At 36.3% G+C, this 72,089-nt stretch overlaps 2 protein-coding genes, 1 long non-coding RNA gene and 1 other non-coding gene across 6 annotated transcripts; 2 read left to right on the top strand and 2 right to left on the bottom strand.

Annotated features, from left to right (window-relative positions):
• The first annotated feature begins 6,782 nt into the window (after positions 1-6,782).
• On the top strand, positions 6,783-8,204 carry LOC115965410. The gene is made up of 2 exons (XM_031084622.1): positions 6,783-7,051; positions 7,737-8,204. The coding sequence occupies exons 1-2, from the start codon at positions 6,844-6,846 to the stop codon at positions 8,039-8,041; spliced, it is 513 nt and encodes a 170-aa protein (XP_030940482.1). The 5' UTR covers positions 6,783-6,843; the 3' UTR covers positions 8,042-8,204.
• An 8,088-nt stretch (positions 8,205-16,292) lies between these two features.
• LOC115965347 lies at positions 16,293-22,255 on the top strand. Of its 2 annotated transcripts, XR_004086036.1 has the most exons (5): positions 16,293-16,706; positions 17,315-17,710; positions 20,446-20,860; positions 21,561-21,808; positions 21,931-22,255. XR_004086036.1 is itself a non-coding variant. In XM_031084542.1 (4 exons), the coding sequence occupies exons 1-4, from the start codon at positions 16,445-16,447 to the stop codon at positions 21,727-21,729; spliced, it is 1,242 nt and encodes a 413-aa protein (XP_030940402.1). In that variant the 5' UTR covers positions 16,293-16,444; the 3' UTR covers positions 21,730-22,171. The 2 variants fall into 2 exon arrangements, 1 of the variants encoding a protein (XP_030940402.1); XM_031084542.1 differs by having other exon boundaries at positions 21,561-22,171.
• A 19,549-nt stretch (positions 22,256-41,804) lies between these two features.
• On the bottom strand, positions 41,805-41,885 carry TRNAL-CAG. Its single transcript has one exon. It is a non-coding gene; the product is annotated as a tRNA-Leu (tRNA).
• Positions 41,886-67,326: 25,441 nt separating this feature from the next.
• LOC115965521 lies at positions 67,327-71,508 on the bottom strand. 2 transcript variants are annotated; one of them, XR_004086076.1, is made up of 6 exons: positions 71,181-71,508; positions 70,961-71,033; positions 70,529-70,594; positions 69,736-69,770; positions 69,455-69,581; positions 67,327-67,637 (listed from the first exon to the last, which is right to left on the bottom strand). It is a non-coding gene; the product is annotated as an uncharacterized LOC115965521 (long non-coding RNA). The 2 variants fall into 2 exon arrangements; XR_004086077.1 differs by having other exon boundaries at positions 69,455-69,575.
• Between the last annotated feature and the right edge of the window lie 581 nt (positions 71,509-72,089).

Below are 72,089 nucleotides of genomic sequence, written 5' to 3'. Positions count from 1 at the left end.
ATGGTAGTTACATACAAAGATTGGGCTGAGAAGCTTCCCTTTGCCTTGTGGGGTTATAGAACTTCTATCCGAGCATCGACTGGAGCAACACCTTACTTATTGGTTTATGGTAGTGAGGTGGTGCTTCCTAAGATGGAGATACAATCTTTGAGGGTATTGGTAGAGACTAAGATCCTAGAAGAGGATTGCGCTAATGCGAGTAATGAACAATTAGCTTTGATAGATGAGAATAGAGCTAGCGCACAATACCATGCATAAGGGCACCAATAAAGGATTGCTAGGGTATTCAACAAGAAAGTGAAACCAAGAAACCTTAAAGAAAGATGGGGAAGAGATGCTTCACCTTATTAACATGGATAGACTCCAGAAATACCACATCTTAAAAAAAAAAAAAAAAAAAAAAAAAGCGCGCCTGCTAGGTTGAAAAATTGAAAGGGCAGCCTAGGCAAAAATTAAGGCAAAAGAACCTTGCTAGATTGAAAACCCGAAAGGATGGTCTAGGCAAAAGCTAGGGGAAAAGACCATGGGCATGGCAAAAATTCCTTAAAGGACTTCATGGGCAAAAATTGCATGGCAAAGGAAAAAGAAAAGAAAAAAAAAATGAATAAAGAAGATGACAATAAGCAAAGATAATAAAAAGGGAAATTCTCTCATTGCTCAAATTAAAAGATAACTTCATAGGGGATTTGGAACATTCTAATCCTTTATTAAATTCAAAAACGAAAAAAGGAGAATCATAAAAGTGCAGAAAAGTAAAACATGGGGCATATCAAGGCGGTCACTCAGTCCTTCTTATCTTCTTGCTAGTCTTCATGTGAGCCTTCTCATTCTTCAAAATCCACTTCGTGTTATCATTCAACCATTGCTTGTAGCTTGTAGTGGGGTAGATGTATTTGGGAGGAACAATGTCTTTCGTCACCCTACAGCATGGCCAAGCTTCACTAATCCTACCCAAGATCCTATTTGTGAACACCACGGTATGGAAGGCACGCTCATCATTAGGATCTCCTTGATGCTCTCCAAATTGCCTTGAGATACGACAAGTGGAGTAGTAAGAGCAACAATAGAGCCCAACTAGAGTCACACAATGGTCCTTGCAGCAGCTGTGAACCATGCTTGAGATATGCCACCATTCTATGACCATTGAATGTCTGTCTCCTTAAGGAGACCCATAAGCTCCATGAACGATTCAAAGCCCAGGACATCTCGAAGCTGGCGGTCCCTAAGATGCCTAGGAAGGCAGGTGCTGAGGGGCACAATAGGAGGATGAAGCAACCGAAGCCTCCTTTGTAGCCATATCTACAAAAAAAGAGGAGGAGAGAAGAGGGGGAAAGAAAGAGAGAGAAAGAAAAGGGAAAAAAAAAAAAAAGGAAATGGAGAGCATGAGTGAGAAAAAATAAAAATAATGAATGATGATATAAGGTGCCTTGATGGGTTGAAAATTGAAAGGCAATCCATGCAAAATTAAAGGAATCCCGCTAGGTTGAGAACCTAGGCAAAAGTTAGGGATCATACCTGAAGAAGAAGAGGACTTCCTGCAAAGAAACTTGCTTCCTTCCTTTGAAAGGCATCCAAATCATTGAGGATTTCTACCAAAATCAAACCCACTGGATTACCTCTCTTTAGCTCATAAGCCACCATACACATCTAAAGGTCTACACAATATGACTATTGAACAAAGAAATACCTTGCAAGGGCACATAAGTAAAAGGCACGAAGGTTGTACGATCATGGCCTTTCACCCTTAGGGAGGCCCAAACCGAAAAAGTATTCGAAGACCAGCCTAAGGTTAAGTTTGTCAAAAACACACCACCTATTGGCTGTAGTTTTAGGGACATGCAACACCACTTTCAACAAGGAATGAAGATCTCCACACATGGTAGAAAAGATAAGATCATCAATTTCTAGTTCACCTATGATAGCAGCAAATTTCTGAATAGTGGGCCATAATTCTATTCCATTGAAGCAGAATACATGCCGAGAAGGAACCCAATAGCTAGCAGCACAAAGAAGAGGCTCATCCACCTTAATTTGATGGTAAGGGAAGATGCAAGAAAGGTTATAAGGAGCAATAGAATCCTTGAAATAGGGACCAAGCTTCCTAATCCAAGTGGAGATATTGAGGGGAGAGCTTTCTGCCATTGGAAGACCTCAAAGAAGTGTTCTCTGAGTTGGAAAAACATGGTTAGGGTTTTTAATCCAAACGGCTACTTTTATACCTAAGTAAATCGGCTAGGATTTTTTTGATTCGCAGCCCACGTGCGCAGAGTTAACCCTGCGTACGCAAAGTCAAAGCTGCATATGTAGGCTCACCTTCACGTATGCATGGTGCTTGGTAAAATCCCATGTTCCCCTATTTTGAGTAAAGTTTCTCTGCTCCCAAGTAGGGGTGTCCACGGGTCGGGTCGGGTAGGTTTTGGACCCAACCCGGACCCGACCCGCCGGCGTCGGGTGGAAGGCGGAGGGACCCGAAACCGACCGCCGGCGTCACTCGGTCGGGTCGGTTTTGGGTTCGGGTGGTGTTCGGGTGGGTCGGTCGGTGTTGAGAGCCGCCGGATCCTGCAAACGTCGTCGGAATCTCCTCGAATGTCGCCAGAATCTGCTCGAATGTCGCCAGAATCTGCAAAAACCCAGTAGATCTGCACTAAAAATCGCCGAAATCAGCCTGGATCTCCTTGAATCTCGTCGGATCTCACCAAATATGGTCCAAATCTCGCTTGGATCTCCTCAAATGTCGCCGGATCTCACCATATCTCGCTTGAATTCACCGGATCTCACCCAATCTCGCTTGAATGTCGCCGGATATTGCCAGATTTATATATAACGTTGGTCGGGTCGGGTGGCTCGGGTTTTGGAGAAGAAAACCCGCCACTCGACCCGCTGGCGTCAGGTCTTGGGGTCAGAAACCCGTCACCGACCGTCGGAGTGGTCGGTTCGGACGGTTGTCGGTTCGGGTTCGGGTAGGTTGCTCGAATTGGTCAGGTTAAGGGTTGGGTTGGACACCCCTACTCCCAAGCATTCCTAGGGTTCCTATGACCTAAAGAATCATTTAAGACATATTCCAAGCATAAGATTGCAAGCACCAAAGAAGCAAAATTGTATAGAAACATACAATTTATCATTATACTTGTAAATTAAGTGCTATGTTCCAATCAAAAGCATAAATATAAAAAGATTTTCTTAAACAATCCTTTGTCTCAAACCATTCCAAATTTTTGCTAAAGGGAATAATGAAAAATATTAAAAGCAAAAGAAAAAAAAAGGTTATGTGTTGATAGGCTGTGACTGCTAGTAATCAACGGTGCTGCCTCTTCCTTGGTTGGTAGCTAGGAGTCGCCTTCGGGTCCTACTCCTTGCCACCATCATCATCATCATCACTACCGCCCCAGTGGACCGCTCCTCCAGGACCATACAAATCCCTCGAGTAGTTGGTCACCTCCAACTTAAGGTTCCCAACCAACCATACCAACTTCTCATGCTCTTGGTTAGTGGGCTACAATTTGAAGATAGAAGGGTTAGTGACTGAAACAAGGAAAGAAATGGCAAAAAGAAATAATAAAAGGAAGAAAGAACTTACCGCTCGAGTGTTGGGAAGGAAAGGATAGCCCATGATATTAGGAGTACGGATATGACACGCTCCCAAGCAAAGCCATTCGAGCCATAAGCATAGACTGTCCAAGGGATGTGTGGAGGATCAATGGGCTCACCGGTAGTAGGTCCCCCTTATTACAATTCCCCGTATCAGTAGTCATGAAAAGCAAAGAAAAAAAGAAGAAAAAGAACAAGAACAAGAGTTTAAGCATATACTTGGGTAGTGACAAAAGGCATGAGACGAGTGATGTTGAACTCATCATAGTCCAACCCCTCAAGAAGTTGCTCAATGTAGGAAATACCACTCCCCCACGAGTTGTACTCTGCATCAGTCATGGAGTGTGGGGCAAGCATGAACTTAGGAGGGTCCCTCAGAATCTGTGGGTCATCCATACGCACCAACTGGCACCTCACCCTTTCCGCCAGATATAGCGCCCTCAAACCCGCTTATTCAAAAGGTTGAGTGATCTCTAAAGCGATGAGAGCGGTAGGCTCCAAGTCTCGAGAAGTAGGAAGGGGCTGGCCAGCCTATGAGGTCCAGTTAACCTATAATAACATGAGGTTAAAAGAATGGTATCTTAAGAAGAATGCATGAAGAAGCGTGAGAAGCTAGAATTATTGAACTTTCCTCATCAAAAATCAACCTAGCAAGATGGGCCCTCACTTGAGGAAACTCCCTCAAAACTAGATCGATGCTCAGAGTTATAAGGCCATACCTAATCACCCATCGCTGCAAAAAAAGAAGCTCAAGCCACAGGTTAGATGCAAGTTGACAGTTTTCAAGATGATATGACAATTTTTCAAGACAGTACAGTTTGCAAGACTACAAACTACAGGTGGAAGTGTAAAGAGTAAAAAGAGAACTGACCTCAAGGAGCTTCCAAGGTCCTACAAGCTACCACAAAGTGCCCCGGCTGAGAGTGTCGAGGGTGGAGTAAAGATAAGTAAGACATGCTTGCCCTTAGTTGGCCCTCCGTGCCTCCCCAAAATCCTAGAAGAGGATTAGCCACCACAAAGACACCACCATTGGCAAAGAGGTAGGCCTCCATCAAGTGGAGAAGGAAAGCCTTAGCCATACAAACACATTCCTCTGTGGTTCTCTATGAGAGGAACATGTAATCCGACACCAAGTCAAAGTAGCGAATGGTCTCAATGGAGTACTTCCTCCCCAACATGTCAATTCCTAGCTGCATGCCCGACATGCTATCCAGACTAATGATAACCCCCTCAAAACTAAGGCCGGTCATGTGGTAAAAGTCATAAGGAGTCACCGTCATCTCCCGCTCGATGATATGAAAGGTGTGGGTAGTGTTCCACCACCTCTCAATGAGGCACTGCACCAAGGTGGCACTCACGGACTTTTCTGGAAGAAGGCTGATAATGGGCTCAAAGCCCACCACCTGGACATAGCCTCTAGTTTCAAGGGTGAGAAAGTTGAACCACTCCACCACCTTATTGGTGTTTCCCCTGCTAGCATAAAGGGATGATGACTACAAACCTATGTGTACACAAACCTATTCTAGCATGCATGATGTCGTTATCCAGAAAACAGTAATTCTCTGTTTGTTCTGTTTTGCCTTCACATGTTTGTTTAAATAAGCCTCTTTTCCACATGTTCCAAGCCCCATGACTGTTTGTTTGTCTTTTAACATGTTTTTTGTTATCACATGCTTAGATTAGGGTTTAGGCTAGGGTTTTCTTAGTTTTAATGCTATGCCATTCATTCACATATTCATGCATTGATACCATAGGTGTTATGTCGTTGAGGGGTAAGTAAAGGGAAAGTCATGCATTAGCAATGTTCATGCATTTGTGTTAGGGTTTATAGATGTATGATTAGGGTTTCTAATACGTTAATGTTCTGTCTTTGATATGTTTTGTTTGTTGGTATGCTTGCTGCCATGTTTAAATTACTGTTTTTTTTAAGATGAGTGCTAGGGTTTTCCTTTATATGTTTGGCTCCCTTTTATTTGGATAGATGGATAAGTTTGTGTTTGGGGTTAAGGATGCCATGTTGTTTGCTAGATGCATGTTAGTGTGTGTGTGTGTGTGAGTCTAGAATACAAGTATATAAATGGTTTTTTAATAGGGTTAAGCTATTGGACACAATGATGGGAGGCCAACCTTAAGGTTGGGGGATCTTGGGTGCCTAACACCTTCTCAATAGCGTACCTAAACTCTGAACCCAAACTCTAGTACTAAGTTCAAAAGGTCCTTCCTTGAAAGGACGCTATATTTATGTTTCCTAGACCATATAACAAGGTGGCGAATCCATTTTAATTTCCCTTTCCTTGCACCCACAAGTATAGACACCTGTATCATATCGTATACAATGCACTGATGCATTGGACCTAAGTCAAATCTACTTTGATATAGAGAGATGTGGTATGCAAGGTTATACAAAATATAATAAATTGTTGTGCTTGAAAACTTGGGATTTGAAGCTTTAAAAAAGGAGAAAAATTTTTTTTTGCAAAGTTGAGTAATTTTATATGGGTTCGGTTAATGTATGCTGGACATACATTCATAATCAATTTTATGAAACTTTTTATGTAAAATTGAGAATGTTAGTCACTTTTTCATTTTCCCATAAAAAATTTTCTAAAAAAGTTTATTAATGTACGCCCTAAAATGTATACCCTAAGAACATAGGTTAGTAAAACCCAATTTTAGATAGAGAAATATTAATGGATACCCTAAAGGCATTTGTTAGTGATATATTTTAGGAAATGTTTTATGGGAAAAGGGAAAAAAAGAAAAAAAAATGTTTTAATAGCTTTTTCTATTTCCATAAAGGTAGTGTCAAAACATTTCTAAAATGATTTATTAACAATTGCGACAGTAACTTTTTATATAGGGTCATGTGAATGGATGCCCTTAGGACAATTGTTAATAAATCATATTACTCTAAAGGCACTCGTTAATATGATCCTATATATAAAAAATAAAAATAAAATGTCTTGTTAATGAGTGTACGCAATTGTTAACAAACCATTTTAGAAAAGTTTTGACACCACTATTATAAAAAAATATAAAAATTTGTCAAAAGAATTAACTACCATATTATTTTTTTATAAAATATTTCTAAAAATAATTTCATATGTCAATATTCCCATTTTATATAAATAATTCAATAGATACCCTTTAACCCAAAAATAATAAACAAAAATGTTGAAATAGTGTAATTAAAGCCTTTAAACCCTCAAAAACAAAAAGAGAGGCTAAAACCCTAAACAAAGGAGCAGAGCAGCGATGAACATTTACATGAAGCGAACTCTATTACTGATGAGAAGCAGTATTACTACTTTCTACGCCAACAAGCCCAATCATTTTCCCATCTCACTCGTTGCCTCGACTCTGTCACGACTCAGGCTCTACTCGTCAAATGGAAATGGATCCAATTTGACCCATACCCAGAAACCGAATTCCTCCGTTGATGCAGAAGACATCAGTAATCCAGGTAATTTTCCAAATCATAGTATACAGTTTTAATTTTTTCAACTTACCCTCTGTTTGGTTAGTGGGAAACCTCACCACGAAAATGAGGGAAAATTCATAGTCTCTGAATACTGAAATTATTTCATACATGTTGTGTTAGCGGTTGAGATTAGTAGATTAGTTAGACACTTGAGTTGCTATCTGGGTTTTTTGTTGTTACAAATTTTAATTTGTTTAGAAGGAAACTTATTCTTTTATTTTTTGCAGTTTATTCTTTGACTTTTTGGGATTAAAATCTCTCTTTTTTTTAATAATAAAATTTGTGAGTTAAAGAAATTCAAGGCCCAAACTATTTGCAATTTACTCTGGATTTTTTTGGGGGGGGGGGGGGATTCTCAAGTTGTTTGACTATGCAGGATTGAGAATTATGAATTATAATTATTTTAGGTAGGGAAAATCCGAATGTTTTCAATTTTGGGTTTTCTTAATTCTCATTATTTTCAGTATAATTTTTAAAATTTTAGTTAGTTTTTTTTTTTGGTTAAAGCATGAATTTGTTTAAATATAGGGGTTTATGGGTTTTATTATTTGCATTATGATAGTTAACTATTATGAATAATCTTATTTGTTTTTGCATTCATTTAGAATGTCTTATTTTTTTGTCTCTGTAATTACAATTTAATAAAATTCGAATGGTTTGGTTGCAGAGCTGAAAAAGCTCATAGATAAATTCTATGCGGGCGATGCCGAGGCAATACCATCGATCTTTGAAGCGATTTTGAAGAGGAAATTGGCAGGTAAGTATGAGGAAGCTGACAAGGAGTTGATGGAAGAAATTGTTGGGAAGACACGCGAGTCTTCCAATGATATTGATGATGAGGAGTCTTCCGATGATATTGATGATGAGGAGTTTGAGTCTGATTTGGATGAATTGAGTGAAACTGATGAATATATTGATGAATTGCATAATGCAAAGGAGATTGCCATGAAGAGAATGGCGAGGGATGAGTAATGTGAACACTCTACAGATTTGTTGATTTTTAATCCCAAGCATGCTTGATGCTTGTATCATGTTGGAGAATTCAATATGTGCAAGTTGAATTATTAATTGCACTTGTTTGTCTGACCAATCTAAGTTATAAAATGTATGTGGCTGTGAAAATTTTCTTTCTATATTTCCTATTTCCAAGTGTCAAAACTGTTATATCAACCGGACTCAAAAAGCTGTATTAGTGAAAACAGAGCCACAGCAACTAATTTATTTATTTATTTATTTTTGGATAGAAACACCAATTAACAACTTTTTTTTTTTTTTTTTTAGAAACCTGCTTCATTATCATTAATCAATGTAGGCCAAATCAGCTTGAACAACACACTAAATGTCTGGTGGTACATCTTCCATCCAGACAGTTAAATTGGGTGAGTTAATTGCCCATCTTGTTAAAGCATGAGCTACATTATTTCCTTGACAGCGGACATGAGTAAAACTGTGACTAACAAAAGAGGAAGCTAAGCATCTAATGTCTTAAATCATATGCCCATGTAAAGCTAGGGATGGATCAGTGCTATTAAGTTCTCTATAGATGGTTTCTGAGTCACCTTCGATGATAACTCTTGTAAGGCCAATCTCTAGAGCAAACTCAATTGCTTTCCTGGCTGCCATAGCTTCCACTTGGGCCACTGTTGTTGGAAGAGGGACCTGTTGTGACAGAGAAGCCATGACCGCTCCTTCTGAGTTTTGTATGACTACTCGTATGCCAGCTCTTCCTTGTTCCGCAAAGGTCGTGACATCATAGTTTACCTTGTAAGCTTCTGACTCTGGCGGCTTCCATCTCGTATGATTCCTATGTTGGACTGTTCTTGTTGCCGGGTGGATGTTTTGAAACTCTGCCTTCCTTTCCTTTGACAGTGGGAGGATATGGTTTATAGGACACATAACTTCCTTAAACCTGATTTGATTTCTACGATTCCAAATGGTCTAACCCGTGAAGGTTAGAAGTTTAGCATCCTTCTTTTCCGTAAAAGCTTTTTGGAAAATTTCTTTGACATTACATCCCTGCATCGCCGAAAGCCAACTCCATTATGGGTCCGAGCTCCAAACCACCTGCAAGTTAGAATAATAGAAAATAGCATGTGCACAATCCTCATCACTCTACAATTTTCACAAAGGGCAGAATTTGTGATCTTCCTACAGAGCAAATTTCTCTTTGCTGGTAGAGATTCCTTAGATGCTCGCCACATAAAGTTTTTGATTTTGCTCGACACCTCCATACCCCAAAGATTTCTCCAAAATTTTGAATCATGAGCTGATCTTTGTGTTGCAACAGAGCTATCTTGCAAGAACCTGTAGCCTGACTGTATTGAATAACGACCTAATGGAGTAAAAGGCCAGACAATGGCATTAGGCTGACTAGTAGAACTCAGAGGTATGCTTTTAATGATTTCAGCTTCGGCTTTCTCAAAAACAAGGTCAATCATTGCAATTCGCCACCTTCTCTGGACCGGGTCAATCAGCACCTCAACACAAGAGTTTTCTTGTCCAAATATCACCGGAGTAGTGATTTTGGCCTTTTGTTTCGTTGGAAGCCAATTGTGAGCTCAAATCTTGATCTGTTTACCATCCCCTACTCTCCATATTGCTCTCTTAGCTATCACATCTCTGCCTATAAGAATACTTCTCCAAGCATAAGAGGCTGAAGGAGAGTCTTTTGCGTCTAAGATTGTTCCTCTAGGGAAAAATCTTGCTTTGAACACTCTATGGAAAAGAGAATTTTCATCATGGAGGAGTCACCACACCAACTTAGCCAACATAGCCTCGTTAAACATCGTGAGATCCTTGAATCCCATGCCCCCTTGATTTTTATGTTGACACAAATCATCCCATTTCACCCAATGGACTTTTCTTCTATCTCCCCTTTGACCCCACCAAAACTTCCGAATAAGAGTTTCTAATTCATGGCACAAAGTGACCAGGAGTTTAAAACAACTCATTGTGTATGTAGATATGGCTTGAATGACAGATTTTATTAGCACTTCCCTTCTGGCTTGTGATAATAATTTTCCTTCCCAACCTTGTAGGCGCTTCCAAACTTTTTGCTTCAAGTGCTCAAAACTTGCTCTCTTATTCCTCCCCACCATGGATGGCAAACCAAGATATTCTTCATAATTTTTCAAGGTAGTCACTCCCAAATCATCCATAATTTTTTGTTGCATGTCAATAGGAGTGGACTTACTAAAAAAGAGCCTCGTTTTAGCTCTATTTAATTTTTGCCCCAAAGCTCTTTCATAAGAGGATAGAATCTCCAACACTTTTTGACAATCATGTGATGTGGCCCTGCAAAACAAGAGGCTATCGTCCGCAAAAAATAAGTGTGTTACTTTTGGACCATTTCGACAAATGGATACCCCTTGAATGTCTCCATTGATGGCTGCCTTATGGATCATTCTATGAAGACCCTCCAAGCACACAAAAAAAGATAGGGTGATAATAGATCACCTTGATGAATCCCCCTACTTGGTTTTATGTTACCACATGGCTCACCATTAACCAAGAGAGAATAAGTTACCGAAGTGACACATTCCATGATTAGAGCAATCCACCGCTCTTGAAAGTCCATTTGCACCATGATTTCTTTAAAAAAAGACCACTCAACAACTTGAACAAATATATTGGATATGGCACCAATTATTTTTTTACAATCTTGCTACAGTATCATTCTACATGTAAAATGGCACTATAGACTACTGGATATGTTTTTTAATCTGATTTATTCTTTCTCTCTCCTTTATGTCAGATTTCTCAACTCTCTCTTTCCTCACATTTTGTCTCCCTCTCTCTCTTTGTGTCGAGGGTTGGGCCTCCACGCTGGTGGATCAGCGGGTTTTGTGGGTTTTTTTTTGTTTTTTTTTTTTTTTAAATATGAGTTTTTGTTTCGGTGGGATTTTGGTGGGCAGTGGTGGCATGGTGGAGGCGCGGTGGTGGTGATTGGGCAGTGGAGGCACGGTGATAGAGGTTGAGGGAAGGTGGAGGAGAAAATTGGGAAAAAACAAAAAAGGAAAAAATATATTTTATTGTGTAGATATATTATTTTAATGAGTAGAATAGGAAAATAAAAGTTGGGATGCTGGATGTATTGTATAATTGATAAAATAGTTTTTTGGGATGGTAAAATAGGATGGGATAGAATTCCCGGATGCGAATGCTCTAACAGTTTAACAATTTAAACCAGCTGCTACAACCTTGGTCTAGATACAAGAATACAACATTAAGCTGATACAAAGTCAAAATCAAAACTAATTAGAGAATTGCATTAATACTCAACCCTCAAGAACCCCTAGTTAGTACACAAATCTTTGTGGAGGATAGTGTTTCCTACCATGGCAAACTTTTCCGCCCTCGCTTTGACTTGCCAACCATTACTCTTCACTATGTGCTCCTCAGTGAGTACTTCCTCTTCATAGTTTGTGTTTTTCATTTGAATCCAAATGTGTTCAGTTGAAACCTACCTAGCCACTTTCCATAAAATAGCTTTAAAGCACTTTCCTTTCAGATTGATGATTTGCCATTGAACTATTTCTTCCCAAACCATAGGGTCAGTAATTAAACATTACCCCATTACATGCCAAATAGGCATTCAAAGTATATCTACAGAATTGCTGCTATGGTGTGCCATTTTACTGTGGTCTAGCCTTGAAAGAAAAGGCAGAAACTAGTCATGAAGATCTAGCATTTATATTTGCTCCAACTGAAAGATGTGCAAGCTGTTGTTCCTATTTGATGTCCTTAATGCTACTTTTGATTAAATAATAATATTAGGTTAGGGGATTAGAGATAATCATTGATGAGTATCCATATTAGCAAAATAAATTGGAACTAGAATAAAAATTAGTCAATAATCAATCAACTAGTGCAATAAATAAGAGATCAAACACAAAGTTAGTGAAGCAAAGGCCATACTTTTTAGGGTTTCAGACTTTAGTCCCACGTATATCTTGGGGGTGGGTGAATTAGGGACATAATGGAATTGTTGTAAGGAATTCTACTCTATTGTGATGATCACCATAAACAATGCCAATTGAGAGTGACTAAAATTTGAGGGACATAATAGAACCATAGTAAGAAATTCTACTTTAATCAAACCATAATGATCCTCTTGACCAAGCCAATCACCTAATAAAGAACTTAGAAGGTGGTGGTCAATTGGATTTTTTTTTTTTACAAAATAACACCATTTTGCTAACAATTTCATTAGCTAGTAATGTTTCCAAACTATTTAGGAAACTAGTATCTCGAGTCTCTTAAACTCGAGTTCACTAAGACTTAAGTTCCATGTGTTGGCAGATTGAGGTGGAAAATTATCCACATGGAACTCGAGTCTTTAAGACTTGAGTTCCCTAAACAATAAAGCACCTAAAGACTGAAGCAACCCAACAACCCAAAAGCAGCAAAAACAAAAACAACAGTGCAACAAAAACAACAAACCTGGAGAAGCAACAACAAAGCAACCCCCATGGTTGGGACTGAACCCAAGCGGCGAAGGCTATGGCAAGGGAAATTGGCTCGGACTGAACTTCCATTCTCTCTGTCCTCTGAACTTCCATGGCCGAGCCTCCTTGGCTTTTCCTCCAACCATCATCACTACCATCGACGATGATCCGATCTCAAGTTCATCTCTCTAAACCCAAACCAAAACCCTCTTCTCTTAAGCTTAGGGCTATCCACAGGTCGGTCTGGGTCGGGTTTGTGCCCAACCCGGAACTGACCTAATCATTTCGGGTTTCCTATGCTTAAACCTGCCACCAACCGTGAACGGAGTCATTTCAGGTGGTTGGATTTTTGCCGGGTTTAGATCGGTCCTCGGTCGGTTTCGGGTTGTGCAAAAATCTGTCGAATTTTGCCAAAAGTTGCCGGATCTGGCGAGACTTGACCAAATCTTGATGTGATCTCGCCTGACTCTTTGAGTTCAAGCCAATTCTCAATAAATCGGACAAAAAATGGGCAATTTTCCTTCAAGTTCAGGCCGAATCTCAACAGATCGAATAGAAAATGGGCAATTTTTTGGTCAGATACGATCGGATCGGTTTCTCAACCTCAAACCTACCAATCGACCCATCGTTTTCAGGTTCAGGGAGTAAAGACCTGCCGCCAACTCGTCACCGACGTCGAGTCGGCCGATTCTCGAGCCGGATTGGATGGTTTGGGTGGGTGGGTTGGGTTCCGGATATGGCTGAACACTCCTACTTAAGCTGACTCTCTTGATCTAACGGCAAACCCCAGCCACCACCATCATAAGGATGACTTCTCCACCTTGGATTTTCATTTTCTCTCTCTCTAAACTAGATTTGCAGGAACTCGAGCAATTGGGTTTTGGGTATTTTCTGAATCTTTAATTTGGGTCTTAAGAAAGAAAAAAGAAGAAAGAACAGGAACTCAGTGTAGGAACTAGAATTTGAGTCTTTAAAATTCAAGTTCCATGTGGATTTTAATCCACCTTAGCTTTGCCAGCACATGGAACTTGAGTCTTGAAAACTTAAGTTGCTATAGTGAACTTAAGTCTAAAAGACTCAAGATGCTAGTTTTCTAAATAGTTTGGAAACGATTCTAACTAACGAATTATTAGCAAAATTGTGTTATTTTGCAAAAAAATCCTAGCCAAGGAGGCTTTGTTGGTTAAGTAAAAATTACTAGTGAAAACGATGAAAAAGTCTATATAGTTTCTTAGGATTTTACTAGCTAGGTGTTCATGGCCATTTTGGAAGTCCAAGTGGAAAGGAGAAGCCCAACAACGCAAACAAAAAAGAGTTGGTAAATTGATAGAAAACCCTTTAAGTCAAAGCAGTAGAAATAATGGATCACATGCCCATGAGATAAACAAATGGGCCTTGAGGAGGCAATTGGGCTTAAAGGAGCCCAGAAAGAGAGAAAAAAAAAGCAAACCATGGGCAGTATATGATGTGGAAAAGTAAGAATGGGTTACGGCAAGCTTAAAGTAATGAAAGCAAAGAAAGTAAGGGGTTGATGGCAAACCCATGAGCCCCAAGGATGAGAGATAATGCAATGGGCTGAGGAAGCCCAAAGAACTAAGTAAAAGCCTATGGCAATGCAAAGTTAAGAAAAGGGTCAAGGAAAGCAAATGGGCTAGGGATGCCTAAGAGAAAACAAATGGGACACAGGAGCTCGCCAGTGATATAATAAAAAAACCAATGACCGTACTGAGCCATTGGGAGAAGAATAAACGGCAGGCCCAAAGAGGCCGAGCAGGATTGGGGCAAACAACTTCGCAGCAGGAATGATAGAGTGATATGACAGGAGATGGTAGCAGAAAAAAGGGTGGGCTGAAGAAAGGCAAAGCACATCGTCAAGCAAGGCCTAGGCCCTAAGTGGGGCAAGTCATAAAAGAAAGGGAAACCAGAAAATAGTCAAAAAACGGACAGCAGATTGTGCAGGCCAACCATGGAAAACGCACGAGCAGCAGGTAGATTTTGGACATACATGAAAGAGAGGCACGTGCAAGACCCAGACATTACCAACCTGTATCCAACCAATACAGGACACGATGAGATCATGGGTTAGAGGTAAGAGGGCATGGTTTGGCAGTGGGGAGAGGGAAAAAAAACCTATTCTGAGGTTCTTGCTCGGGCTCTTTTGGGGGAAGTGTCCTGCTGGGATGACCTACTACCCAAAAGAGGCAAAACTGAGTTGAAACCACTAGATGTATGCCATGAGAGATAGGGAGAGAGAAGGCACCCACACTATAGCAAGGAAGGGTGCCACGGCAGACAAACAAACAAAATAATTTTCTTTTGTCTGGTGATAGGGAGTGGCACACAGACGAACCAGTGGTGGTCGGCAAGTACACCTAGAATAGACAAAGGTGGTTAAGGATCACAGACGAACCAGTGGTGGTCGGCAAGTACACCCAGAATAGACAAAGGTGGTTAAGGACTAAAATAGTAAAACCTCATCACGGCAGACATTATAAAAAAAGGCCCTTACCATGTACAGGAGACTAGGACCACGGAATAGGAACTTGAAAAAACGGGAAATAGAAAACAAGTATTGAGAAAAAGAGAAGAAAGAAAAAAAGATAAGAAAGGGGAATATTATAAGAGAAGGAAAGAAAAAGATAGAGAGTTAGAGCGACAGACATGCATCAATAGGTTGATTCCTTATCTCCCTCTTAAAGTCCTGCTCTCTGCCAGAAAGAAAGAATTCTCTTGTGCACCGACCATTTAGGTCTGTTTCACTTAAAGTGATTAATTTTCACGGCAGGATTTCCCTGAGAGATTATTCACGTTGAGAAGAAACGCTCTTCCCTCTCTAGTTTTGGTCCAGCGGATCAGATTTGATCTGATTTCTTTCTTCTTTTGATTAACCTGAAAGTAATTGTTGTTAAATTGTGATTATCTTTTCTTGATTAGGGATTATCTATTCACTTTAATTAAGAAGTCAAAGTACTTTCTTTTGTCTTATTATTATCATATCTACTTGCCATGACTCGTCTAAAATAGCTCTGCCTGCCGTAAGCGTACTCTTAGTGAATGAGGCATAGTTTGCGCACAAGCCGGACCAAATTGAGTTGCAGCTGGACCGGTCTCAACTCCCTTACTCAGAATATTTGGGCCCAGTATCGCAGGAGGCAACCTAGCCCGATATAACCAAAAAGGCCCACTACACTAGGCTCGTCCAGTCACGAACATGAGTTTATAACTCTATATGACTAATTTTATGATTTAGATTTATCTTGTGATTTTCAACATGTAGAATCATGAATACATAGCTTCTAAGTTTCAATTTATATGAAATTTATATTATTTTCAATTTTTTTTTTATACTCGGCAGCTAGAGAAAATGTTGATTTTTTTTTTTTTTTTTTTTGATAATTTGAAAGTTGGGGAGGGAGAATTCAAACCCGATATTTTTGTTAGAAATAGGAGGAGGAGGAGGTGTTAATCAATTGAGTTATAAGTTGCTAAAAATAAAGAGAAGTGCGATGTCTATAACATTTTCATAACAAATTATAGGTGGTTAGTTATTATTGGTTCAAATTTGAATCTACCATTGAGATTATTTTTTTTTGTTCTAACAATAACAACTAGTAACAATTTTTCACTTAAAATTTGTTATGAAAATATTATGAACATAGCATTTCTAAAAAATAAAGGAATTTGAAAACTAAATAAGGAATTATGAGAGAATAGAAACTATGCCTAAAAAAAAAAAAAAACACTATTGCAAAGCCCATGTTCATTTTGTTGTTGCAGAAACCATGGCCCAATAAAAAATAGAAGGAAGTGTTGCAGGAAGAACAACTATTGAGTATGAGAAAGAGAGAATGGGTGTGCATCAAAAACCAAAACCCCATTTCTGAAACCACTTTCCTGAAACAAAAAGCTTAAACCCTAAACCCACACAATGAAGCGCACTCTGCTTCGAAATGTCACTCTCTACACTCGCAATCTTCTTCACTCCCCTCCCATTCAAAACAACCCAATTCCAAGTCCTTCCTCACTCGCCGCCTCGACTCGGCCCCGACTCAGACTCAGGTTCTACTCCTCCGAGAACGACTCGTCCTCGTCGACTGAAAACCCTAGCTCTGCTCCAGATCCAGAGACCAGCTTGGCACAACCCCAGAAGAAAGATGTCTCCATTGACGTCGAGGACGTCAGTAACAAAGGTAAACAGCATGGTTACATTTTACTCTGTTTTGTTGCCCAGAAAGTTGGAGCAACAAAATTCATAAATTTCAAGTTATTAGTTGATTTTTTTTTTTTTATTGTTTATTATTTCATTTGCGAGGTCTTTCAATGGTTTCTAGCAAAAATGACATGGTTAAGTATGTTAAAAAAGGGAAATTTTTTATCTTCAGTGTCAGTGAAATAGTGAGATTCAAATTTCTTTTTATTCACCTTAAATTTTCTCAGGAAACAAACAAAGCTTTTCGTTTTTTGCATCTGATTTATGTGCTATATTTTAATTAGATGAATGTGGTAATTTTATTTGAAGGAATTTGTGAAATATATATATTTTCATTTATAGTGGGTGGTTTGGAGTTTTGAACTTTTCATTAATTATTTGAAACTTCTGAATTTTTTGGGTGATTTGTGGATCTTTGGTACAAATCATTTGCAATTCAATTTAAATTTGGTATAAAAATTCTATTTCTTTTTGGGGCTTCTGGATATTGCCTAAACAATATGGACCTGTCTCTTGGTTGTTGCATTTTGAAGCTTGAATTGTTTGATATGTTTTTTAATAAAAAATGTGTAAATTTTCTGTCCTCAGAGCTGAAAGTGCGGATAGAGAAGTATTTTAAAGGTGATGAGGAGGCACTCCCGTCGATCCTTGAAGCGATTCTGCAGAGGAAGTTGACTGGGAAGCATGAGGAGACAGATGATGAGTTGGTAGATGAGTTTCAGATGGAGCCATTGGATGATGTTAAGGACAAAGAATTCGAATCGGATTTTGAGGAAATGCACGAGACGGATGAGGAGATTGATGATTTGTATGATGTGAAGCCTATAGTCATGAAGAGAATGGTTAAGGATGAGTTCTTTAACATGGATGACCAGAAGTGGGATGGTCTTGTTAAGGATGCCCTTGATCATAAGATCATGAAGGACACAAAGGAGTGCGAGGAGATTTTAGAGGATATGCTTAAATGGGACAACCTCCTCCCAGGTACACCCCTTTGCTTTAATTTGCTTTTTTTTATCTTTCAAATTTATATGGTTACTTTTTACTAGAAATGATGTATAGTTCCATGTCAAAATGTTTCTTTATGTGACAATTGGTTCATCGTATTCACCACTGTAATAATTTTCTCATTTTAGTTTCTGAATCATAGTATATTGTCCTTGTTGTCCTCCATGGATTGGTGTTTTGGAACACAATGGTTTTCAGATGTTTATTGCCTCTACATTGTTGCTTGGAATGTTTTGTGTCTCTACATCAGAATTGATTTCCTGCACTGACATTTGCAAATGCTTATACCATTATGCCGTTTTGATATTTTAATATGATCCTGAACATGTAGGCTGGGTGATTCAAATCATGGCCGTAAAAGATTTAGTTGATTGCCAATGCTAGTATTGGTTAAAGAATCCCTATTTTCAAGAGGCAAATAGATGCACTGCCTGTTTTTTCTCAGTTACTACGTGTAGTTTCCTTAGAACATCTAAAGACTCAACTTTTGAGTTGAAGTACAAATTCTAACGTCAAAATAAAATCAACTACTCATTTTTAAAGCTAGTAATTCACTTTTGATGCATTTTTAAATTTACAAACCATGTCTACTGCAATGTGAAGTGGCCTTGGGATTGTACAAGGACAGATAAGATTTGATAGCGACGTCTTTGGAGGCAATGCTGTTGTTTTTGGCCTAAATCAGTGTGAATGTCATGGCTCTCCCAGTAGATAATTTATCACATGATGGTTGGATTTGTTTTGTTCTTGTATTAATTTTTTTTATAGGTAAGTTACATAAGCACCCTGTGATTCTTGATCCGGATTTGTTATATGTGAAGTGACAAGTTTAGACTAGATGAGAGCAGTTTGCCTGTATTCCTCAGATTGAATTTATTGACACTTCATTAAGTATGTGCATGGAGATTTAAAAATCATTTTTGGCCAGCTTAACACCACATATTTATCTTTTTTATTTATTTATTATATTTTATTTTTTGGCTGCTGTTGTTGCTATTTGTCTATTGTAAGTGGATTCTGATGAATGTATAGAAATATGTGTGCAAAATTGTGCAGACAATTTTATATTGATTTAGACAGAGATACATGGTAATAGGAATGAGTCAAATGACATGCAAGACATTTATATATTTTACCAGATTTTCATATACTCTTTTGTGTTGCCCCTGTTCTACATTCTGCTTGCTTAGAGCCCAGTATGGCGTGATTTTATATTTGATTGTTAACCACTAGGATAATTTTGTTCACAAGTATACATTCTTTTTTTAATGATGTGGAATCTCACTAAGGTAGGGTCCTTTGGAACCACCCCCTAGGGTGTAAACCATGGATACACAACCCCCCACCTGCCAGAACCATGTATTAGGTAATTTAGGGGAACTCCTAGTGGGGATTGAACCCAGGATATCTAGGTGGGTCTACAACTCATCCCACGCCTCCAATTGTCAGTATACATATAATGGGAAAGTGAAACAAATTAAATGCTTGAATTATCGTGGTGTGGAGTCATATTGGAATTTTATTGGGCATGGAGGATAACTGCAGTGACTTAGTTGTAATGAAAATTCTTGGTTGAAAAGGCTATTAGTGGATGAGAGGTAGGATGTAGAATATGGATTCATAATTAATTTCTGTTACTATTGCCCTTGGTTTTGGCTTAGTTGGAATTGGGATTTGGGATGGAATGGGGTAGTCTTAGGTTCTGATCTGTTCACTAAAAAAAAAAAATGAATCCCCAATGGACATAAAGGAGAATATCATGAGGAATTGTTATTATATATTTAGAAAAGCAAGGTAATTGGAAAAACTTTGTTGCAGTTAGGCTTGCCTCTGCAGTCAGTAGTGCATTTAGTCCCCTTTTTAATTTGCATAGAATGAGCGCTTTCTTGATTTAATTATTCACTATCAAGCATGTTTTGATATGAACCAGCATGTTCTTATATGGACCACTTCACCACCTGTAAATAAACTCTGGGTGTGTAATTTCCAACAGGAATTTTAGAACATTTGAGCTACTAATGGTTCAATGTCTGAAGATGTAATAAAGTTCCATAACTGATAGGAAGAATATGAAATTTTCATTTGTAACAGTTGTCCATATTTTGTTGGGCATATAGGATTGTTTTTGACAAAATGAATTCTGGAAGTTTTGAAGAAATCTCTGTATACACTCACACACACACGCACGCGCACACAGTTTTAAAGGGATGCCTTGCTTCCAGTATGGTGAAGCAGCTGATTTGTTGTTGGAGGATCTCAACTCAACATCATTATAGTCTATAACACATTGGTAATAACTGAGCATTTTGATTGGAATCTGTAAAGTGTAAGAACTTGACATTGTAGGCTTAGTTTTGATTATTTGGAATGATATTATGTTACCTGCAATTACTTTTCCCATTATTGAGAGAATGCCTCTTATCAAAGGTGTTTGTATGTCAAACCTACAGTTTTTCTGGCTACAGGCTACTTAGACTTGCATATTTTTGCCTTTTGAGATTTATACAACAAATGTTCTGTGATTAGTTAGAGGCCAGATCTTTCACAAAGTCTTACTGAGACAACCAAATATGTATCATCACAATTTTTCTTATTGCTTGCATAGATATATATCATAGAAAATAAGTTGTGAATATCAGTGACAATAATTATCTATTTGAATGTAAATTGGCATCTGCTGGATATGTCTATAAGTGCAATTTTTTCTTCAGATGAGATAAAGAAAAAGGTGGAAGAGAGATTCAATGAGCTAGGGGATATGTGTGAAAGGGGTGAGATTGAAGCTGAAGAAGCTTATGAGTTGTTTAAGAAATTTGAGGATGAGATGGTAATTGAAAGTCAGAAGATAATGGAAGCTGAGGGGCCTCCCCAGTTTGATGAGACTGCTGTGCCAGACAAGAAAAAGAACTTAGACGACCCACCTGGCGAGGGACCAATCCTTAGGTGGCAAACACGGGTAGTCTTTGCTCCTGGTGGTGATGCATGGCACCCCAAAAACAGAAAAGTGAAAATGTCTGTTACTGTGAAAGAGCTTGGGCTTTCAAAACATCAATTTCGCCGTATTAGGGAATTGGTTGGAAAAAGATACCATCCAGGAAAGGATGAGCTTACAATCACTAGTGAGAGGTAAGTCCAATAAACAACATGGGATTCTCATTTCCTATCCAAAATGATTGTTTTTAGTAACATATCATCATTCTAACTTTTTATGGTCCTTAGTCATCTGTGGAAATCCTAATAATCTTGGTGACTTATGTGACTAAACATTTTATTTATTTATTTTAATATTGTAGGGAGATTGAAAAGAATATCTCCCCTTCTCCTCTTTCAAAAAAAAAAAAAAACAAAAAAAAAAAGGTTGCCCCTTTGGTGAGGGCATCGTGAGGTTGTTTAGGCTTGGAATTGTATAAAACCTTGCAATGCTTCTAGCTCGTTCTTTTTATTTTTTAGTTTAAGGGAATGACTCTGGATGTATACATGATAAATAATGCTTTTAGCTCAAGCACAAAGGATATATACATGATGTAGCTTCTACAACAACAACCAGGCCCTTTAGTCCCAAAATTTATAAGCTTGGTTATGGATTCTCAACAGACTAGTTAGGGTTGGTCCCATGTATTCTTGCTGCCATTTTTATCTATAAAAAAAAATGTATTCTTTACTGCCATTTTATTCTATCGGAAATTATATAATGTTATTTCCTTAATTGACATGTCCTTTTTACAACTATTAATGTTTTTTTTTTTGGGTCTTCCTCTATATGCTGAAGCTTCTAGCTATTTTTATTCCAACTACACTATATGTGCATTGTTTATTTTGGCTGAAGGTTTGAGCATCGAGAGGAAAACAGAAAGGATTGCCTGAGGACTCTCTATTCCCTCATTGAGGAAGCTGGGAAAGCGAGGAAGCTAGCAGAGGATGCACGAACTTCATATGTCAAAGGGAGGCTTAGAGCCAATTCTGCGTTTATGGAGAGGTTGCGTGCAAGACCATGAGAATACGTGAATCTGACAAAGTTTTGCTTGAAAATTGATTAGGAACAGCTGCCCTTGGAAAAACACATTTCCTGGTTTGGTATTATGATTCCTTTAAATTTGCTTCTTTCACTTGATTTGTGACTGCTCCGCGATAATTTTATTGCAATCGAGGTTGTTTTCACAGGTTTAAAAGGAAAAATAATGTGACTTTCTCTGCAGGTATCATGTATTTTGTTAGTTGCTGATTTGTCCACTGAGGACTCTTTATGTCCTGTTGGTGAAAAAGCATCTTGGATGCTATTAATTTTTGAAGTTATTATGGTTCATGTGAAGTTATACTCAAGAAGTGATACTGTTTTTTACTAATAACATCATCTATTGTATATTAGTTTTATGCTGTCACTGCCAAAATGGCGTGACCTATGTTTTTTCCTTGGTGGTGTTTTGAACATTTGCTTAACTTGTTTACATGCCACATGATCAAGTTATCTACCAAAAGGAAAAGTAATATGCGATACTCTTCTTTGATTGTTTGTTCTGAGTCTGTGCTGGTGTAAAGAAGCCTGGCATGAACCAAGTTGATTTCATGTAGTGTTGTGCTGAACCAAGTACTGTGCGCCCACAGCTTTTCATAGCAGTGGCTTTTTACTTCTCTCACCCCATCCATTTGGAATTATGCTTTGCTTTGGGGAAAACTTATTCTTATAAATTGGAATATAACTTATTGGACTGCATTGTCATTTTCTTTTCCATACATGATGATGCTGGGTCTGGAAATCAGATTCTAAAACCGACTGTGCCTTTGATCATGGTTGCTTTCTGTTTACTGCTCCTGCGTTGCTTTCTGTATCCTGCTCCTGCTTTATATCCACGATTGTTTTCTTGACCACTTGGATTCTTGTACATGTAAAAGGTTGAGTTATCAACATCTTGGCGTCTGACTAGCCAAACCAATTTGTTCAATTCCTAACAGATGTTGAATAAAGGTTATTAATGGTGATGTTCATTTTTGTAGGAAATAAAGATATTCATATACATAAACTAAATTGATTATCTTTCTAGTCTTAATTTGTGTAATATTATACTGTCGTGCCCTTGTTGCCAAACAATTTCATGCCTTTACTTTGAGTGCAGAGATACACGCCTAGAACGGAATGATTATAAGCTACGTTTAACTTGCGCATTACGTTTTGTCATAGAATCTTAATAATGATATGAAGTTTCATTCTTCAATCTTCATGTTATTTTGCATTAGATTTTTTTTATTATTAATTGTTAACTATATTGCTCAACTCATATATATATATATATATATATATATAAAAGTGTCTGAAGCCAACATTATCAAGCAAGTTGTGATGCTTGTGACAATTTGTGTTGATGTGTCAAGTGATTTGGTACCTTTATAATAATAATAAAAAAGTCTTTGGCTTAAAAGTTACATGCAAGCAGCTTAATCGGATATAAAATGTCACGTAACCACTATGATAAATAATTATTAATCAATTTAGAAATATAATAATGTGAGCAATCATGACGGTCATGTGACATTTTTTAACTACATAGGTTGCTAGTGAATCGCTTGGTGTATAGTGATACAAATTTTAATTATATAATTTTAGTTAGTTTAATTAGTAAAGTTTATTATCCTGAATAAAGAACTTGAGTTTAAATCCAACTTAAGCAAAAACGAAACATATTGTTATTTTAGTCTAATACTAAGAGTAACACTGGATCTTGAACTTCAATAATATGCTGAAGTTACTTTTGAAACTTCAAATTAAAAAAAATTGGGATAAACTTTAACTATCAAAATTGGTTTTTTCTTTAGAAAAAGATTTGCAAATTTCTTCAAATTTATTACATGAATGGTTTTATCATTTATGAGTTGCCATATAATGGGTGTGAGGAGATTCTTCCAAACTGATTTCAAAGAAACTTTTTCATATATAATTGTTATAGATAGGCATATGCAACATCTAGTGACCGCTAAGACCACATTCTACTCTTCAATTTTAGAATATTTGTTATTAAAATAATTTAAAACAATTCTTTTTTCATTATATATTTTATTTTTTCACACACTCCTATCAAGAACTAAAGCTTGACATTACAAATAAATACTCTTTGATTCTTATTTTCAATGGCATTTTTAAATTCTAATCTTAGCTTTTTACAGTTGTATTCTAGGATATATTTGAAAGTTGCAAACTTGCAATAAACTTACAGGTGAATCTTTGGACTTTGAGTTTATTAACAGGAAAATCATGTCTCAGTCTTTGACGATTATTTCACTTTCAATCTATAAGAAATCTTAAAACCTTCATAGATTGAAAGTGTGGTAAATTAAGATTGGGACTTTTGAAATTATGTTATACCTCAAATCAATGAGCTTTCCTTCCGGCCTTGAAGGGTTATTCAAGAATTCTTTATACTTTATGTTTTATAGTTTGATTTCAAAGTTCCATACTTAAAAAAAAATGTTGTAAATGATAGAATATCTCTATTTATGAGGATATTTTATGTTAGAATTTTCAATTTCGTTATGATTAGACCTCCTGCAATATTATTGTATTGTCGACTTGATAACAACTTTGAAGAAAATTTAAATGACAGTTAATGTTATTTGAGTATATCTTAAAGTATCATATTTTAATTAGGCATAAGACACATGCCAAAATTTTGTATGTTTTGATGACAATCTCATGGGACCAATTCAGTGACACATGGCACCTATGATTTGGATTTTGTATATATTCTTATATCTATCTGATGTGATATGACAAATCTATTAATTTTTTTTTGTTAATGTATAATTGGCTTGAAGTTTTCATTTTCTATAAAGCGGTACTATTGCTTGATAGTATGCGAAAGTCATCTAAAGCATATTCTAAGCTTATGCTGAAGGCCCAATGGCCCCAAATAGCAAGAGAACGTTTAAGAAGAGGTCAAAAAGTGAAAGGAGAAAAAATAATATTCCATCGGTTCCAAAATAAGTTTCTTTAGTTCTAAATGGTACGATTATTAATAAACAGTAAAACGTTTAATAAAAAAAAAAATATAAGAAAATTTTTTCATTAAAATTTCCATCCAGTACAAATATGGAATGAAGGACAAAGGTACATTTAAAAAATTCAGGACGTAAGAGACATTCAAATCACGACTCACAGCCAATAAAGTAATACTATCGGTAATCTTGACCCAAAAAAAAAAAAAAATTACTATCGGTAATAACAATATGAGAAAGTTTAGAGACAAATAATTTGACAAAAAAAAAAAATTTTGATATTTGTTGATACAATAAATTATTTATAATAAATAAAAAAAAGTGATGTCAATTATGTGCTCAAATAAAGAGAAGAATCAGTAAAAATTTGTCAATTTAACAAATAAGAAAAGTTGTTAAATTTTTTGTGTAGGTAACGTTTACTCTAAAGTAATAAGTAACAAGAATAGATACTTAATGGGGTAATAAAAAAGAAAACCGACGCGTATAAGAGAAATGTCTGGGAAAAGCTCGAGTGTACGTCAGTGAAGAGGACACTGAACTGTCTCTCTTTCACACTTGATCTTAGCCAAAAGGCTGAGAAAGGTATGCCCGTCTCTCTTTGAAAGAGAGAGAGAGAGAACTCTTTTTTTCTTTTTCTTTTTTTTTTCCTAAAAATTCATTATCACGACTGGCAAGATTTCAACTATCTCAGGCTCATTAAAGGATAACTAGTTTTTTGGTAAATGATTAAGATATACAATCAAATATCCTCGCTTTTTTTTTCTTTTTCTTTTTTTTCCCTTCTTATTTGAGTTGGACGTGTAACAGGTAATTGCATCTTGCATTAATATGAATTTTAAAGAATAAGATTTTGTAATCAACATCTTTATGCCACATTAATTTGTTCGATATGTGGATTTTAAGTAATTCAATTAGTAAAATATTCTAATAATAAAAATTTCATTTATTATACAAACTAGTATGTAATTCCATGAATATACATGAATACACTTAAAGATATACAATAAGATACATAATATAATTTATATATATATAATTTAAATACTATTGATAGTCATTTTTATATTTTTTTTAACTCTTTAAAATATTTTGTAAGGATATTATTAGATATAAAATGTAAATTGTCCATTTAAAAAAAAAAAATTTATAGTAAAGCACATTTTTTTTTTTTTTCAATTCATTTATTCTAAACTCTTTGATTTTTTTTTTTTTTTTTTTGTATTTAATAACTTACTTGGATGAATATTTATGATATAGTCCCATATTTGATTCTAAAATTAAGAAATAAAACTCTTTAAGAATAAATAATTTAGGATACATGGCGCAAAATTGGAACTCTAATTTGGAATTCTAATTTGAGTTTCTCTCAGTTTCACCTATTATTATTATTATTATTGTTATTATATAGATTAGCATGTAACCTATGCAAACGTATAAATGCATTTAAAATTAAACACAATCTTTATTATAAAATATAAATAATTAGTCAAATTATTTATAAAAAAAAAGCATGTAAAACATGCATTAATGCATACATATAGATACTTTTAAAATTAAACATAGTTTTTATCATAAAAATATAAATAATTAGTCAATTTCTTTTAAGTAAATGTAATTAGTCACATATTAAAATTCTTACCTAAATTTAATAATACTTGTGATCATTTTTTTTATCTAATTTTTATTAAGATAAAACGTGTGGTAATTTTTGTTGTGTGGTGATTTATATTGAGTGTATGTGATTTTTTTTTTTAATTTATAGTTCATTAATATTAGATTCTTAATATTTTACACTCATTAACTCACTTGGCACAAAAATTAAAAAACTTAAATGGACATATAGCACAAACTTAATTGGATAATTATGGTGTGGTTCTCACATAAATTTAGACACATGACACAAATTAGATTCTAATTTCAAATTCTAATTGAAATTTTTCTAAGCTTTACCTATTAATATATACTAGCTTGTAATCCTATGTATATGCATGGATACGCTTAAAGATATACAATAAGATGCATAATATAATTTCTATATATATAATTCAAATATTATTGATAGTCATTTTTATATTTTTTTAACTCTTTAAAAAATTTGTAAGGATATTATTAGGTATAAAATTTAAATTGTCCATTTTTTTAAAATAATTATTGTGAAACACTTTTTTTTTTAAACAATTCATTTATTATAGACTCTTTGATTTTTGTACTTAATAACTCACTTGAATAAATATTTATGATGTGGTCCCACATTTTATTATAAAATTAAGAAATAAAACTCTTTAAGAATAAATAATTTAGGACGCATAGCACAAAATTAGAACTTTAATTTGGAATTCTAATTTGAATCTCTCAGCTTTACCTATTATATAGATATATAGACTAGTATAACCTGTGCATATGCACGGTACAATTATAAAAAAAAATTACAATTACACACATATATGGATTCAAATTATACTCTCTCTCTCTCTCTCTCTCTCTCTCTCTCTCCCTCTCTCTCTCTCTTATTTTTTATTTAATTTCTTTTAGATATATACATGAGTTTACTTTATTTATTTATTAAGTTTTTGATGATTTATTTATATTAGACTTTTCGTCTTTTGCACCTCATTAACTCACCTAGAACAAAAATTAAAACAAAAAAAAAAAACTTAAACAAGACATGTGGCGCAAAATTAAACAACAATTGGAATTCAATTTGAAACTGTAGGGACACGATTTTTGATGGCCCAAGAATGACGTTGGGTTCGTATGCAAAGGGCCCTAACAATATGATTTGTAGAGAGTGGGCTTGAAAGGCAGGACCTTGGGCGTAGGTGGGCGGTGTAATCGGGATTTCTGTGGAAGCTTCTCTATGGGTGAACTTGGCTTGACTAGCTAAGCCTTCCGTTAGTGCGGGTTGCAGGGTTTAAGTCCTCGGACAGCGTTTGAGGAGCATTGTACCCTTCCCTTCTTCTCCCCTTTGCAGGATTTTTTCCTCCTCCCAGGGGGATCCCTTTCTCCTTCCATTTCTTTTCTTTTTATACTAGTGTTCGTTTCCCCTTTTAGGGTCCACGTGTAAGTTTTTCTTTCTGGGGTGCAGACCTGTCCTGTCAACCCATACTTAGAGTGGTTAGGGGTCGTTGGAAAAGTTAAAGGGTATGGTTTAGAGTATGGGCTTGTCAGATACATGGTCCTGTATTACGATGTTGGCAGTTTTCTCCCTTGTCCTGCCCCTGTACTGAGTTTGCCCCTTTCTTCAGGCATTTTGTGAGGTGCTGAGTATGAGGTTGTCCTCGACAATATCCTTATGTTCCTTTTGGGATTTCAGTATGCGTTCTCGGCAATAGCTCTCCTCGGCTTAGGCCTTGGGTCCTAATGTAGAGTGGGCCTGGGCCATGAATTCTCTAGTCCCATAGAAACCTAATGAGATTTTCTCTCAGCTTTACCTATTAATATGTGTGTGTGTGTGTGTGTGTGTAGACTAGTGTATAGCCCGTGCATATGTACGGTACAATTAGAAAAAAATTACAATTACACATATATATGAATTCAAATTATAATTTCTCTCTCTTTTATTTTTTTATTTTAATTTATTTTGGATATATACATGAGTTTACTCTTCTTCTTTTTTGTTTATTGGGTTTTTGATAATTTATTTATATTAGACTCTTTGTCTTTTGCACCTCATTAACTCACCTAATACAAATTTTTTTAAAAAAAAAAAAAAAAACTTAAATAGGAGACATGACGCAAAATTAGATAACAATTGGAAACCAATTTAGAACAATATTAGATTTTCTCTTAGTTTTGCCTATATATATACTAGTATGTAACTCATGCAAACACATAGATGTATTTAAAATTAAACACAATTTTTATCATAAAAATATAAATAAATAATCAAGTTTTTTTTTTTTTTTTTAAAAGTAACTTATCACATATTAAATTCTTACCTAAATTTAATAATATTTATGATCATTGTTTTTGTGGGGGCCAAGTAATTTATGGGCCAGGCCCATTTTCCCGTGGGAGAACCCAAAGGCCCAAGCCGAGGAAGGCTATGGCCCAAGCTCAACAAGATAGCCTTGGGATACCGCCGAGGACAGTTCAGTCCTCGGCAGACCCAAAGTCCCACCGAAAAGAGGGGTAAAGACGGTATAGGACTAAAACTTGGAAGAAAAATCTAAAATATCCAGGGAAAGCTGCCCTTACTGCCATTCAATACTCTGAACCTGACAGAGCTGCATTCTTTGACTTTTACAACCACCCCCAACGACTTTGGGTATGGACTGATGGGACAAGTATCAGCCTTGGAAATGTTGACCCTATACGTGGACGAAGGACAGTGAACGCAGGCGAGTATAAAAGGAAAAATAAGTAACCTAGAAAGGAGGCTGGGAAAAATGGCCAGAAACGAGAGCCTCCCAACCCACCTCCAGGAAAAAGATTCCAGGGGTGAAGAAAACTTAACCATGTATGAACACAACGGAAAACCCACCACCTCGTGACCAAGGCCTAGCCTTTCAAACCCACGCTCTACAAATGATATTGTATGGGCCTCTTTACGTACGAGCCCAACACCGATACGGTTCGTCACGAATCGAGTCCTTACAATTGGCGCCGTCTGTGGGAAGGCTTGTGTGTTGGTATAGACGGTAGGTTGAGAGAGTTCCTTTGCTATTTTTAACAACTGGTTATACAGTTTTAGTGTAAAGCTCCGCTAAGGTCTATGATTCCTGGCTAGGGGCTACGTTTATTAGCGTCAATCGCTTAGATAACTCTAGGGGTTTGGCTGAGGAGCTACCTCCCCTAAAGCCAGGGCCCCACGCAAAGAGAAAACTAGGTTTTGGACAGAACCAAGGCATTGCATAGTCCTCGGACTCAAGCCTATGGGGAAACCAACTACTTGGATATGGAAAACTAGGTTTTGGACAGAACCAAGGCATTGCATAGTCCTCGGACTCAAGCCTATGGGGAAACCAACTACTTGGATGTGGAAAACTAGGTTTTGGACAGAACCAAGGCATTGCATGGTCCTCGGACTCAAGCTATGGGGAAACCAACTACTTGGATGTGGAAAACTAGGTTTTGGACAGAACTCAAGGCATTGCATTTTGGACAGAACCTCGGACTCAAGCCTATGGGGAAACCAACTAACTAGGTTTTGGACAGAACCAAGGCATTGCATGGACTCAAGCCTATGGGGAAACCAACTATGATGAAAACTAGGTTTTGGACAGAACCAAGGCATTGCATAACTCAAGCCTATGGGGGATGACTACAACCAAGGCATTGCATAGTCCTCGGACTCAAGCCTATGGGGAAACCAACTACCTGATGAAAACTAGGTTTTGGACAGAACCAAGGCATTGCATAGTTCTCGGACTCAAGCCTATGGGGAAACCAACTACTGATGAAAATTAGGTTTTGGACAGAACCAAGGCATTGCATAGTCCTCGGACTCAAGCCTATGGGGAAACCAACTACCCGGATGATGAAAACTAGGTTTTGGACAGAACCAAGGCATTGCATGTCCTCGGACTCAAGCCTATGGGGAAACCAACTACCCGGATGATGAAAACTAGGTTTTGGACAGAACCAAGGCATTGCATAGTCCTCGGACTCAAGCCTATGGGGAAACCAACTACCCGGATGATGAAAACTAGGTTTTGGACAGAACCAAGGCATTGCATAGTCCTCGGACTCAAGCCTATGGGGAAACCAACTACCGGATGATGAAAACTAGGTTTTGGACAGAACCAAGGCATTGCATAGTCCTCGGACTCAAGCCAATGGGGAAACCAATTACCCGGATGATGAAAATTAGGTTTTGGACAGAACCAAGGCATTGCATAGTCCTCGGACTCAAGCCTATGGGGAAACCAACTATCCGGATGATGAAAACTAGGTTTTGGACAGAACCTAGGCATTGCATGGTCCTCGGACTCAAGCCTATGGGGAAACCAACTACCCGGATGATGAAAACTAGGTTTTGGACAGAACCTAGGCATTGCATGGTCCTCGGACTCAAGCCTATGGGGAAACCAACTACTCGGATGATGAAAACTAGGTTTTGGACAGAATCAAGGCATTGCATAGTCCTCGGACTCAAGCCTATGGGGAAACCAACTATCCGGATGATGAAAACTAGGTTTTGGACAGAACCAAGGCATTGCATAGTCCTCGGACTCAAGCCTATGGGGAAACTAACTACCCGGATGATGAAAACTAGGCTTTGGACAGAACCAAGGCATTGCATAGTCCTTGGACTCAAGCCTATGGGGAAACCAACTACTTGGATGTGGAAAACTAGGTTTTGGACAGAACCAAGGCATTGCATGGTCCTCAGACTCAAGCCTATGGGGAAACCAACTACCCGGATGAGAAAAAGTTTGGGTTTCGTAAGATTGGCTACTTGATAAAAATGCTAAGCTACTTAATCCTCGGCTTAAATACCGTAAAAGGTTAAGGCCAACAAAAGCGTAAAGAAGGTGGTGGAACGCCCCAGTATTCAGTAGCCTAAGGGGGCTGTTCGTTTGGCGGGTGATATGTCTTCAGATGGTTATTTCTTACCCAGCATCAGGCCTTCGGTTCTCACCTCGGCTAGTTTGGGGTAAGTATTATTTTTCACGGGTCGGCCTTGTTGTGCCAAGCAATTCTATTAAAGTTATGGTGATATCTTTTTCTTAGTGAATACTTCGGCCATGGTTGTTATTGATTCAAATGCTATATTATTGTGCCGAACAGCACTTGCAAATTCGTAAAAACGCCTTTTTCTTTGATAAAGGGGTAAGACCCCATGTATTGTACTCTAAGATCGGCGGTATTGTGCCTGGCCGACTCATTAAGCTCATTATAATGCCTTCTCTTTTCCTATCTCATAAGAGTTTCAGTTTTGAATATTATTTGTGTAAGTCAGAATTATTAAGTCGGATTATTTTTGTAAGTACAGTGCAGGGTAGTATTTAACTGAATTATGTGTCTACGTGTTGTGTCATCATTTCGGAAATAAAGAGATAGAACATGCAAAGTAAAGTAATAGCCATTTTTATTAATATGAAGATGTATTACAACGTACGAAAAGGGGCTTAAACAAGCCTATACAAAAGATAAACTGTCGAAACAATAAAAAAAAAAAAAACCTCAACAATAAAGATAAGTAGACAACCAGATGTCTTGTTAAATTCGTTTCCGAAATCCTTCCAAACTTTGCTTCAGTAGCTCCCATATTGAGAAAGGGACCTTCTGTAGAAGAAGATGGAAGAGATGGAGGAGATGAACGAAGAAGATGGAGGAGATGAGTAAGGAAGGAGGAGAAGAAGAGAGAAGAGATGAAAAGAAAGAAAAAGGAGCAAAAGAGGGAGAAGGGAAAGCACTAGGATGGATCTGGTGCTGGGAAGACTAAGAAATGGAGGCAGAAGGAGGCGCCAGTGAACGAAGAGAGGAAAAAGCAGGGGCACTTAGTCCCTGCCTCGGTCCTGACTCCTAACCCACTGGAGCCATATTAGGTATGCTCATAAGAGAGCGGTGGGTAGTGATAATGGGTGTTCTTGACTCAGTCACGCCGAAAGTTTGACGTGATGAGCCCCTGCTTCGAATTTTGGTTGAAAGGAAGGTGAGACAAATCTTAAGTCTCCGCCATCCTTGCCCTGACCGAGCCATTTCGAGTTTTATTAGAACTTGATGCTTTGAGGAGGGGTATGATTCCGTCATCACTCGTTATAGTGAACGTATTATGATTTGGTGTATAACTGTTGGGTTAAATAAACGCTAAGGGAGGCTAAGGGTTTCAGATCTCAGAAAGATAAAAGGATCTCTGTACGAAAGTGATAGCCTCCTACTTGTCTTCTTATAGGAAGGGCAAAACAGACGGTATTAAATTCGTTCAGGTTTCCAAAAGAATCTGAAAACAAAGAGGTGTCCGTTCCGCTTCCCCACCTCATCAGACGAACCGTCAAATGTAAATGAGTCTCGTAAAGGGAAATCATTAAAGGCGCATCTTGGACAGCCAAACGGCAGGAGCGTGTCAAGAGTAAATTAAGGGGAACACCCTGTAAACCGATATATTTTCTGGGCAGGTGGAGAACCGCCAGTATCAATGAAGGGCTAAATTAAATGAGCCATAATAAAGGCGCGGTATTGCCAAAACCCTCCTCTCCAACTAGGAGGTCGGATAGCAGGGTTTTGAGGGGCTATTGTGGGGCCCAAGTAATTTATGGGCCAGACCCATTTTCCCGTGGGAGAACCAAAGGCCCAAGCAGAGGAAGGCTATGGCCCAAGCTCGATAAGATAGCCTTGGGATACCGTCGAGGACAGTTCAGTCCTCGGCAGACCCAAAGTCCCACCGGAAAGAGGGGTAAAGACGGTATAGGACTAAAACTTGGAAGAAAAATCTAAAATATCCAGGAAAAGCTGCCCTTACTGTCATTCAATACTCTGAACCTGACAGAGCTGCATTCTTTGACTTTTACAACCACCCCTAACGACTTTGGGTATGGACTGATGGGACAAGTATCAGCCTTGGAAATGTTGACCCTATACGTGGACGAAGGACAGTGAACGCAGGCGAGTATAAAAGGAAAAATAAGTAACCTAGAAAGGAGGCTAGGAAAAATGGCCAAAAACGAGAGCCTCCCAGCCCACCTCCAGGAAAAAGATTCCAAGGGTGAAGAAAACTTAACCATGTATGAACACAACGGAAAACCCACCGCCTGGTGACCAAGGCCTAGCCTTTCAAACCCACGCTCTACAAATGATATTGTATGGGCCTCCTTACGTACGAGCCCAACACCGATACGGTTCGTCACGAATCGAGTCCTTACAGTTTTTTTTTCAAATTTTTAATAAGATAAAACGTGTGGTGATTTATATTGAGCACATGTGATTTTTTTTTCTTCTAATTTTGTAGTTCATTAGTATCAGATTCTTATTAATTTGCACTCATTAACTCACTTGACACAAAAATTAATACACTTAAATGGACATATAGCACAAAGTTAAGTGAATAATTATGGTGTGGTCCCCACATAAATTTAGACAAATGACACAAAATTATATTCTAATTTCAAATTCTAATTGAACTTTCTCTAAGTTTTACCTATTAATATATACTAGTATGTAACCCATGTAAACGCATGGATGCATTTAAAATTAAATACAATTTTTATTATAAAAATATAAATAATTAGTCAAATTATTGAAAAAAATGGTATGTAACACATGCATACATATAGATACATTTAAAATTAAATACAATTTTTATCATAAAAATATAAATAATTAGTCAAATTATTTTTTTTCCAAAAGTAAACGTAATTAGTCACATTCAAATGTTTACCTAAATTTAATATTACTTATGATTATTTTTTTTCTTCTAATTTTTAATAAGATAGAACCTGTAGTGATATTTGTTGTGTGATGATTTTTATTAAGTATATGTGATTGGTTTTTTTTTTTTTTTTTTTAAATTTTATAGTTCATTAATATTAGATTCTTAGTATATTTTGCATTCATTAACTCACTTTGCACAAAGATTAAAAAACTTAAGTGGGTACACGACACAAATTTAAGTGGATAATTATGGTGTGGTTTCCACATAAATTTAGACACATAACACAATTCTAATTTTAAATTCTAATTGAATTTTCTCAAAATTTTACTTATTAATATATATAAATATAGATTACTGTCTGATCAATAATAAAGTTACTATTCTATCAAATAAATAATAAATAAAGTTACTATTAGTTTGAAACGTTAATTATATATATATATATATATATATTTTTTTTTTTTATAATATGAAACGTTATTTTAAGCCTTTTAAGGTGAATATGTGTACTTAAAGTTTTTTTTTTTTGGGTTGCTTTCAAAAAAAAAGTTTTTTTTTGGGTTAAAGTACTTAAAGTTTCTATGTCAGAGAAGCATCTCAAGTTTCTATGTCAGAGTAGATTTTTTTTTTTTTTTCTTTTTCTAAATCTTGAGAGAGAGAGAGAGACAGAGAGAGAGAGCAATTAATCGATATATAATTAAGTTACTAATCCTATCAAAAAAGAAAAAAGGAAAAAAGTTACTGTTAGATTGAAACGTTAATTATAATTTCTTTTTAATAATTTGAAACGTTATTTTAAGCCTTTTAAGATGAATATGTGTACTTAAAGTTTCTATGTCAGAGCAGATTTTTTTTTCTTTTTCTAAATCTTGAGAGAGAAAGAGAGAGAGAGAGAGCAATTATATGTTTCCCCTTCCCGTTGAAGCTTGGATGCTAGGAAGTTGTCTTTCCTGAAAGCTTTCCATCTCCAAGTACTCAACACAGTATAAAACACATGACAAACACCACAGTTAAGCTCTCCTCTGCAGAATGGAAAGCAAATTCCTTCTCAGAAAAGAAGCAAATTTAGTATCCCTTGATAGTAGAAGACTTTATCACAAGGAAACAATTAAGACTCCCACTCCCACTCCCACTCCCACTTCCACTCCCAATTCCAAATCCAATTCCACTTCTTGTTCTTGTTCCTCTTTTGGTTCTTCGCAATGCTGTGATAAAACCACCGAGTGCCTCTGTAGTGCTTGCTTACTCTGTGTTTGTTGCCCTCTAGCTGTTGTTTGGGGTTGCTTCAAACTTCCATGCCAAATTGGGTGGCGTGCTGCAAAACACGCAAAGAAGTGGACTTGCTGTGGATCAGGGATGAAGGGTTTTGCTGAGTACTCTTCATTTTCTGACAACGATTCTGATTTCCAGCCAAGTAGTACTCGTACATGTTCCAAGCCTGTGAGTGTTCCAAAGAAGAGAGTGACACAGAAGGCTAATGGGTTTCAATCTAACAAGTCTGTTGCTGCCCTGAATTCCCATTAGAATTTTATTTCTGGGTTTTATGTTACCTACCTCATATATGTTTCAATTTCTGATCTTGTTGCCTAAATTGTCAAATTCTCATTGTTTCTTGATATTAATGGTGTGATATATGAAGTGGGTCTGCATATGATCATATGGGGTTTGAATCATATCTGGGAAAATTTTGTTTTTAGATTTAGATCATTGATTTATCAAATTGCTGGTTCCACTTTTGAAAGTGTATGTACTGCCTGGTTAGCAAAATATATATATATATATATATATGTATATGTATATAAGCATGTATGTATACAGCTTTTTCTGGAGGGTTGAACTCCGACCTTACCTCTTACATTTCACAAGGACTTATATTTGTGAAAGTTTCAAATTGTTCAAAAACGGTGCGGTGCATATTAAGACTCAGTAGTTTGATTAATGATTGTTTTTAGGTCCCATTTCGGTTGTTTATCAGGATTCAGTTTGAGTTGTTGGGTGATTAATTTATGGCCCCACTTGGTTCCGGACAAGAAAAGTATATGACAAGATGATTCAATCAATCGTCTCTTTGTATTGATCATCTTATCTTATGTTGATTCTCAAAAAGAAAATCTTATCTTATGTTACTATTATTCTTAGCCTTGGAAATATATTATATATTGGACAATCAAATTTTTTTTTAAATTAATCATTCTTGACCTACCAAAGCATGAATTGTTCCGTAAACTAATGCAATTTTTCTATATTCCTCTCTACTCTCTAGTCAAGTTGTTTAATATGAGTCGTATCAAAAAAAAAAAAAAAAAATTGTTTAATATGAGCTTATTATTAAAAAAAAAAGTGTGTCAATTTCACATTGAAACTTTAGTTTTGAAATTGTCATCGTCTTTGATAGCTATATGAAATTTTATTAGCACAAAGCGTGAATATTGCCCGCTCGTGTTAAATACGGTACCTTTATGATAAAATTGTGGCGTGAGTGGCGTGAAATTTAGTGGAGGAGAATTACTCAATTTAAGTGATGTAGGTCACCACTCAGTACTCACTCGTGGATAAAATTCCTGCACACCGATTGTTTGAAAGAATGCCAAAGAGCCTTACAATAAGTTCTTCTTACACGTATGACAATCTAGCCATACGTAGAAGGCAGTAAGACCCTTTAGTATCGTTTTTGAAAAACCTTAGGGCTCGTTTGGTATAATGTTGTTTTAGTAATATTATTTGTATTTTTTAGAAATACGTGTGAACATGACGAAGCCATTCATGGACTAGGGGTCAGTTTTTTTAAACTAACGTAATTATATAATTATATATTTAGGTACTAATTTTAGCAATTTTTTTCAATAAAATTACATTTTGTTCCACTTATTGATCATTATAAGAGAAATGTTACAGTTACAAACTTTTTTACAACATTTTTATATATTATTGAGGTAAAATTCTTACTGGTTTGCATCTGGATCCACCACTTACATCAATTTTTTACTTACTAATAATCACTGATCACAACAAAAATTTGTAAAAAAAATTTGTAGATCTAGTATTTTCCCCCTTCTAAAGTCCATAAAAAAATTTATAGATCTAAAATCTAAAACAAAAAAATATACAAGCCCAAAATATTAGCCCAACAAAAAAAATTACTTATAGGCAATAGCAAAGTTAAAAAAAAATTGAGACTAATAAACCAATTTTAACAAAAACAAACAACTTAACCCTTTAAAAAACTTTAAACAAAATAATTTTGTCCTTACCAACAAAAGACACACTCTACACACATAAAAATAAAAATAAAATAAAATAAAACCTTTGCTTGCTAAGCAATAGAACCAAAAGCCAAGAGCTAACAATAAAACCATCCCCTAACTCCAAGTCCTGGTTCCGTCCTTGCGTGTGAGTGAAAAAATATGTGAAAATATGTATAGTATTGTTTAAACATTGAAAATTGTTGTTTAAAAAAGGGTAACGAATGGGCCCTAAATTTTTTAAATGCGAGGATTTGACTTGTGTTAATATAATGCGTAGAAAATGTCAAATGTTTGGTCCATATACTATTTAAATTGCGCTAGAGCATTGGATGAAAGTTTTTTCCTATAGGTTAAAACCAAAAATTGATTGCCCTACTATTGCCTTTTTGTAGCATGTGGCTCTTATAAATACATGAAACTCGTGCTGTAAGACACGTTATATATAGTCGGTGCAAGAAATATGCATCCCAAAAATTTCATTTTGCACCTTATCTTCAAAAAATTGTTTCAAGGGAGGGAAGAACAAATGTGAAAGTACCATAACAAACATATGTTAAAAATATGTGGTTAAATGTTTAAATTTATCATATTCCAATTGTTTAAACTTTTGGGATAATCCAAAATTTAACATAGTATCAGAGCATGAAATCCTAAGTTTAATTCTTGTCTCTTCCACTCTATCTCTCATTTAAATTCCTATGCATTAGGTCTTACCTATTAATTAAAAGGTAGTTTCAGCTCACACGTGAGTGAAAGTGTTAAAAATATATGATTAAATGATTAAATTTATCATATCTCAATAGTTTAAATTTTTGGAATAATCAGTAATTTAACAACGAATAGATGTTTTTAGATTCTTGATTCCAAAAACAAGTGAAATTCACATAGAATAAGACCATTGACACTGGGCTTAATACATTCTTAACCAAATTTGGTCTAACACCCTCTTCCCTTTTTTCTATTTTAGCTACTCTACTATTTACAAAACCTATATCAACTTCAGTATTCTATATCTACTAAATATTATTTCTTTATTAATTTTATAAAGGTTATATTTTAAAAAGGCTCATGTTTTCTAACGCCCCAACAGTCATATTTTAAGGGTTGTATTTTAATGGTCATATTCTCTTATTATAAATAAGACTATTTCCTTTCAAATTTGAGTCCTCAACCTAATCACTTTCTTTCTATCATTCTTTGTTTTCTCTCAGCCCAAAATTATCTTTCATTCATTCTTTGTTTTCAACATAATTGCTAATGAATCCTCATCCTTTGATGATAATGAATTGGAGATAATTATATGATTTGCTATAGAAGAACAATTAAGCTCACATCGTTCTTTTGTTCAACGTCATCATTCATCAAGCATGATTCTTTGCAAGGCAATCAAAACCCTTTTCTCAACTACTCTGTTGAATCACCCATATATCCCCTAAATGTATTTCGAAAGGGTTTAGAACAAGTCACACTTTTTTACTTCACATTGTATCTGAGCTAAGATCAAGCCATACTTGGTCCAATGAAGAAATAATGTTGGAAGGCTCTAGTTGTCTTGCCTTCAAAAGATGATCGCCACACTAAGAATGCACCCCTTTGGAGCAATGATTGATTTATGTGATGAATATGTGAGGATCGGAGAAAGAACCGCAATTAAGAGTCAATAAAAAGTTGTTAACACAATGGTTTTAATTTACTAAAGAGTATTATGGTCACCAAACAACAATGACATTGCCATCTTGCTAGCAATAGGCCAAAGCTGTGGGTATCTGGGGATGTTAATGAGCATTAGTTGCATACATTGGAAATGGAAGAATTGTTCCAGTGCATGTATAGGCCGGTATATTAGTCATATTCATCATTCAACAGTTATTTTGGAACATGTGGCATCATATATTCTTAGAATATAGCACACATTTTTTTGAACAACCAAGGTCTTATAATGACACCAATATGTTAGAATGATCTTTTGTATTTATCGAACTTGTTGATGGATGTACTCCTTTGATCAATTACTCAATCAATGGTAATAATTATACAATTTTGGAGGGGGGGGGGGGGGGGTACTATCTATCCCATTGATGGCATATATCATTTGTGGAAAACATTTGTTAAAACAAGTCCACCCCTATGAGGAGGAGGGAAAAAAAAAAACGATGAAAAACAAGAGTTGACAAGGAAACATGTGTAGCGTGATTTTGGGGTTAAGAACGCTTTGCAATTGTTTGTGGACATGCACTTTTAAAAAAAAAAAAAATTGGACTTTTCCATTGCCCTTGCTATAAATAACCACTTCCACCCGACATTTTTGTTTTATGTTGTACGTTTCTATTCTTTTGTTGAAGATCACTTTGGGCTTGAGGGACAATTTTTCCTCGTCAAAAATTACAGTTTTTTTCTCAATAAGTCTCCCAACGAAGACTTATTTATTTGTTACCGGTTATGATTTCTTCCGATATGAATTCAATGATGATTGCTTAACAAGTATGTCCCTCCGGCCATTTTTTCCTTCTAAAAATTGGACAGAAAATTCTCCTCATTACAAGGAGGTATCTTATGGAGTGGCTTTGTGAAAGCATCTCTTTTATGAATTCCACATGACGTAGCGGAGCTAGAAACAGATCATGATAATATATATAAATTAAAATTCTAAAAAATTTCAATAAATATACAAAAATTATCTAGTTTTCTTTGAATATGTACCAAGAAAGTTTTAAAGTAATAATAATGATTCTCTATTTTTCATAAATCCAAACATGATATATGACTTTGTGCACATTAGGATAATAAAAATTATGATAAAATGAATAGTTAACTAGATATGAAAGATTTTTCTTTTAGTTAAAAAACTCTTATAAAAACTTTAGGAGGGGCCAAATCAAAAGTTTTACATATAATGATATAATGTAAAAACATTTCAAAATTTTGGGGGTGCTTCATGGCCCCCAAGCACCAACATGGCAACATATGCTTCCGCCACTATCCACATTCCACATTGTGAATCCATGAGATGATTTTCCTCCATCATGACCTACTTGACAAATTATACCTCACGATGTACTTAATATTCAGTGTCGTGAGGTATAATTTGTTAATATATAGTCAATAATAGATATGGTTAACTTTTTTCTGATATTTTCACTATAGTTTTTGGTATGATGTAATTCCGAGTGGCCACTAAACTTTATACTCAAGAATTCAATGTCTTTTATTGATTAACGATGATGCTAATCTTTCTTTCTAAATATCTTGATATATATAGAAAAATGGGGAGAACCTATTTACTTTGTTCACTATGATTCTCTATGTTCGGATTTGGTGGTCAAGGAATGAATTAATCCACAAATGTAGTGAGGCCATGCAACAAAACTTCGCATGCGTGGATAGATACGATCATGGACGGAGCTATATATGGACTTGAGAGGCAATGGCCTCCCCCAAATTTTTTTTTTTTTTTTTTTTTTTTAATATTAGTATATTAATAGGTACTAATTTTAGCAATTTTGTTCAATAAAATTACACTTTGCCCCGTTAACAATGCCATCAATTGTTTTAAGAGTAATGTTATAACCATAAACTTTTCTGCAATATTTTTACAAATTATTGAAGTAGCAAATTCTTATTGGTTCATACACTTGTATCACTTTTCACTTACCAATAACCACTCGTCACATTAGCAATTTGTAAAAATTTTGTAGTTTCAGCATTTTCTACCTTTTAAAGGCCAAAAAAAAATTAATAGAATAAAACTAAAAAAAAATATACAAGCCCAAAAAAATTAGCCTAACAACAAAAATTACCAATAATAAAACTAAAAAAAAAAAATTTAAGCCCGATTAACCTATTTTACCAAAACAACAACATGGCCCTTTGAAAAATTTTAAATAAAAATCTTTAGTGGTTAAGCAGTGGAACCAAAGGCCGGAGCCACTGTATAGAGCGAGCAACAGAGCTGTCTTCTTAATTCCAAGTTCTGACTCCGTCCCTAGATACGATAGAATTTAAACTAAAGATATTCGCTCTATGATAATTAATCTTTATTTTCATATCAAAACATTAATTAATTAATTTTTTTTTTTGATAAGACATTAATTAACTTTTGGTGTAAGTAAGTTTCGATCCCCCCAGCGTCTGATGTTACCAGTAGCATAATGGGCTGAAACCAAACAGCTTAACAGGCATTCAATAACGAGTGTTTTAAGGAGAATATCCGTCATGCTGTCCTTATTCTTGGGCTGAGATTGTTGTTATACTCCAAATTTTTTCAGTTCATAACATTGCAATTTGGGCTAATTTTTGTCATTCCTTTGGAGTTGGGGCCTACACCCATCTCATCAATTTTTTGTTGGGCTCAACCTCAATTACTGGGTAATGGAAAAAGGTAATTAGACTAGGAGTCTCAATTTCATTGCTCGGTGATCCAAGAAGCTGGCTCACAGAAAGTGTCAAACTCAAATTGTCAATAATATATTTTTCTCTAACACCGAAATGGAAAGGTAAATAAATTCTAAATAGAAAAAAGGATTGTCAAGAATGGGATTCGAACCCATGCCCTTTCGGACCAGTACCTGAAACTGGCGCCTTAGACCAACTCGGCCATCTTGACTTCGTTGATATTTCATTCTACAATTTTTTATAAGTATACTTTAAGTAAACGCCATTTTCTTTTAATAAATAAAGTGGAATTTATAATAAAACAAGTGTTCATTTTTTAAGCAAATTTTATTGCGACAATTTTTTTTAGTTAAATTCTGTTACAATTAGGGTTGGTGAAAAAGATCCTTATGTTTTGTGGGCAATAAGAATTACTTTATAAATGGATAGGATGAGACTATTCATTATAATTATTAGAACCAAACCGAGTATTAAATCATCAAGAAAATGGTTTAATGGTTCATCAATTCAATGATTTGGGTCATTGGTTCAACCATTGAATATAATGACTAAAAATATGACAATTGAATTGATTTTTTGATTACTTACTTCAAGTTTAAAAGCAAATAAAACTTGAAAGTTCATAAATAAAAAAAGTTCCAAATTGAAAAACAATATGATTATAATGATAAAAATAACTCAATATTGAATAATCAAATGGTTAGAATGAAACTATGTGGTTTGATATTTTTATTAAACCGTCAGTTTTTCATGGTTTAATTGGTTTTTTTTGGCAAGTTAGACATTTATTTCATAGTGAACCAAAATTTTGTTTGGTTTACAAATTTGACAGTTCAACTGTGGATTCGATATATGATTTTGAAAACTATGCTATTCACTATTCCCCAAACTTCTAGACATTATAAGGCACAGTGTCCCACCTGTTTAAATAAACTTGAGTTATGGGTTGAATCCATGAGACTCAAACTTGGGATTTCAGCTGCATGAGGTGTAACCGTGTAACCTCAAACTCACTGTTCTAGGCTTCTAACTTCTATTTCTATGTCATAGAAATTAACATTAGCCCTTGAAAAAAGAAAAGAAATAGAGATGGAAAGAATAAGGTTGGCACGGCCAGAACTTAAAAAAAAAATAATAATAATAAAAAACATAAGTAAGAAAGAGGTTAATTTGCTGTAAGATTGTCATAAGTCAACAGCTAGTTCAGTATAACTAGAGCCTGTTGTTGTGGTAAATCATAAATCTTATGACTTGGATTTGGATTGAGTGAATACTGAATGGTACCCAATAAAAATTAGTTCTTAATAATGTGATAGATGTGGCTTAAATTGTAATCTTTCGCTGTAAGAGAATAAGACCCAAACTTCATACCAAAAACAATGACAAAAAAGGGAATCCTTTGGCTTCAAAACAACCCGCCATTGTAGACATGAAACAGTATTGTTGAATGTTGATCCTTCTGATGAATCAATCCAATCTGACATTTTGAATTCATTTTTCATATCTTGATGGGTTGGATTGAGTTGAAATTTTATTTTCAGCTTTGAGTCGAGTCGATTTTGGGTTAATAATTTTTTAATAATTTTTTTTTTCTAACTGATTTTGAAATATTATTTAGGCATATTATATACGTGAATTTTAAAAATTTATTAAATAAATTTGAAAGCACAACTTATACAAGGCATGGCAAATTTTAAGCACAATACAATGTAGATTGGGTTAGGTTTCCCAATACGACACACCAACCACTAAGGTAAGCAACCTGAATATGTCTTTTATGGAACCTATATTATATTTATTTTAATTTTAGAGGAATAATAGTTTTCCCTTTTATATATATATATATCTTATTTTATACTATATTATAAATTACATCTCAATCTATTATTTGATAATTTAATTAGTGATTCAAGAATTATGTTTTTACATGTGATGATGAGAATGTACAATTTGTTGAATAGAGTTTTATTTCATAATTAATATAATGATTTTTATTTGAAAGAGTACTATAGGGACACATTTTGCAGCCCAAGTCCAAGGTGTATGAGATCTCGGTCCAGTGAGTCCAGTACAATAAATTTGTAGAGAGTGGGTGAAAGAGCTAGGCTTTAGTGCATGGATAACAGTTAATATGGTGTTCATGACAATCAAACAAAAATGAACTGAGTTTATCAAAGAAAATTTGTTCTCGGCACAATCCGAGGAGTTTTGTTCTAGTAAATATTGATGAGAATGGTTACAGGAGTTCTTGAGATTGCTACAGTGCTTTCTCTATTAATCCTAGGATCCTCTCTCCGTGGTGGGTTTCTCCTATTATATAGTCTCCTTTGTACGATCTTGGCTTTCCACTTGTTAATAATCCAAGCCTATACTTGAGTGCCTGTCCCATCAGACATCCTCTCTGGCGTTCTGTGAGTTGCGATGACCGAGGTAGCACTGTTCAGGAGTCTTGTCCACATAAATGCGGTGTTAGCAGCTTTCCCTTAGATATTCCTAAGTTCCTATCCTTTAGAACATCCTGAAAGGTCACTCTGACTATTTAGGACTTATATTTGACTGTGCTTTAGCTGATCTGAGGAGATATTCCTCCTCGGACTCAGACTACCATGCTCTCGGCCAAAGCCTCACACCCCATTGTATGATTTTGGGCCCATGACCCCACAAGTATTGAACACAATTTTTTTTTAAAATACTTGTTTATACTTTAAGTTGTGGAAATTTATTTGAAAGTTTTTTTTTGGAGGAATAGTTCATTTGAAAGTTGTTTAATTCTTTTTCGATATTTTTTAGTAATTTAATACTTTTATTTTTATTTTAACTATTATTAAATTAATTTTGACATCCTCAGGGTTCAACTTGGTCCGACCATAAAAACCTTAAACCTTAAACCTCTCGGTTTTTAAAACATTGTTAAATCCTATCATAATTTATGAAGAATATTTCTACAAGGCAAAAAGAGGCTAACTCAAGTTAGTCGTCAGAAGACAACCCAGCCAACCAACGACATCTTAGTAGTTTGGTGGCACCCTAGTGTTTTTCAGTGCAAATGCGTGCCTTCCACTCTACGAGTCTGTTTGGAATCCACTTAGTTAGCTGAAATAGTACAGTTGGTCCCATAAATAGTACCAAAAATAAGCTAAATAGTAAAATAAGTTAGCAAAATTAATCATGCCAAACGTACACCACATTTACATAGATATGGAAACTCTTGTGTACTACGCCAAAAGATCCTCCCACCAACCCATATCAGGTGAATATGGGAATTGAACTCTCTAGTCATTAATTCCATTCCTACCATTGCACTTCCTATAAGAAAAGTGGTTAAAATCATGGGAATGTGATTAGCTCTTGTTGATAGCCATTTCGGAAGCCCAAGTAGAAGGGAGAAGCCCAGCAACACGGACAGAAAGGAGTTGGCAAACAGATGGAAAACTCATTAAGCCCAAGCGGCAAAAATAATGGATCACAGGCCCATGAGATAAACAAATGGGTCTTGAAGAGGTAAATGGGCTTAAAGGAGCCCGGAAAGAGAGAAAAAGCAAACCATGGGCAATATATGATGTGGAAAAATGAGAATGGGCCGTGGCAGGTCCAAAGTAATGAAAGCAAAGAAAGTAAGGGGTTGATGGCAAGCCCATGAATCCCAAGGATGAGAAATAACGTAATTGGGCCGGGGAAACCCAAAGAATTTAGTAAAAGCCCATGGTAATGCAAAGCTAGGAAAATGGTTGAGGAAGCCCAAGGAAAGCAAACGGGCCCGGGACGCCTAAGGGAAAACAAATGGGACATAGGAGCCCGCTAGTAATGTAACACAAGAACCAATGGTTTTGCTGGGCCATTAGGAGAAGAATAAACGGTAGGCCTAAAAGGGCCCAGCTAGATTGAAATAAAATAACTTCGCAGGAGGAATGATAGAGTGGTATGGCAGGAGATAGTAGCAGGAACAAGGGTGGGCTGAAGAAAAAGCAAAGCCTACCATTAAGCAAGGCCCAACCTCGAATAGGGCAAGCCATAAAGGAAAGGGATACCAAAAAATGGTCAAGAACGTACGGCAGACTGTGTAGACCAACCACGGTAGACGCACGAGCAGTAGGCAGATTTTGGACATACATGGAAGAGAGGCACGCGCAAGGCCCAGATCTCACCAACCTGTACCTAGCCAATACAGGACACGATGAGGTCATGGGTTAGAGGTAAGAGGGCATGGTTTGGTGGTGGGGAGAGAGGAAAACCTATTTTGAAGTTCCTGCTAAGGCTCTTTTGGGGGATGTATCCTGCTGGGATGACATACCACCCAAAGGGGCAAAACTGAGCTGGAACCACAAGGTACATGCCATGAGGGATAGGGAGAGAGAAGGCACCCACACTGTAGCAAGAAAGGGTGCCACGACAGATAAACAAACAAAATAGCTTTCTTTTGTCTAACAATGGGGAGTGGCACACAGTCGGACCAGTGATGGTCAACAGGTACACCTAGACCAGACAAAGGTGGTTAAGGGCTAAAATAGTAAAATCTGGTCATGGCAGGCACTATAAAGAGGCCCTTGCCGTGTACAGGAACCACAACAACAGTAAGTACTACAGTATCGAAAACTTGAAATCCAAGAAATAGAAACAAGGATTAAGAAAGAAAAAAGATAAGCAAAAAGGGGAATATTAGAGAAGAAGGAGAAAAAAAGATAGAGAGTTAGAATGACAAGCATGCACCAATAGGTTGATTCCCTCTCTCCCTCTTAAAATCTTGCTCTCTACCGGAAACGAAAGGTGTTCTTGGGTACCAATCGTTCAGGTCCACTTCTCTTAAAGTGATTAATTTCCACAGTAGGATCTCCCTGAGAGATTATTCACTTTGAGAAGAGGTGTTCTTCTCTCTTTGGTTTTGGTCTTGCGGATCAGACTTGATCTAATTTATTTACTCTTTCAATCAACTCACATGCTACCCACTTGTTCCCTTTTTACTTTTCTTATAAAATGATTGTTGTTATAACTATGATTATCTTTTTTCTTAAGTAAGGTTTATCTGTTCACCTTAATAAAGATCTCAAAGTATTTGATTTTATTATTGTTATCATATCTGCCTGCCACAACTCATTTGAAACAGTTTTGCCTGTCGTAAGCATGCTCTTGGCAGGCGAGGCATAGTTTGTGCACAAGTTGGACCAAGTTGAGTTACAGTTGAACCGGTCTCAACTCCCATACTCAGAATACTCGGGCCCAATACCACAGGAGGCAGCCCAGCCCACTTTAACTAAAAAAGACCCACTATAGCTCTAAACCACTATATAAACACTAGACCTCCTTCGTTCCAAGGTATGATGAGTGAAATTCCCTTATTCTTATTCTTCTAGAGCTCTTGGAGATTTTGTAAGGTACTAACTTAATGATTGGAGGGTCATTAGCTAATAAGTCGACCCCACATTAACACTTTCTGAGAGTATGTTCATCATTTTATATTTTCCGAGCTCTTTGTTTGGACTATCAACTCATTGACAATTTTTTGTACATCATTAGCATGTATAGTTGTAGTTTGTATTGGTATTATAAACCCTTAATAAAGTAATTATTGGGCCACAATATAATCTTATGTGAACTAAGAAATTCCACAAAGGATATAATCAATTTTACAAAACTATTATGGTCAGAATTTTGAAGCTAGGATATTAACTACACACAAGAACACAACTCTTTCTTCTTAGAAGGAAAAACCATGGGACCTACTCTAAACAAATCCACTATTCGAAATTCAATTAAAACGTATTCTCAAGATTATCAAAAAGAAAGTTTTAAAACTTCAAGGGCCAAAATAAATACAACCGTAGGCTTCAAGGGACAAAAGTTTAAGTGTAAATTCAAATTCTATATGTATTTCTTTAGTTAATAAATAATATGTATAATTGGGTGGTGACAAGTTTTATTAGTGCCGGGTGGTCCTATGTTATAACGTAATGCTGAGGTTTAAGTAATGCATCAAAAGAAAAATTATGTGTATAAGATTATTTTAAATAATTATAATTCACATTTTTAAAATATAGTGTTATCTTTAATATAATATGAATTCAATATTCAAGTATATTTGAATAACATAGATGTCAACTTTCAAAAATTTCAATTCTTCTGAGTTAAATTTTTTATTTTTTATTTTTCGAAAGGATTGAGTTTAAACTATTAATAAATTACAATTTTCGATATTTAAAATTTTTAGCAAAAGACCCTAGAGAAATGAATAATTTGATCTCTTCTCTACCACTGCCACACAAGTTGTCAATCCCATCAATCTCTTGCTAAATTGTCTCTGTGACTGTGTTGATGCCCATTTTTCCAAAACCTATATCCAAAAGCCCATGAGAAAGAAAGCCCAATGAAAAAGCAAGGCCCAAAGGCCCACCAATAAGACCGAAGAGCAAGAAAGGTCCAAAGAAATAAGTGCAGGTGAAAGCAATCTACAGCAAAACACAAATCTGCCGCAGAATACAAATCTGCCGTAGAATACAGATCTGCCGCATAATACAGTTCCCTGGTAGAATGGCTTCAGCAGACAAAGACAAATTGGGCCCAAGACCTTTTTGATCCAGTCAACATTATTTGGCCCACAAAGGCCCAAATTCTTTTGTATAAAAGGATAGGCTTGAAAGCTAATATAAAGAAGCATAGTGAAAAGAAACAAGGAGCAGCAGGAAGTGTGAGCAGCAGGAATCACGTGAAGGAAAGAAAAGCCAAACCAAAGGAAAATGACAAACGTAGCAGGAAACGCGTGAAAAAATAAGACAAAACACGCAGCAGATCAAAACAAAGCTAATTTGCTACGGCAGAAACAGCGTGGGAGACAAACACAGAAGACAGTGGAGCAAGCACAGAAGGGTCGGGGCACCACCAACCTGTACCCAGCCAATACAAGGGAGGTGGGCCCACGGTCAAGGGGATTCAGAGGGAGTGGTTTGGTGGTGGGGGGAAAAAGGGGTTTATATTTGGTTTCCTGCCGTGACTTCTTTTGGGGAATATATCTTGCTGGGATAATATCTTACCCAAAAGAAGTAATAAATGGTTGGGACCATCTAATGCATGCCATAGAGCTAGGTAGTGAGGTAGAGGTATACAATAGGAACAAACAAAAGGAAATTTTGTCGTGAAATGGGTAGTGATGCAGCAGACATGAACTGAACAATGGTAGTGGTCTGGGCAACCAATGGGTGAGTGGGTAATCTTGAAAGGATGCCCACAACAAACCAAAAACAGTTGGTGAAGCCCTAGGGGTAAAAGGGAGAAATGCTATTGAATCAGTTGGTTATAAAAGGAAGGTAACCAGGCAGAAAAAAGGGGATCGGATGGAAGAGGAAAAACAGAGGAAGAAAAAGAAAACAGGGGAAGAGAGAAAAAAACACCGAAAGAGGGAGACCCAATGGAGGGAAGCACTTAAGGGAGGAAAACTCATGGTGAGAGAGTAGTAAGCACCCAGAGAGAGGTACCCAGGAAAAGGAAAGACCAAAAAGGGGGAACAACCTACGGCAGGAGAGTAATAAGAAACTAAGAGTAAAGAAAGAACTGAGAGAAAGAAAGAAAGTGGTAAAACAAAGAGAGAAAATATGGCAGGAATAGGGGCATGCATCAATAGACCATCTTTTCCCTTCCTTTTAGCAAACCCACTCTTTGATGTCCCTAAAAGTAATAGCTAGTAGCCATTTAGGCCTATTCTCCAAAATGCACAACTTTGATGGCAAAAGCCTATGACAAGGTTGTTCAAGTTGGGTTCTGGGTTCTTTCTTGGTTTACTTATCTTATGGGAAGATTTAATACTTGATTTTGATTGCAAATATATTTGATTTATCTCATTATAAATTATATCTGCTGTATTTAATCATCCTGCCGTAGCACGTTTTTATCATGTCTGCTGCATTAGTTGTCCTGCTGTGGTATTTTCACTTTTTATACTAGTTATTCTGCTGTAGCACATTTTCATTATATTTACCGTGTTAGCTATTATACTAGCTAAACCTTTTCTGCGGAAGCTTTCTTCTTTATTTGTTATTACATGTTTCACTGTTGATAATCATTATCCTACCATAAGTATATATATATATATATACATACATACATATATCTTGTTTCTCATGTTCTGCAAAATATATTTTATATATGTATATGTGAATACGTATAAGTATATATACTCATATATGTATGTAAATACTTGAGAATATGCTAACCCATTTAAACTAACATTTATTTTATGGGTATTTTCTTTGGGTTTTAGATTTGTTTATGTGCAGGAAGTAGAAAAGTATTTCTGCAGTAAAAACGAAGAGTAGTCATTCACATTGCAAAAGATTTTACTGCACGGCAGACAGTTTTAAAGCACAGCAGACAGTTTTATTGCATAGCAGAAGGCTTTACGGCAGAAAACTTTAATGCACAGCAGAAAGCTTTATTGCATAGTAGGAAACTTTTTCACACAACATGAAGTTTTGCTACATAGCAAAAAAGTCCTGTGACAGAAACTGGAGAAAAGTTCATTTTGAAACATAAACTGGAAAAAAGTTCCTTTTACGGTAGAAACTGGTGAAAAGTTACTTATGCGGTAGAAACAGAGGATAAGCACCACGTTCTACTCGCCATAAGCGTGCTCCTAGTAGACGAGATATAGTTTGCGCACAAGCCGAACTAAATTGAGTTGCAGTTGGACCGGTCTCAACTCCCTTACTCAGAATACTCGGGTCCAATACCGCAGGAGGCAGCCTAGCCCACTTTAACCACAAAAAGGCCTACCACAGACTGTAATCACAATTCATGTCTTTGCTTTATAGTTTGAGAATCCGATATATATATATATATATATATATATATATGAACCTAAAAATGAAATATCTGTCCCTCTGAGAAATAAATATCTGTACTTTTATATTGCAGTTGCACTACAAGGTGGGGGAATTTTCGTACTGGTAAAGTTTATGGCATTCCAACCATCCAAACTGACCACTTCCTTATCCTTCTTTACCTGAAAGGAAATGTACCTAATTCTGAAAGAGATTGTGATTTTGACCTATATATATAAAAACTTAAAAAGAAGAAACTTTTCAATTAATTAGTATATTCAGTTATTCTTTCTGCAAAAAACATGCATGAATCGTTGACTGTTAGTGCTAGTGGAAATATGTCATTTTTCTCTTGCGCTTTATGCTGCTTTGGAAACCAGCTTAAAGTTTCCACAGGTGCATGATATTTTTTCTTTGGTCTCTGTAAGCTGTAACATGTAATCTCAGTTGTGACTTATCAGATCGATGTTCGAAGCACATATTGTCATTTTTTCCTTTTAATTGAAAATTTTTGATGATCAGTTGTTAGCTCGATCTTTTATAGCGATTCTACAATAAATAGTAAAGAGTTTTCCACCTAAATATATATGTTCTTGTATGTGATTATTATTTGAATTGATAATATTGGTGATAATATTATTCGGGACCCAATTATAGTGGTATCAAACCTTGGCTAATTTAGTGGATGCTTCTTTTTTGTGTGAATTAAGATGGAAGATACAAGATTGCTTTGATTATGGTAGAGCTATCCCAAGAGGAAAGAAGATAGTTAAAAACAATTGATGGAATTTGAGTCAAGGTAGAGATTGTTGGGAAATTGTCTCAAATTCCAATTGTGACTTGGAAAGTCAATTAGTTTTCCTAGTTGAAAAAGGAAAAAATTAATTTGGTTTCCTTTGTGTAGAAGGAAAGTCTATTCTTTATTAAAAAGGGAATAGGAAAAAAAGTCTTATAAATAAACAATGCTACAAAGAATTTGATGGCTTTGGTCCAAAGGTCCTCCCTATGGGAAGAGAGAATATAGAGCGTGAAACCAAGAAAGAGAAAAAATAGATTTTTGCTTGGGAGATAACGCAAGGAGAGAAACATGCACACAAATTAAGGAGAATTTGTGGGGCTTTGTTTGATGTTGAAAAGAGAAAGACAAAGAGAAGAAAGTTAGAGAGGAGAGAGTAAAGTTTTGCTATGATGCCATCTTCTAAAAGATAGATAAGGAGAACTACGTGGAAAGGAGAAAGAAGAAAAGAAGAAAGCTAGAGAGGAGAGAGCAAAGTGTTACCGCCTTTGAGATAAATAATTAGTGTGTGTAAGAAAAAAAAAAGTTTTTATTTAGCTGTGAGACATAAAGAGAGTATGTGTGAGATTAAAGAAAAATAATGAGAATTTTTTTTTAGCCGTGAAACACAGAGAGTGCATATGAGAGCAAATAAAAATCTCTAAAATAATAGAGATTTTTCTTTAGTCGTGAAACATACACAAGAGATATTGTAATTGATTTGATAATAGTAAAATTGACTCGGAGTTTGTCCTATGATTTTTCTCTTAAAAAAAAAAAGTGTTTTCCATGTAAATATATATATTCTTGTGTGTGATTGTTACTTGGATTGATAATATTAGTGATAAAATTATTTGGGAACCAACATCTTCTAAACACGCTGGATGAGTACTATAATGTAATCATTATGGTCCAATTTCCATGCGTAGTTTGTGCTCCACTTGCACCACACACACACACACACACACACACATATATATATATATATATAATTGAAAGGACATGAAAAATAATGCAATAGTGAACTGATGCATATGGAATATGAAATGAAATCCAACACCAATTCAATCAAGTACCGGCAGATGAAGCTAAAAAGTGCTTCTAGATGTGTAGCATGTGTTTAAGATCTTGAAATAACTAATTTTTTTCATTTCATGCAAGAAGGAATTAGAGTTTTTTTGCCAATAAACTTTAGGTCAACTAGCACTACTGTACTGGGGGTTTCTCTGTTGTGAAAAGCGGATTAATTGGATTTGTAATTCAACCACAAACGGAGAGAATATGCAAGTGCCCATGTGTTATACTCATGGCTAGATAGGACATATAGAAAAGAAGAATATACTAACAACAAAAAGAAATAGAAGCTGCATGATTAAATGGAATCTAATTCTCTAAAAAGATAACAAAAGCATGGCTTAGAGAAATTAAGAAGCTTCTCCAATTAGAACAATTATTGTTGGATTCAAATTGGCTTAACTATGACAGTCAATAATATAGATTAGTACTTAGGCATCCTAGTCTCTCTTCTAAGCTCTAGCTAAATTTGGATCGTGCCCAACTTCTCTTTTTCATGGTTTTGTGTTAGAACTTAGAACCAGTGAAAGAAAAGGAAGAAGTCATGCACCACATCCTCCACCACAAACTGTACCACATCCGGCAGCACATCCACCACCATATAAGTTGGTGTCACCGGTAGAAGTTTTGTCCTTGGATACACCATCACCACAAGAGAAGATTATGACTGAGATTACAGAAATGGTAACCAAAGCAACCCAGAAGATTAGCCAAGCATGACTAATATCACCAATACCTCCATCCAAGTTGATAGCCTCTCTAGGTTCCCTCACCATTTACTTCCTCTCTTTTCTTTGTGACGTTTTTGAGTAAAGTGGCTTAATTTTCTTCTAGGATGAGCATCTTTCACCTCTTGGGCTACTTATAGAAGCTCCAAGGTCAATGTTTTTTACAACAATTATATGTCCTATGGTCCTTTAAAACACTCAAGTGTGATCTCTCTCTCTCTCTCTCTCTCTCTAGATCTCTTTCTAAGACTATGTGATTCTCTTTGCTTGCATTAGAATTGGCAGGCAAAGCCACGAGTTTTAACATGAAGGAATATAGTGGGTCAACAGTGTCACTACAAACTTTAATAAATGGGCATGCATTCATATATATCCCACTCTTTTTTGTCGTAAAACATAATAATCAATACTGTTTTTGAGTATTCAACTGTCAAAAGACTAGTGTATTAGTTCGTTGGATTAATTAATCAATTATGGATAAATTACGTATTTGATATTTATTCTTTGTACCATATTTTAATTTGACCACTAATATTTTAATTGCGTCAATTTAATTTATAACCTTTCAATGTCGTGTTAATTTAATTTTTGTTAATATCTCTTAAATAAAAATTTTTGATGCAGCAAATAGTCAAAATAAAAAATTAGTTTTTTTTTTTTTTTTTTTTCAATAGCTAATTTTAAATGAATAGCATTAATTTTATAGATAAATATGTAAATATATTAAAGAGACTAAAATTTATTCAATCTAATTTTGTAGAAAACGTAGGCCTCAAGTTTTTATTTATTTTTTAATTCTATAAATGAAAGAATGATTTAAATACAAGACATCTCCCTTAAAACCACTAAAAAATGTCAATTAAGTTTCAAAATTTTTGATAAATGTAAAGTTCATTCAAATATAGAGTTTATGAATTTCTTTGAGAACGAAGAAAAGTAGAACTCTATCTTTGGATATGTGTACTGTTCCTTTAAGGTTTCAAAGTAAAAAACGTACATGTTTTTCTCTAAAACTGATTCTGAAAACGAGTACTGCAGTTATTATTTAATGAATGACTTAAAATTGAATACTCAAACGATTCAAATAAAACATTCAGTAAAGTTGGAAACTTTTCTTTTTCTTAAAAAGAAAAAAAAAAAATCAATTATTATAGAATGAATCTCCCCCTACCCCCAAACAAACATAAAAAAGAAAAAGTAAAAAAAAAAGGAAAAAGAAAACAACTCTTTAAATATTAAATATATATATTTATATTTTTGTTAGACATTTTCATTACTCATTAATTGCAATACAATGTTTATGACCACATGGGTGGAATCTAACATGACGTAGAAGGTGACATTTTAATTGACCCAACGGTCGATTCATGATCGTTTGTCTTGGTTAAAGGGTCTAGTCAGCACCTACAATTATCAAATTGGCTCCCAGAGTTTCAATAGCACAATGATTTTGGACTACTTCTCCAACTTTTTGACTTGGGGAGGTTTTTTCTTTTTGAGAAATTTGACTTGGGGAGGTTGGTACTAGTCCAATAGAATCTCCACATTAGTGTCCCATTAGGGATTAAAAATGTAATTATTGGGGCCTAAGTGGAGTCCTCCTTTAGTTGGCTTTCTGCAAAAGAAAACAATAATAGAATTGAAAATTAACATTATTTGGGTTGCAGTCACACAACAATTAAGTAGATTGTGGAGGGCAATGAGAAATTGACTTTGGCCTTCACTAGATAAACTACAAAAAGTTCTGCATCCTTGTAATTTTTGTTGATTTTTTTTTTTCTTCGTAACCTAGCTTCATTGTTATGCGTGAATCTTGTCTCCAATCAGAGTCACAACTACAGTTTCTGTATCTATGTGAATCTTCTGCACGATTAAGTGATACCTACTTCAAATTTACTTGACACTCAGCGTAGAAGGATTTGTATACCAATTCTAGTATGTCACATATTAAATGGTTTTGAGATTCAAGTAGTAATAATATCTTTAAATTTATGGAGTTTTATATCATTAATTCGAATCTCACCTCCTTTCTCACTATCTATACCTATAGAAGAATTTTATTTTATGGATTTGTCATAAACTAGGATTTTAATGGATTTATAGACTTATAGTATTGCCAGGTTTAAGTATAATTCAATTTCCTTCTTAAAAAAAAAAAGAAAGTATAATCCAATTTATTTGTTTTGCATGCAAGTTTGTGTGCTATGATTATTGTAGAGTCTCGATTTGTGGCCCAAACCCAAAGTATATGGCCAATGAGTCCAATACAATAAATTTGTAGAGAGTGGGTCAAAGAACTAGGCCCTAGTGAGTTGAACAACGGCTAATATGGAATTAAGTGACAATCAAGCACAAATAAAAGGTATTGATGTCAATAGACTTTTAGTCTGAGGAGGTCACAATTATATGTATTGATCACAGTTAGATACAGAGACAATTTAGATTGCTATAGTGTTCTCTCTCTATTTTTCCAATCCTCTCTCCATGAAGAGTCTTTCACCTTATATATCCTCCTTTGGACCATCTTCACCGTACACCTGTTGATCATCCGAACCCTTACTTGAGTACTTGTTCCATCAAACACTCCCTCTGGTTTTTTGTGAGTTGTGGTAGCTAAGGTAGTACTATCTAGAGGTCTTCTCCACATAAATGCGGCCAGAAAAGTAGCTGCAGTGTATTTAATGTAATGGTGGCAGCTTTCCCTTAGATATTTTTAGGTTTCCTTCCTTCTCGCATGTTCATGAAGCATGTCTCTATCATTGAAGCTTCTTAGAGGATTACGCTAACAGATAGAGTACATATTATGAACTACATTCATCATATCTGAGGAGGAATTCCTCCTCGGACAACCTCTTACTTGTTCCCTGTCTTTGAGACTTTAATTGGGAACGCTTAACAACTACTTGCTCTTCCTCGGACCTATCAATGTCCTCGGACAAGGCCCAAGGTCCAATATACTATTTTGGACTCTTGTCCCTATAATAGCCCTTCAAAAATCCGGTTTTTCCCTCCCATCCGAGGAGAAAATGTGGGGTTTTGATTTTTAAGAGATAAGATCAATTGATTTTTTGATTTACACGTGTGAGAATGCGGTTTTACATGCCTCTTAATAGTCACTGATACTTCGTAGTCCATGAGGCGTTATTAATTACTCCAGGTAGCTTTATGTCCCCCGCATCCAATGGTGAAACGCTAATCCAATGGCTGACATTTTTCCTAGTATTTTGAGCGGGAGTACTCCCACTCATCTTCTCCCTCTATATAAAGCCTTGAGGGAACCCATTTTCCTCTTTTCTTCACAAATCTTCAAGAGCTTCAGAGAATTCCAGCGCCCCGTCTTACAAAACGCATTAAACTCTTGAGTCTCTATAGCTATTTCCTGTAAGAAGTCTTCAAAAAATCTTTGAAAGTTTCAGTGATTAACATATGTGTTCCCGTAAGTCTTGATTTCTTTATATTATCCTTTTTCTTCTCGGCCTTTCTCCTCGGCATTTCTATTTATTTAGATGGGTAGGTTCAAGCACTTAATAAACTCACCAGTCGATATGGAGGGTTTTATGGCTAAGTACCATATCCCACAGGGGGTGGTTTTAGAATATTTTCCTCTGGATCGAGTACTTACTGATAGAGACGTGGGTCAAGTCATTATTCCCATAATTGCTTTCATAGAGGGAGGAATGACGCTTCCTATGGGTAGGATAACCCGGGACTATTTGATTAACCATAGATTAACCCCTTACTAGTGCGCCCCTAACCTATTTAGGGTCTTGGGCTGTGTATACGCTTTGAATGAGCAGTTGGGCTTAGGGCTCACGTGGCACGATATGGTTCACATGTAGTGCCACAAGCTCACCGGTGCGGGATACTACCTCAAGTCCCGGTTTGAGGTCGTCAGGCTGATATCCTGTCTCCCCAAGTCTAATAAGGGCATAAAGGATGATTACCTAATTGTCTCAGGGGAGTGGAGCGGCGGTCTTCATTATCCAACTCAGGCAGGAGATCCAGGTAGGGTACCTTTAAGATCAGTCCCTTTGGAACGGGATTTAGTCTTTTTAGCTTTATTCTTTTTTCTTTTGACATTTCATCTTCTTTTGGTGATAATTTTTGTCGATCTGACCATGATCTCCTTCTTGGATGTTTCTGCAGATAAAAATCACGTTGCTCCGAGGCTCAGTTTTACTAATGTTCAGGCTTTTAATTATCTTCTAAGGTCAGAGATTTTTCTAAGTGAAGATGGACAGTTGCGGGCCGCTCATCTAATCTTGGACTACAAGCCCCTGTCCCGTATCTTCCTGGATGTAGGCCAAGCAATAAGGGTTGAAAGTTCAAGATTGGCTCGGATTGACGTCTCTAAGCCAAGATTTTTGGCTCGGAGGGACCTTCCCTCAATTACGTTGCCAATTCCACAGAACCTTCCGCCAGTTGCATTGCCACTTCCACAAATTGTTCCTGAAGTAGCGGCCATACCTGAAGAGGGGATTGCCTCGTCTCGTTTATCGCTAGAGGAGGAGATAGACAAATTCCATTTTGAGGAAGAAACTAATCTGAGGGCTCCTTTAATCAACATTTTAGATGCCGAGGGTGAATTAGATAGGAATTCTGGTGTTCATACTCCAATTCTAGTGATCGCCTGCCCAGACAGTTCCTACGAAGAAGAGGAAGACAGTATGGCGCTGAACAAGGGTAATAAGAGTTTAAGAGAGCTCATGGCTTCCAGGGGAAAAGAGTCAACATCAAAAGGAGCCCCTAAGTCCCAAGTTCCCTCCAATCTTCCCCCTCCTCCTCCCTAGATCCTCACTGACCTCAGCCTAAAGCCTAATCCTGACTTGAAGAAGAAAAGACCACTCGAGATGCTTGAGGAAGGCGAGGTGGGTCCTCGAAAGGGAACGAAACAACAAAAAGTGGTCCTTGATACTCGGGACAGGAGATCCCAGTCTGTGGACAGTCGAGAAGAACAAAATAGGGCTGATGTGCACATGACACAACACACATGGAGTCCTCGGCTAGAAGTGGATGGGGCTCCCATTCCTTGGAATGCCTCGGTCCGGGAATTTCAAAGGGGTTGAGTGGGATATATAGCTGAAGCCCTGGAGTAGCCTCTACTCCTTCCCAAGGATATGGATGCTTACAGGCGCTTTACACAGAATGACCTCTTCCTGTCCTTGAAGAGGGACCTTGCTATGGTAAACAATCTATCCATTTATGAACTTAGATGCTAAATCATACTTTTGTTTTTAACTCATATTATTTTTTGTGGTCTTTGGGCAGATTACTCAACAAGTTTTTGTGGCCGAGGAGTGCTACCGTGGCGCTCGTAAATAGGCCGATGTTGAGGCCCTCACTCGTGTCGATGTTGAGAAATCATTAGGGGATGCTAGGCAAGAGCAAATTGAGCTGTTCGAGAAACTTAAAGTGGGGGACCAAGCTCGTTCAAGTGCTGAGACTGGCTTGAAAACCGCTGAAAGGCAGGCTGAGGATTAGTGCCAAAAATTGCACTTAACCGAAATAGATCTGGCCACACAAAGGCAGTTGGTCATAGATCTTAAGGTTGAGTTGCAGAAAGCCAAGGAAGAAGCTCAACTAGCCAGGGAAGCAGCCAAGGTTGAAAAGAAGGCTTCTTACCAACTTGGTGTGGAGAAGACGCAAGTAAGGCTTGTCAAGGAGCTTTTAGAGGTGTGTAGGGACTATTGCAACATGACATGGGATAGGGCCTTGACTGTTGCAGGAGTCACTGTCGACTCTGTTTGGAGGCTGCTTGAAAGTGTCTATTACCATTCGGAGATCCGTGAAGTCTCGGCTACTACCTCCTCTCCTCATGCCCCGCCCCAGAATCTTCCGAACAGCTTTTGGCTATACTAGATGCCCTCCCTCTTCTTGAAATTTCAAAAGGATCCAGCCAAGCTAGTGACCAAGGCCAGGGGGCTGAAGGGGAGAAAGGCAAAGCAAAGACAAGGGGAAAAAGCCTTCTGCCAAGGCCAAAGATGCAGCTAAGGTGAAGGAAGTAGAGGCCGAGACTCAGGAAGTTGACCCCAAGGCCAAGGATGCTCCTACTTCTCAGCCAAGCCAGAAGGAAGATCCTCCTACTAAAGCTTAGCCCTTAGGATTCCTTTTCTAATTCCTTTTATAGTAATTTAAGTTTTTTTTTATTTAAAAAATGACATTATGTCAATGCGTTCAATGTACTTTCTTTATCACTTAATGAGAATGTTCTTCATTTCATCCTTTATTCTTTTGCTTTATGTAATTTGAATTTTATTATTTTTATACATAGTATTGAATTGCTATTACTGTGCCTTTAATAAAAGCCAACAATTATGCGTTGCTTAATAATATAAGTAATTTGATTAAGTGCCAGGAGAAAATTTGTGAATTAAGTGTGTTTCTTGTGAATTGTATCTTATGTAATGAAGATTGATATTAATAGACTTATATCATGTGAAAGAATATAAAAGAGGCAGACAATCTGTATATTGCTCATCACTTATGTAAATAAACATAAGTTTAAATTTGCCTTGGATATGTTTTAACCTTAGGTTCTGTTTAAACACTTATGTACATGCCTTTGAGTATTAATTTCACCCAAATATATGGTCCGAGAGACCTAACATATCTTAGGATCTGTTTAATATTTGAACAGATGTTAGAAGTAGTTAATTTCCCTTAAGCCTATGGTCCGAGGAGCCATGTAGGATTTATGTTCTGTTTAATACTTGGACGGATGTCAAAAGTAATTACTTTCCCCTAAGCTTGTGGTTCGAGGAGCCATACAGGAGTTAGGTTCTGTTTAATACTTGAACATATGTCAAAAGTAATTAATTTCCCCTAAGCCTGTGGTCTGAGGAGCTATGCAGGATTTAGGTTTTGTTTAATACTTGAACAGATTGAGTAACATAAAGCACAATTTTTTACAGAACAAGAGAATTTATTGATAAAGGAAATTTTCATTAGTAATAATACCTTTTCAGGTTGTTTACATTCCAAGGGTGCGGTATTACACGTTTATCTAAGTCTTCAAGGAAATAGGCCCTTATACCAGCTACAGAGGTGATGTGATATGGTTTTTCCTAATTGGGTCCTATCTTTCCCCATGCTGGGTTCTTTGCAGTGCTCAGAACTTTCCTCAATGCCAAGTCAGCAAGCACTAGTGGCCTTAGCTTTACCTTGGCATCATAACCTTGCTTGAGTTTGTGTTGGTAGTATGCCAATTGGACCATTGCACTTTCTCTTCTTTCTTCGATAAGATCCAAGCTCCTTTCTAGCAAGTCATTGTTACTACTTGGACTGAACGAGCTCGTCTTTAGTGTTGGGAAGCCTATCTCTAAGGGAATAACAGCCTCGGCTCCATAAGTCATTGAAAAGGGGATTTCCCCTATTGATTTGCGAGGCGTGGTTCGATACGTCCACAAGACATGTGGCAGTTCTTCCACCCATTTTCTTTTCGCATCATCTAACCTTTTCTTGAGTCCACTAACTATGACCTTATTAATAGCCTCGGCTTGTCCATTTCCCTGAGGATAAGCCGGAGTAGAATATCTGTTCGTAATTCCCAATTTACAACAATTTCACTTGAAGGACTTACTGTCAAACTAAAGACCATTATCCTAGATGAGGGAATGAGGGACCCCAAACCGAGTAATAATGTTTTTCCAAATAAACTTCTTTGCATCCACATTTTTGATATTTGCTAAAAGTTTAGCTTCAACCCATTTAGTGAAATAGTCAGCGCCGACTAGCAAATACCTCTTATTCTCTATTGCTTTGAGGAAATGGCCAACTATATCTAAGCCCCACTGAGCAAAAGGCTAGGGGCTAGACAAGGGGTTCAGAACTCCTCTTGGCTAGTGTATGTTTGATGTAAATCTTTAACACTGATCACACTTCTTAACATACTCTTGTGCTTCTTTCTGCATATTTGGCCACCAATAGCCCTGAATGATGGCTCTATGAGACAAAGATCTGCCTCCTGTGTGGCTTCCACAAATTCCTTCATGCAGCTCCTCAAGGAGTAGTTCTGTCACTTCGAGGTAAACACAGGGTAGATATGGCCAAAAAAAAGAGCGCTTGTACAATTTTTGGTCCTCGGATAGCCAAAAACGAGGCGCTTTTCTTCTTATCTTTTCAGCCTCTGATTTATCTTCCGGCAAGATGTCTTCTCTTAGATATAGTACTACGGAATCCATCTAACTGGGCCCTACCCTGATTTGGTGAATATGAACCGCTAGTCCCTTAACCTCCGTGAGTTTACACAAGTATTCTATAAGGATAACCCGAGGTAGGCTCTGTGCCGAGGAAGTTATCAACGTGGCTAGGGAATCGACATGTGTGTATCCACTCCTGAGGATGTGCAAAAGAATGAAGGATTCAAATCCTGATTGCAGATGTCTAATTTGACTTAAATATCCTTGCATCCTCTCATCTCTTACTTCTAGTTCACTTTTCACCTGGCCGACGACCAACCTTGAGTCTGAGAACATCTTAACTGCCTTTTCTCCCATTCTTTGAACCATGGACATTCCCTCCTGCAAGGCTTCATATTCAACTTCATTATTCGTGGTTGAGAAGCCCAATCTTAATGACTTTTCTATGGTGAGCTTCTCGGGCGAGATCAGAATTAGCCCCATTCCAGAGCCCCTTTGATTTGTCCCACTATCAACGTATACCTTCCAGAATAAAGGTTCTTGTAGGGAGATTGTGTCAACCGATTTTTCATCCATGTTCTGTGTTGTTGATGTTTCTTCTATTGGGGGTTTAGTGAACTTGGCCATGAGGTCTGCCAGTACCTGACCCTTAACAGAGGTACGAGGTATGTATTTGACATCAAAAGCCCCTAGAACTGTGCCCCACTTTGCAATCCTCCTCGTGTAATCAGCACTTCGAAGTATGGTTTTGAGTGAAAGTTGAGTTAGGATGATGACTATATGTGCTTGGAAGTAATAGGGAAGCTTTCTTGTACCATGTACTACTGCTAGGATGGCGTTCTCCAACGGTAGATAGCGAATCTCGGCCTCATGCAGTGATTTGCTTACATAATAGACTGACCGTTGTACTCCATTGTCAACCTGTATCAATACCAAACTCACACCGTGAGGGGCCACCGCAATATAAGAAAACAAGACTTCATCCATCCTAGGATTGGACATGATAGGTGGTCGAGATAGGTATTCCTTAAGTTGCTGAAATGCCAAAGCACACTCTTCAGTCCATTTAAATCCCTTCCATTTATTCATCAATAGGAAGAAAGGTCTGCATCTATCTGTGGATCGAGAAATAAACCAGTTTAAAGCAGCAGTCATTCCGGTTAGTTTTTCAACTTCTTTGGGATTCCAAGGTGGTTGTAAATTGTTTATTGCCTTAACTTGGTCTGGATTAACTTCAATTCCCTGGTGGGTTACCATATAGCCTAGGAATTTTCCTGATCCCACACCAAAAGAAAATTTGGAGGCATTGAGGCGTAACTTGTGTTCTCTTAGTATTTCAAAAATATTTATGAGGTCTCCTACATGCTCGGACACTACCTTACTCTTTACTACCATGTCGTCTATATAGACTTCAATATTCTTGCCCGATTTAGGTTCAAACATTTTAGTCATCATCCTTTGATAGGTGGATCCTGCATTTTTCAAGCAGAAGGGCATTACCTTGTAGTGGTAGTTTCCAGTGGGAGTAACAAAAACTGTCTTTTCCTGGTCCTCTAGTGCTAGCGGTATTTGATGGTATCCTTAAAAAACATTTAAAAAGCTCATTCGAGAATGGCCTATGGTAACATCTACCAGTTGGTCTATCCAAGGCATAGGAAAGGGATCTTTCGAACAAGCCCTGTTTAAATCCGTGAAATCCACACACACTCACCATTTTCCGTTCTTTTTCCTTACTACCACAGTATTGGCTAGCCATTCAGGATAGAAAACCTCTTTGATAGCCCCTGCCTGCTTAAGCTTTGTCACCTCGTCTTTGACAGCATCAGAATGTTCTCTGGACGAGCATTGAGGAGGTTGTTTTTTGGGGGTAACAGATGGATTGACATTCAAATGGTGACAAATAAAACTTGGAACCACCCCCAGGGCTTCATAAGCATTCCACGCGAATACATCTACATTTTTTCTCAGGAATTCAATTAGCTTTTGTCTCTCTTGGGGAGGTAGCTGGGAGCTGACCTAAAAGAACTTCTCCGGATCATTACCAACAACAACTTTTTCTAGATCCTCGCACTTTGCTTCCTCGGTTAATCCATTATCGGGCAATATCGGAGTTCTTGATTGTTATAAGTTTCTTTCAGCAGAGGTCGAGGACTCCGCATTGGGCCTATGTAAGATGGCAGTCACCATGCACTGCCTAGCCATGGATTGATTCCTTACAATCTCTTTAACTTGGCCGTTGGACGGATATTTCACCTTTTGGTAAAGGGTAGAAGAAACGGCTTCTAAGGCATGAAGCCAAGGCCTGGCCACAATAGCCGTATAAGGTGAATAAGTATCCACCACAATGAAGTCCACTTCCACTACATCCAAACCGGTCTATATGGGTAGTCTAATCTGACCTCTTAGAGTAACTGTCTTCCCCTCGAAACTTACTAGTGGGGAATTGTACATTGCTAAGTCCTCAGGTTTCAAATTCAGCCCCTTGTATAGGTCGGGGTACATTATCTCAACAGCACTTCCCTGATCTACCAACACTTTTCTCACATCGTACCCCCCTATCCTGAGTGTGACCACCAAAACATCGTTATGGGGTTGGATAGTTCCAATCTTATCATCGGCCGAGAAGCCTAGGATTAAGGGGACCTCTATTCTGGCTCTTTTTGGTTCTGAATTGATGTCTTTGGTTGATAGCCGAGCCACAGACATTACTCTGGAGGGATAGGAACCAATCCTATCGGGGGCAGCGAAGATGACATTGATCGTTCTCAAAGGAGGTCTTGAAGAAGAATCTCTCCGTGAATCTAAACCTATCTGCCCCACTTGGCCACTAGAATGGTGCAGCAGTTGCTTTAATTTTCCTTCTCAAACCAGCTGGTCCAAATGATCCCACAGATTCCTGCAGTCTTATGTAGTGTGCCCCTAATCCTGATGATATTGGCAATAAAGGCTTTGATTGCATCTCAAGGGGTTTTCGGCTATCTTGTTTGGCCATTTGTAGAATGACTCGTTCTTAATCTTCTTTAGAACCTGATGCACCTGTTCTTAATGGTCTGGGTGTTGGTAAACCCTGATTGTCCAACAAAATCTCTCTAGGGCCGGTTGTTATTGAATCGGTCCAACCTGAAATCCCTCCTCTCTTGAGGGATAACCTTAGCCTTTCCTTTATCCAGTTGTTGATCTTCCTCAACCATTTTAAACTTGTCAATACGGTCCATAAGCTGGCGCAGGCTAGTGACTTGTTTTCCTGTTAAGGACTTCCTTAAACCATGCTCGGCTGGGAGGCCATTCTTGAAGGTACTGAAGGCAACATCCTCAAAGTTACCCTCTATCTCATTGTACATCTCCCAATACATGTCTAAGTATGTTTTCAGGATCTCCCATTCTCGCATGGACAAAGACAGTAGGGAGTCTAAGGGCGAGGGACCCTGGTACATGTGATCAAATGGGAGCCAAACACCTGAGTGAGCTCCTTGAAGGAATTTATTGAACCTGTCCTCAAGCCATTAAACCATCTCATTGCCACGGGTCCCAAACTGGATGGGAACACTTTGCACATCAAGGCTCCGTCCTTAGAATAGACAACCATTTTCTGATTGAAATGACTCACATGCTCCATCGGGTCTGTTCGCCCATTATAGATAGTGAATGTTGGCTGATGGAAACGCCGAGGAGGAGCTACCCTTCCGAACCTACGTGTGAATGGCGACTTGGCAATCTGGTTCAAAGCTTTTCTCATCGCATCATTTCTCAATCCTTTGTGAATGGGGCTTTTGCATCGGCGTTCTCTATGATGCTCTTCTTCATATGAGAAGGATTCGCTAGGGGGAGTCCTTGATCTACGTCGATAACCGTTATCCTTCTCATCGTCACTGAGGGGAGGAATCAGATGGGGTGGGAGATCATTTTCGTTGTGCATAGCGTAACTTCTTCTTAAGTTGGTCGATTTCCCTTTACATGGCTTTATTGTGTTGTTCTTGAGAGACGTGACTCCAAACTCAAGAGTGACTTTTGCTTATGTGCGTAACGTGCATGATGCCTTCCTGATCTCTCCTATGCTCAAGGTTGGTGAAAGGATTTTCACGTTGAGATGCTATGGATTCTGCCTGATGTGAGCCTGAATTTGCCATCGTTGATCGTTGTTTTCACTATCACACAAGTTCTTCCCACAAACGGTGCCAATTGTAGAGTCCCGATTTGTGGCCCAAACCCAAAGTATATGGGATCTCGGCCCAATGAGCCCAATACAATAAATTTGTAGAGAATGGGTCAAAAAATTAGGCCCTAATGAGTTGAACAACGGCTAATATGGAATTAAGTGTCAATCAAGCACAAATAAGAGGTATTTATATCAATAGACTTTCTGTCCAAGGAGGCCACAATTACATGGATTGATCACAGTTGGATACAGAGACAATTTAGATTGCTACAGTGTTCTCTTTCTATTTTTCTAATCCTCTCTCCATGAAGAGTCTTTCACCTTATATATCCTCCTTTGGACCATCTTCATCTTACAACTGTTGATCATCCAAACCTTTACTTGAGTACCTGTCCCATCAGACACTCCCTCTGGTTTTCTGTGAGTTGTGGTAGCCAAGGTAGTACTATTCAGAGGTCCTCTCCACATAAATGCAGCAAAAAAAGTAGCTGCAGTGCATTTAATGCGGTAATGATAGCTTTCCCTTAGATATTTTCGGTTTCCTTCTTTCTCGTATGTTCATGAAGTATGTCTCTATCATTGGAGCTTCTTGGACGATTACGCTAACAGATGGAGTACATACATCATATCCGAGGAGGAATTCCTCCTCGGACAACCTTTTACTTGTTCTTCATCTTTGAGACTTTAATTGGGAACACTTAACAACTACTTGCTCCTCCTCGGACCTATCAATGTCTTCGGACAAGGCCCAAGGCCCAATATACTATTTTGAGTCCTTATCCCTACAATCAAAACTTATATAGTTTTTTGACTATTAAATATTTTCAAACACAAATTTACACTTAGCTCAATATACTTCACGTACTTTTTTTTTGAAAAATGTCATCCAATAATGTAACATTACATTATTTATAAATTGCAAATGTAAAGCCAACCAATATATTGATTATCAAATACTTTCTATAAAATAGATGTATATGTGACATGTCAATTCCTATCAGATTATATACCAACCCAAACCCAATAAAATGGCACATTTATTCATGACCAATCTGCGGTTAGATCCTATCAAAAAAAAATCTCTATCCTTTTATAGAAAAATTGTGTACATGTCTTGAAGATGATACTTATAAATTGTGTCTATCCTTTTTGTTTCTTTTTACAATTTGTACGATTATGATAAAAAATTGAATATTCAACAAACAAATATAAAATAATGTTAATGTTAATGCATAGATTGAACACCACAATGGTCATGATTTGCATTAACTAAAAAAAAAAAACCCACCATGTAAATAGAATAAATTGTTCTTGCAAATGCAAAATGCTTTCATCAATAAAATGCTAATTAGTTCTTTTATTTATTTTCTTAAAATTCCCATGACCTATATACAAATTTTGGAGATCTTAATTTGTATTTTTATTTGACCTATATGCAAAGTTCATTAATATGCAATAATTGATACAATTGTTTAGTTTCCTTACAATGAGAGACTAATTTGCCCACCAAGAAAAGGCTAAAAAGAAAAAAAAGAGATTGACAAAGGAAAAAAAAAAGTATTTTCTAAAGAAAGTAATGCAAATAAACAGGACTTCTAACTCATGCTAGAATACTTTTTTATTTCTTAAATCTGTGTTTTGATGCTAAGTTGCTTACAATTTTGATTAAAATGCTAATTAGTTCTTTTATTTATTTTCTTAAAATTCCCATAACCTATATGCAAATTTTGGAGATCTTAATTTGTATTTTTATTTGATCTATATGCAAAGTTCATTAACATGCAATTATAGATACAATTGTTTAGTTTCCTTACAGTGAGAGACTAATTTGCCCACCAAGAAAAGGCTAAAAAGAAAAGAAAAAAAAAAGAGAGAGATTGACAAAGGGAAAAAAAAAAATATATATATATATATATATATATATTCTAAAGAAAGTAATGCTGAAAACTAAAGCAACATTAAAGACAATGGAAAAACTATTTGCAAAGACAATGGCAATCTTTGTATTTTTACTGGCTCAAAGCCAAAATCCAAATTCAATTTTACATACAACTTCAATTAAATTGTAAATCAGCCTTACTACACAAATCCACTTTTTCCTTTAATGTATCTTGTTGATCATACACTATTCAATAAACAATATTGCCACATTTATATATCTATGTTCTAGGCATTTAATTTACACAGAAGACTACATCAACCACAATAGCTATCACTGTTGCTCAATGCTATGACAATCTTTTGACTCAAGAATTCTCGTTCTAGAATCGCATCTCTTTTCTTTATACCTGCACGTTAATAGTGAGAAAATTTTTATGTTCCCAAAATCAAAGCTAATCTACAAAAATCTGTAAAACCCAATCAAACACATTTGATTCAAGCATCTCTTCAAAAACTTTGAATGGAATTAAGAAAAAAAGGGGAAAAAACCAAAGTTCATAGTATTGAGACACTAAAGAAAATAATAATATGCCATTATAAAAAAAAAAAAAAAAAAGGAGGAAAAACAAAGTTCATAGTATTGAGATACTGAAGAAAGTAATAATCTACCATTACAAAAAAAAAAAAAAAAAAAAAAAAAAAAAAAAAAAAAAAAAAAAAAACTAACTTCATAAGAAATGGAATTGGTTTATTTTGATCATGTCCTACAGGAACCCGCGTTATACTTTTCATACTTCTCTTTTTGATGATAATACAATTTCCGCCTTTTCAATCTAAAATAATAATAAACAATCAAAATAGAATTGAACTCCAACTGCTGAACCAAATTTGGTTTACCAAATAGAGAAAATCAATCACCCCACTAAACATGTGGCATAGTATTCTTAAATTTCACTTCTAATTTGCAAGTTGTAAAATCTGCACTACTAATTAATGAAATTAAATAAACAAAGAATCAAACCCAAAAGAAAAAAGAGGAATGAATTCACCTTTGTTGTTTCCCATCTCATCTATATATATTTTTATATTCCATGGCCATTGATCCTTATACCCTCACTTTTGCTTAATTCTTCCAACCTAAGTTGTGTATCTGTATAATTGAGTTTGTGCACAAACATTGATAAATCATTGGGTTTGGAAATCTGCACTGGCTGTCATTGTGTTTGATATATTATATATATATATATAATAAAATTTTGATATTGTTAATTTTCATAGATGTTTCTTTACTTTTATTTATTTATTTAACATTTGCTAACTATTCTGTGCATCACACGGGTTAGCAACGCAATGTGGTTTTTCACTTGGATTTATACTCCATAACAAAATATAATAATGAAAGAAATCAGTGAGACATACTCTCTAAAAAAGTGGAGATTGGGAAATGTACAAATAATCTATTTATGCATCAGAAGTCAGAACAGTGACTGACTTGAAGGAAGAGAGAGATTACATGTTACCATAACCTATCACTTCCAAAGCATCTTTAATCAAAGATTAAAATGAAACTATAATTCAAAATAATTCCAGCAATTATCCGTGTCCCAAATTCTAAGTTTCACCACTAATTGTGAGCAGCTTAATCTTAAAATTTCATCTCATCGAAATTAAAAAGAAAAAGATAAAAAGGAAAAGGGAAAATGAGACTCTATTTTATGTGACAAATATATACTTATGAATTTCAAAACAATGTGTAATTCTTATGTGATATAGAAGTAAAAAGGCACGCAAATAGCCCAATTACATTTTCCACCCCAAAAATAAAATAAAAGGAAAAATCAAACTCAAATTCAGCTATCCTCAAAAAATAAAAATCCAAAATCAAAACAAACACTTTAAACTCCAAGCAACCATATCAATTCCCGCTCTGTTTGTAGGAAAAGGAAAAAGAAATATTACTTGAGTTTTACATTTGAGCACTAACAACAATGGTAACCCTGTCCTTAGAAAAAGCATGCAACCTTAGTAAAAATGAACATTACAATTGGCAAACAATTTTAACCACCATTGATAGCTGGACCCATATTAATAAGTAATTGATGATCATAAAGAGGATCTAAAGCGCAACATCAGACTCATAACATCAAGATTACATGAGAAAACACAATTCTCATGCAGTTGCAGATATCTCAATAACATGGCACTACACAGTACTAAACATTACCTCATATTTGTTCAGTCAAAATGGCCTAATGCTTGTCGTGCTGCTTTATCTCTTAAGCTTTATCTTACGTCAGGCTTCCCGGACAACTTCTACATCTGCTTGCCTTCATGCTTCCACTCACCTTAAACTAAAATCAGAATTAAGAAATAATTGACCAAAAATTTAGTTCAAGCCTTTCTTCAAATAGTTTGATGGGAATTGAGAAACCAAGGAAAAAATTGATTTGAAAAAAAAAAAAAATAGATAATAGAAAATCCTTAAGAGAGAGAGGTTGAAGGTACCAGTGAAAGCCAAGATCGTTGGAAGCATAGTCAATCTGTGTTTTCCATCACCAACAACGATAGACACAGAAAATAATTGGGATTATTCAACTGACATGATTATCATTTTTCTTGCTAACCCTTCTTAGGCAACATTCATGTTCTTTTACTTATTTAATCAAAAGTTTCAAAAGCGTGTACTTTTATACACCACTGAACTTTAAGTAACTAACAATAAGTCTAGTAGTGTGGATCCAAATCTGACAAAATATTGTATCAAAGCTAGCAAAAAACAGAGAAATCCACAAATACCGAAAACTGGAATGAAAGACAACACAAACCAGAATTTAAGAAACGGGTATAGGGAAACACACAATCAGTAAAAATAGAAATGCTATAAACTACAAACCAATTTTTTGAATCTAATTTGAACTTCAAATGAGTAATTACAGAAGCATCAGAATGTAACATTTTGATTTTCCTTTTTTCTATGTCTTTAGTACCAACTTTCATGACTCTTCTAAATTTTTTTGGATTGTGTTATTCAATTCCTCTTGCTTTAAAAAACACAACTGTTGGGTCTCAACAACATACCAATGGACCACAAATATTCACTCAGGAATTTGAAAGTAACTCAAAAACATCAAACAAACATATAGTAAAAGACAAATAGTAACAATGAATGCAAATATTAATTACGTTACAATTCAAATAGAGTCATGTGAGTTCAAATGTAAAGAGAATACTTCAATATTTGCATTCATTAAGGATCTTAATTCTAGCAAGAACCAAAGAAATTAAAATTTAACTGTACCTTTTAATTCTCTTATTGCAGAAGTCCCAATGTCTTTATCTGGCACAAGGAAACGGTATTCTGCAACTGGAGGGAGAAACAGAAGAAAAAGAAAAAAAAAATTCAGAAATTAATTTCAGTGGCAAACGAAGAAAAAAAAAAACTGCCAAACAGGAACAAAATTCTAACCAAAAAAACAATAATCAACAAAACAAAACCCAAGAAATTGAAAAAATAAATGGGAACAGAGAACTCTCTCCTTCTCCTTATTTCTCTGTTTTTGCCCTCTCCAAACCTAAATCATATATAACCCCAAATTTCAAAAAATCAAATCAAAACCTAATGTTACCCAAATACCTAAATAAAAATCAATCCAACCAAATTTCTCAAAACTAATTCATATTTCATACCCATACCCAGATCTAAGAAAGAATGAAAAAAAGAAAAACTTACCGGTGGTAGTTCTCTCACTGTCTGTCTCCTTCTCATCTTTGTATTGCAAGGTTTATTTTTTCCTCCTCTATCTCTGGATCGCAAGCATCGGTGTTAAAAAATTGAAAAGGAAGCGAAAAGAAAGTCACGTATTAAAATCTGATTTACTTAGCCCTAATTTTTGAATCCAAATCTAGAACCAAATTGGAAAAATTGAATGCATATAACAAATCTAATTTACCTAAAAAAAATTAGAAAAAGAATAGAACCCATCAGAGGCGTTGCTTGTGGGCAGAGGGGACTTTTTTCGTTCTTGACGCTGAAGTCGATATCATCTTCCTTCTTCTGCTTCTTTCTCTGGTAAAATCAAAATGGCGAATGAACTCCGATCTTAGTGAAAGAAACAGAGTGGCGTTTTGTCAGAAACAGAGAGGCGATCTCTTCTTTCTCCGTGTCCCAGGATCGCCTCTCTCTTTTTCTGTTTCTTTCTCCGTGTCTTCATAGCCTCTCTCTCAATTTCATCGCCTCTCTATTTCTTTGTCTCTCTTTTCTCTCGATCTCTCTTTCTCGTTTCTCCGTGTAGTAATTTTTTTTTTAAGCGTTAGTTTCCTTTTATAGCAAGAGGCTCCAAACAGTATTTTAAGAGCATTAACATTGAAAAATGCTAATGCTATATTTCAGTCCTTTTTAACATTTTATGTCTCAAAATGGGCTGCATCAAAGGATGCTAAACACAGAAATTGTAAAAAATTTTACAATAGTGCTACAGTACAATTCTATCTTTAGAATTGTACTGTAGCACAATTGTAAAAAAAATATATATATATTTTAATCGAATTTCTCTCTCCTCCATAATTTCTGTTATCTTCTCTCTCTTCATTCTCTCTTTTTCATCTGCTCTCTCCGCTCTCTTCATTCTCTCTTTCTCACTTTCCTCTTTCAAACCCAAACCCAAACATCTCTTTCTCATCTGCTGCTGCTGCTACTTGTGCGAAACGACGGCGTTGAAGAAGAAGAAGAAGAAGAAGTAAACGACATCAACCATCTCTTTCTCATCTTCATTCTCTCTTTCTCACTTTCCTCTTTCAAACCCAAACCCAAACATCTCTTTCTCATCTGCTGCTGCTGCTACTTGTGCGAAACGACGGCG

This window comes from Quercus lobata, chromosome 10 (assembly GCF_001633185.2).
Source record: "Quercus lobata isolate SW786 chromosome 10, ValleyOak3.0 Primary Assembly, whole genome shotgun sequence".
Lineage (NCBI taxonomy): Eukaryota > Viridiplantae > Streptophyta > Magnoliopsida > Fagales > Fagaceae > Quercus > Quercus lobata.
Note: the sequence above shows the minus strand (reverse complement) of the source record. Positions and strands in the feature narration are given on the sequence as shown.

Bases quoted from the DNA above. Each gene is read 5' to 3' on its own strand.
- LOC115965410 (XM_031084622.1), top strand. From the start codon at position 6,844: ATGAACATTTACATGAAGCGAACTCTATTACTGATGAGAAGCAGTATT. The intron at 7,052-7,736 runs GTAATTTTCCAA...GTTTGGTTGCAG, and splicing joins AGAAGACATCAGTAATCCAG to AGCTGAAAAAGCTCATAGAT.
- LOC115965347 (XM_031084542.1), top strand. From the start codon at position 16,445: ATGAAGCGCACTCTGCTTCGAAATGTCACTCTCTACACTCGCAATCTT. The intron at 16,707-17,314 runs GTAAACAGCATG...TTCTGTCCTCAG, and splicing joins CGAGGACGTCAGTAACAAAG to AGCTGAAAGTGCGGATAGAG. The intron at 17,711-20,445 runs GTACACCCCTTT...TTTTTTCTTCAG, and splicing joins ATGGGACAACCTCCTCCCAG to ATGAGATAAAGAAAAAGGTG.